This window comes from Cyphomyrmex costatus, unplaced genomic scaffold, assembly GCF_001594065.2.
Source record: "Cyphomyrmex costatus isolate MS0001 unplaced genomic scaffold, Ccosl1.0 scaffold133, whole genome shotgun sequence".
NCBI classification, from domain to species: Eukaryota; Metazoa; Arthropoda; class Insecta; order Hymenoptera; family Formicidae; genus Cyphomyrmex; species Cyphomyrmex costatus.
Window position 1 is genome coordinate 468,643 of NW_017275315.1, and position 72,089 is coordinate 540,731.

The 72,089-nt window shown below is 34.5% G+C and overlaps 3 protein-coding genes across 3 annotated transcripts in view; 1 reads left to right on the top strand and 2 right to left on the bottom strand.

Moving 5' to 3' along the window:
• The first annotated feature begins 8,869 nt into the window (after positions 1-8,869).
• Positions 8,870-58,687, top strand: Ca-alpha1D (Ca[2+]-channel protein alpha[[1]] subunit D). Its single transcript, XM_018551079.1, has 41 exons — positions 8,870-9,309; positions 9,605-9,710; positions 19,173-19,312; positions 22,511-22,617; positions 22,831-22,983; positions 24,750-24,943; positions 25,359-25,462; positions 26,655-26,821; positions 27,245-27,347; positions 27,891-28,036; positions 28,149-28,222; positions 28,490-28,641; positions 28,848-28,965; positions 29,053-29,145; positions 29,321-29,441; positions 29,569-29,660; positions 33,345-33,514; positions 33,999-34,108; positions 34,254-34,368; positions 34,522-34,651; positions 34,783-34,949; positions 35,258-35,345; positions 36,083-36,190; positions 47,617-47,669; positions 48,581-48,727; positions 49,105-49,306; positions 49,638-49,907; positions 50,076-50,159; positions 50,269-50,457; positions 50,538-50,640; positions 50,854-51,002; positions 51,097-51,321; positions 51,506-51,710; positions 51,784-51,917; positions 52,045-52,146; positions 52,238-52,336; positions 52,409-52,518; positions 52,980-53,108; positions 53,599-53,642; positions 57,164-57,291; positions 57,494-58,687. Exons 1-41 carry the CDS (start codon positions 8,975-8,977, stop codon positions 57,845-57,847), a joined length of 5,820 nt encoding a protein of 1,939 aa, XP_018406581.1. The 5' UTR covers positions 8,870-8,974; the 3' UTR covers positions 57,848-58,687.
• Positions 58,688-63,861: 5,174 nt separating this feature from the next.
• On the bottom strand, positions 63,862-67,192 carry LOC108782700 (dnaJ homolog subfamily C member 2). The gene is made up of 5 exons (XM_018551031.1): positions 66,996-67,192; positions 66,382-66,654; positions 65,685-66,069; positions 64,506-65,610; positions 63,862-64,256 (listed from the first exon to the last, which is right to left on the bottom strand). The coding sequence occupies exons 1-5, from the start codon at positions 67,045-67,047 to the stop codon at positions 64,206-64,208; spliced, it is 1,866 nt and encodes a 621-aa protein (XP_018406533.1). The 5' UTR covers positions 67,048-67,192; the 3' UTR covers positions 63,862-64,205.
• A 3,432-nt stretch (positions 67,193-70,624) lies between these two features.
• The window catches only part of Rip11 (Rab11 interacting protein), an 11,055-nt gene continuing 9,590 nt past the window's right edge, over positions 70,625-72,089 (bottom strand). Inside the window, exons 5-7 of the mRNA XM_018551063.1 lie at positions 71,734-72,014; positions 71,062-71,521; positions 70,625-70,866 (exon numbers count right to left, since the gene is read on the bottom strand). Of these exons, the coding sequence (XP_018406565.1) occupies positions 70,696-70,866; positions 71,062-71,521; positions 71,734-72,014 (912 nt within the window). The 3' untranslated portion in view covers positions 70,625-70,695. The remainder of the gene's footprint in view (positions 70,867-71,061; positions 71,522-71,733; positions 72,015-72,089) is intronic.

Here is a 72,089-nt window from a genome sequence, read left to right on the forward strand (position 1 = left end):
TCTTGGAGTATCGTAAGCTAGATCGTCCCAAATGATCTCGGCTTCGTGACCCAGAGTTCGAACTATTTTTAGGTGCCTCCTACTCGGTTTTGTACGTGCACATAGGCGATCCCTCCTTTGCCATCGGCATCCTGTTATTTCACCCGTTCACGACAAACACTGTTGCTTTTTATAGGTATTTTTCTCAGAAGCAACGTTAGATCTTTTTTTATTCATTATTTCAAATCCACAGCTTGTTTATTAAGACAGATTATATTTCACACTATCCGAGACACTATCTATTTATTGAGAAGTCTTTTTAACCTTTGGATAATTCATTTATGAGATTTGAATTCATGACTAAAAAATATAAAATGATTCGGAAAAATCTAATCTTAATATTTTTATATAACTATTAATAATATAATTAAGTAGAATATGATTAATCATTTTATTTATAATATGTCATTTAAAATCAGGTGCTAAATAATTTGAACCGTAATAAGTCTAAAATTATATGTATTCTAAATGAAAAAAGAATATCTCAATTAAATCACCGATGTTGAAAACTCGAAAAGGTAATTTGGTGATCCGTTAATCGAAATAAATTTCTCGCATTGCAAAGAGGAGTACATCGTCAAGTGTTTAGCTATTTACGTATACGTGTGTAAGGTATCAGCGTGACATATTATCGCTTTGGATAACCGTCATCGACAAACGGAGATCCTTGAATGAGTTTTCCGATAAAGTGACGGGGCATATATACGTGTACGCATTTATATGCAATATGCATAATGCCATAATACGAATAATACACAACTGCACGAACTCTTTGCGGCTGCAAAGGAACGCCGTAGTTATTTATAATATGTATCATTGTTGCACACTTTTACTTTGCTTATCTAAACAAATTGTGCAAATGTCACGGTGCTCCACGTCGCGCTTCGGTTGAAAGAAAAATAAAATTAACGGAAAACTAACTTTTTCACCATAGTTTGCCGCTACGTATTTCTCTACGTAGCTTTTCATTACTACTTATTGGCTTTCCATGATTTATGTTTATTATTAACAATTATTCGAAATCCAAGAATAGAATATTCTTCTCATTTCATATTTTCAAAGCGCATACATATATAATTATTTAAAAATAGAAAGAATTATTTTTACATTCGTTCCAGATGATTAATTTCGATATTCCGTTCAAATAAAAAAAATATTATAAAGTCATTTATGTTGATTAAAATCGTTTCGAAACATAGAACTACGCGATCGGAATTAAATGTAAATCGAATTATTATAGATCATTGCATTTATTCCGCTCGTTGTTGATTGCGACTGCAACGTCAAAGTGAAGAAATTGTTATACGTAACAATTCGAGATAAAATGAGAGATAGAGAAAGTGAATTATAAATCGCATCTCGAGAGAGAGAGAGATAAAAGAGCGGTTCGATGATCTTGACGAATGCCCGGACACGAAGTCTAGATGTAAAAATATCCCCGGGAGTGCCGCTTCGAGAGAACTTCTAAACGCGATGCACCGATACACACACCCAGCGCGACAGGAGAGAGTACGCAGTTATATATACTATATCGAGCGATACTCGACCGCGATTGACAGCGTCTCGTTAAAGTGATTTCATCCAGAGCGTATTATTCGTGGACGCAAAGACGATCGATCGGTTGCCGCTACTTCGGATGACAGTATCCGTGGAATTTTTTCGCCCCGTTCGACGAAAACTGCACTTCTAACTTATAACGAGCAGCACTTTTCGGATTTGTTTATCGTTGTTAAATCACTACTTCGTACAAAACACCATGGAAATCATTATAACAGTCAGATTCAGAATAGAGGAAGTCGCCGATATTGACATAGGTCTCTTAAAGCGACACCCTCTTATTTTTCAGCAAGAAACTATTGCACTTTATTAGTACTAATAAAAGCATGATCTATTTAATTAATTAAAGAAGTACAAACTCATAATTTATGTATATTCGTGGCTTGTTTCTATACTAAATCAGTTAAAAACATATTCTATAAATGCAAAAATAAAATTTTTATCTTTCTCTTTTGCAAATTGTATAGTTTCAATAGTAGTGACTATGTTATTGTTATTATTACAAAACAAGACAATCAAGTTTTTTTTGTTAATATTACGTCGTTCTCTAAATCCTTGTAGTTTTCTAAATCAGTTTTATTTATATTATTTCCTTTTTTAGTTTTATCATAATACGATTTTAAATACAATATAAAATTAAGGTGCAGCGTAAACCGTCACATCTACTTCTATTTGTGAAACATACTATGACTAATTTAATCTTTATAATGTTGCTTTACAGTGCCAAATAATTCTATTAAAGTTGAAGATAATCGTGCATGTATGAGAAAATCCTTAAAAAACTATCCCATTACATATTTGCATCTTGCAGAACAGCATAAAGTTATAAAAAAGATGTATATAATTCAATAAAAATATTATATAATAAAGTAGATATTTTATACAAATAATTTTTGTAAAAGAAAAAGAATAGAAATAAGTGGCATTACGAACCGATAACTCTGTGATAACGAAGTCTAAGAAATGGCACTACCAGTACATATCGAGGTTATTTTTAGTATTCGGTAAATATATATTCAGGAATTCAAATCAAATTTTAGTAAGATAGATTTATTACTTTGTATTTGGCGTTCATTTGAATCAATCAAGAATCATGATTTGCGAAAAATGAATGAGAAAGAATTTCGCGCGCGCGCGTGCAGTGATTATATAAACGTTATTTTTGAAAGGCAAAACAGTTTAGGAAACCAAATCAAAGCTTGATAAATATTATATTGAGTCTACAGCTTCGATTAGAATGGTTTATAAATGGTTTAGTAATTTTCAAAGTGGCCATATCAGTATAAGTGACACTGAACGTTCTGGACGCCTTGTTGAGAGCACTTCTCCAGTAATTATTATTGAAAAAAGTTCATGCTATATGATAATGGATGATAGAAGAGTGAAGGTACGTGAAATTGCTAAGGTTGTGGATATCTGAAATGATCGCATATTTTGTATGAACATTTACTGCACACATGAGAAAACTATCCATGAGATGGGTGCCACGTTTGTTCACACTGGATCAAAAATGTGAATGTGTAAACCGTTGCAAAATTGTTCGATTTGCTATGAAATTCTCTCTCTTTCGCATCCCCCATGTTCTCCAGATTTGGTTTCCTCCGATTACTACCCCTGTTTCTAAACATAAAAAATATAATATCTAGCAGAAGAAACATTTTTATCAAACGATGAAATAATTGCCAAAACAATTGTTTATTTTGAAGGGTTGAACAAATCATACTACATGAATGAGATAAAAAAATTCGAGCATCGTTGGACTAAGTGTATAAACCTCAAAAGGGTCTACATTGAGAAATATAAAATGTTTGTCACAGAAAAATTATGTTTTCTTCATTTTTGCACGGACTTATCGGATAATCCTAGTACTACGTCAGTTTTGGAATTTATTTTGTCACTCTCATTTTTATTTCTTACAAAAAATTAATTGTTGTAAAATTGCAAACAGTATTATAAAAACTGTTTATACTATTTGATAGAACATTTTTTAGTTTGTATTTTATTTTTAAAATTTTATTATATTTTTAGCTTTTGTTTAAGAAATATTGTCTAAAAACGAAGTGGTATATCGGTGATTTTCACCTATTCATAAACTAATAAATAAATACAAATATATATACATATATATATATATATATGTATATATAAATGCTAGTTATATATTTTTGTAATATAAATAAAATGAGATTAATGAAAACAAATTAAATTAAAATTAAAATTAAAAATATGTGTAATATGTAAAGCTTTCTCGCCTGTGTGTGATGACTAATTATTATTATACAATTCAAATATTTAGATATTCTAAAATTCCTAATTTAAACATTCCAATATTTTTAATCATAATTAAATCATTATTAGTTACTCATAATTACATTCTGTTACTATTTAATAATTATATAAGCAGAATTGGAAAAGTTACTTTTTTTTTGTAAAGTAATTTTCTGAAGTACTTTGTAAACTAAACTAGTTACGTTGTAAAGTAACTAGTTGCAATTACAGTTTTTTTTTTTCCAGAAAGTAACCACAGTTACCAGTACAAGTTATTGATTCTGAAAATTAATACGTTACAATTATAATTACTTAAAAAGTAGTTATTTTTTAATTACTTTCGTGTTAACTTTTTTTTTATAATTTTTTGTGTTGCTATTTTAAATACAAAAATTTTATATATTTCTAACAATACTAGATTATTTTATCCTAAACATTGAGCTATATTATTTATAATCAATTAACATGTACACTTGGAATCAAAATTATGATAAATACTAAGACTACTCTTATATTAAAAAAATTCTTAGTTTAGTGTTTAATATAGACATTTACAGTGTAATTACTATCAGGGATAAAGATATATCTCAGTCATAAAAAATAATCATTGATTATTCACTAAATACTTCATTTTGGTCAGCCCATATATTGAAATAAGTTTGAAATATATGACGTATATGTCTAAAAAATATATTGAAATTACAATTATAGATAAAAAGAAATAAGGGATAAAGTTATTGAGCAAAAGTAGCTCCAACTGTGCGTGTGTGTGGTTTTTAACTACATGTAATAATTTCGTAACTCGTATGTAAACTGCAAATATACTTTCCTGTTTATATCACAACTGTAATCTCTTTAAACAACAGCTTAAGAGGTAATCTCTAAATCAAAGATAACCAAAACTTGTTTTGCCTAAATCCGATCACAGATTTTGAGCATCACTCTCGATCGTGTGTCGCGTGAGGTATACAAATAGAGTGGTGTTGTATTGCGGCACGACGCGCCCGCGGGAATTCATGTGCCTCAACAGCTGCGACGATTTTCGGTGACTCTGAAACTGCTCGTGAATTTTCGGTGAATCATTTATTCGCAAGGCCAAAAATTCTCACATAGTTTAGCAAATACCGAAGTTCGTAGAGACGACTCAAAATCAGATGTGCATTGCATGTACGGAGCACGTATGTACAACGTACAAACGCGCGCGTGTATATATAGGTATGTCGCGCGCGGAAGATGCGGGCGATAGGATTTGCGGACAATATACGGAGCTGTGACGGTGATGCGGATAAACGAAGCTATTATCGGGGAAATAACGGAAAATCTCAGGATCAATCTTGGTTAAATGTTACGAGCGCAAGTTGGAAGAGTCGGATAATCATGCTTTGAAGATTTGCCCCATGCACTTTGGATTATGCATTAGCTTTGATTGCATGTATATAAAGGATCTACATTAATGTTGAATAGTATGGAATATGTAGGACGTATTAATCTTGGATTACTTTAATGTATTAAATTATTGCGAAATTTGTTTTCATTATTTTAATTTATGTACCAAAATAATTTGTACGTAAAAATAATTTTTAGTTCGTAATAATTGCGTGATGAGGTGGATAACAAAGAAATGTACGCTTACAAAGCAATTTTTGTTTCTTAAATACATTATGTTTAAATCAAGGTTTAAATTGACCTCAGGATTAATTTAATGCTGATTTAATTATGCGCTTTCACGCGCTTTACATATTTACGTTTGGATTTATCTGACTCGCTTGTTGTTGAATAAAATATTAAATTAGATATTATTAAATTGAAACTGGACAAATTAAACATTAATAAAAGGAATTGAATTAGTTTCTCTCTCTCCCTGTTTTTCTTTTCTGTAATGATAATAGAGCGACGTTAAAACTTTCAATCCAAACAATCAGCGACACACGTCGTGGATTTTGTAAAATTACGCCAAATGCTAGAAACTATATGACTCACCTCTAGTTACGTGCCTCTCTTATTGCTATCTATAAATCTACGCAAAAGCATGCCTATATTGCATTCTATTTCATCATTCTGAATCACAGGGGTCCTTTTAATACAGATCGCGAATTTCAAGAATCATTACGTTGTGAATGATTAATAAACAAGACCCTCTATTTCTACCGGTTTAAATAATTTGTATAATGATACGTGCGTTCCCTTTCATAAGTTTACATAAAGTTGAGTGCGGAATTATACCGTGAGATGCGCTGTTTGCTCCCAGAAACAATGCCTCGAGGACAAAGTGGCTTGAACAAAACATCGTAACGAGATACGCCGCGGAATATTTCGTGCGCGAGGTGGTACAATTTGTTACCGAGGAATTCCGAGCGGAATCGTATTGTGGCTCAAAGTAGAGACGATAAAGACGATTAGATCACAGACAAGTTCACGATGTGTTGCGACACGAGGCAAGAAACTCGTCCGTAGGTAGAGCTTTCTAGTATTTAGACATACTAAATATAGCATGGACTCGGCTATAAATCCCAGGCCAGTCTCTCTCACAGCCATTGCGACGTTTCCTTCGGATGAACGCGTCGCTCGGCGACGAAGATTGTTTTGGGCATCCAATGCAGCGGATGTAAAACATTAGATCTCTTTATGACACGTACTTTTAATGATTCATCATATCAAAAGGAGGAAATGCAAAAATAAGAAGTCAGTTTAATATGATATACTAATTGTTATTTGTATATCATATTAAATTGACGTTTTTGTATAATATTTATCCATTGATATAAAATAGCAAAATAATATTGCTTTATTATAATAAAATAAATAGGAATATGTAACGTGTGATTCAAGCGAGGTTATATATATTAATATTTATAAATAATACTGATTCTATAGACTACTTTAATAGAATATTTTAATATAGAAAAAATTAAAATTAAAGTACGCGCACATATTTTTATATACGTAAATAAAATATATTTGTATTTATATATTTTTTGCTAAATAAATATTTGTAAACTTCTTTCAATTTTTATATATACGTTCGTTATTTTCTGTTTCTGCGCTAACGTTTATTCAGCAAAATTTTGCTTTAAGAATTGGTCGTTAAGGATTTGAAGCAAACATTTTAATGTGGCCACGTCGATACTGAAAGAGACGGCCATCTATTCCAGAATTATCTTATCAGTTGAGACTTGGTTTCAAAGGGCCATTTCGTGCTTTTCGCGTGGCGCGGATTAGCGTTGTGGTCGATGGAGGGCTATGGATTTACAGGACGGATTAGTCAAATCGATCAAGCTGACTTTTAAACGCAGGTTTCGCGTTCCGTGGCAAGAAAATTGTTCGAAAAGCCAATACGTTTGTTAAATCGCGAAGAATTGTTCACCGTAACAATCGCCCCATCGAGCAATTTATTGTGCACGATAGCGGGATTACGGAAAGTCGGGAAAGCATCGACCGTTTGTGTCGTAACGCGAACGGTACTATTGTAATGTTATCTATTGATTTCTATCGCGAATAATTATCGTGTTACCACGTGCGATCTGCGTTTAATTTATATGAGGATTTCTTGTTTCCGGTAGAGAAACTTGAAAAAAGTGAAATAAATGTGCCTTTAGATAACGTACCTCGCAATTTTTCACCACAATCATGTTTATCTAATGTGACTTATCATGTTAACTCTCCCGTTGTATCTTCGTCGTACAATCAATAATATGAGTACCGTGAGAGTTAAGAATAGAATGTAATTGTGATCAAAAAAGGATATATAATTGTAAAATGTCTCTAATTAAAGAATAAAAGCGCGAAATGAAATAATCTTTCTATTGTTTGGGAAAAATATGAAAACCGAAGATATAATCGCACGAATCTCAGAGGCGAATTAATCTTATTATTCCATTAACGGCGTAACAAATTTTCGGCCGCTCCCATCTCCCAACGTTTCTCGCAATTGAGAGAAATAAATGACCAGATTTTCTGCAGAGAATACCGCGGCTGATAGGTAGCGCCAGAGCATCGGTAGAAAAGTTGCGCCCGAAATAATCGAGTTCTTTTCATTCGGCAGTATACCGTTATCTTTTTATTGCACCCACGGTGCAATCGAAAGCTCGCGCTACTATGTATTATCCTTCCTAGATCAGAGGTGAAAGCTGCACGATCCCCAACGCATTGTACACGTTGCCTCCGTTGGCGGATTTGCACCGTCAAAGATATAATTGCGTCGTTTGAGACTGGCGGATTCTCGAATTACTTGAAACATTCTGTTTTTTTTTTTTCGATAGAACGCGTGGAAACATCAACTTTTCGTGTCTTCTGACAATGAGAATCCTCAGTTTTCTTTCTTTTTATATATAATATCTAATCTATTTTCTTTTTACCAAGCATTACATTTCGTCCGAAATCCTAATATTATATAATAAAGCGAAATTTTTGCCGAATAAAGGTGTTAATTTAATTTATTATTATTATATTATTCGTGATGCAATTTGTATTTGCAACGTATATTTAAAAAGATATAATGTAATTATATTTAAAAAGATATATTGCACAAAAGATAATTGTAATAAATAATTATTAGCCGATTTGTAAAATAATACAAAATAATAAAGTGGCTCGCGAAATTCATCCTCCTCCACTTACATTCAAACGCTAAAATTATTTCCATTGTATAACGTGAATTCAAAATGAAATGTTACATCTTCGAGAGTATTGGTATTTATGCGTATATACATTTCGTTGGAGAGTGCACATTGATTCGTACTTCATCGTGAATGCATCGCAGCATTGGCTCATGAATAATTACAATTTATAGGATACTCATCGCGATGCACTCGCGGTCGACCGTTACGATCGAAAGAGCTCTCTCTTTTTCCTGTCTCTGTATCATCCCCTCTCATGAACCCCGACCTTTTGTCGCAGGTCACGGAAGGAGCTTCATAGCAGCCCAGTGCCGTAGCATGCCGGCGAGCTGCAGCGCGTGGTGGTGCGTCTCTGAGACACCGCGTCGATCGGCGTCGATCGCCGCCATCTGCGTGGCTAGGCACCAATCCCTGGAGCGTCGTCGTAGGAGAAAAAGAAGAACGTGTGATCGTCGTCGTAGCACAGAAAGCACGGAGCTCGATATCAGCGACCGATGAGCGCGGGGGGGGATGGGGGCTCGGTCTTGGGCCCACCTGCTCGGCTACCGGGGGCCCAGCCGACTGCCGCGACCCCCTACATCGCGATCCCCCCCAACGCCGGCCAGCAACCTAACGTCGGTGGTGCGATGGATGCGACACAGTTGGCGAACATGCAGCCGCCGCCGTCGCAGACGGGCCCCGGAGCCGCCGGCGCTGCCTCCAAATCGGCCCAGAAGAAGCCCGTCAGACGGGGGGCTAAACCGCCACCCGATAGACCTGTTCGGGCGCTCTTCTGTCTGGCCCTCACAAACCCTCTTAGGAAGCTGTGCATCAAGGTCGTCGAGTGGAAGTATCCTTTTGTTCTCACATACTTCTTTCGCAATTAACGAGATAATTACCGGTCTCTGATGGCGGATAATTAAATGTCAAAGTTCAGAGATCGCGTCTGATATTTTCGGACCTGACATTAATAATGTGTTTGATATTAAACTGCTCTTCTCTTCAGATTGACCATAATTTCATATTCATTCATGATGTTGATATTAGAATCAATATTGGTGACAATCTGCGACAAAAGGGTTAATGCACGAATAATCAACCTTATTATTTTTCTTAATTAATTTGATTTTATCGTCATTCTACAGAGCCTTTGAATATCTCATTCTTATGACGATATTTGCAAACTGTGTCGCTTTGGCCGTTTATACGCCGTATCCTTGTAGCGATTCTAATCTGACCAACCAATACTTGGTGAGTACTTGTGCTGAATTATTGTGTTTTTTAAATTATTTAGCCAGAAGTTTAAAAATATCTAAACAAAATTATACCGCTCTCTTACTTCAAAAGTGACACAATTCAAAAGTGATTTTGGGTTATCATGAATGAGTTAGACAATAATTTCTCTATATACTAATCATCAAAAGTAAACTAACTTTACTTCATAATCCATCCGCTAAATTGTATAGGTCTTTTAAGATTTTTAAAGAGACTTAATACCTTTTTATAAGAGAGCGAGTTGTGTCGTTTTTGTAAACAAAAAAGTCTTCTACAAAGAATATTTAACATTAAGATGTTTCGGTAATTAAAATTTGAAGAAAACATCTATTTTAAACGTAGTTATTTTAGTTGATCAAAATAAACTGTTGGTGATATTTATATTTCGAGTTATACTACACGATTTACGAACGATATCATTTTCTCTGGAAAGAATAAATTGCTTCCCTTAATAAAAGCAAATTCGATAATGTCTATATATTGTATATTATTTTAACATCTATATATGCAAAAATAGAAATTTTGAAAAGGACTAAAAATAATCGGGAGCAAATAGCAATCATCTCGTTATGAATGGCGCCGTCGGGAATCCCTTTATACGACTTCGTTGTATGTAAAATAAAGCAATTTTACTGATTATGATGTATATATGCGCACGCGTATATGTGTGTCTAAATCGAAGGGTGCCTCCTGCAACAATAAGAGTGGTGGTTCCGTTCAACGAACCACACGAACCTCCATCGAATTATTGATTCTGAGACGGCATGCAGGGTTGGTGGCATGAAACTTATTCGAGCTGAAAGTTCAATAATTGTTCAATCTTGCTCAACATCGGCGTATATGGTGATCCGGCGCACTATAATCGGAAAATTCACATGTAGGCCGCTTTAGCGTGAGAATTAATCGAGACTACTTCCTCCCGGCACCGGACATTTCAAAAGTCATTTGTAATTACTGATATTCGGAAACTGCACTCGAGTTCGTTCGCAAATTAGACTGCAGAGATTTGGTTTGAATCTCTATAGAACTTATACATAATGATTATCCATTCGCCTGTGTACACAGAGAGACTATTCGATAACAACTCAAAATTCAGTTTTGCGTCATATTATGCACGTGCTAAAGTAGGATCGCGTTGTCGTGCCTCGCCAAAGGGTGTGACTTCGTTTTACGTCACTCAAAGGACATCCCTTGCGCTAATTAATACCGGGAGAAAACTTTGCTGAGATTAGGCCAACGGGAAATTCGCAGAAACCTGTGTAAATGCGAAGTCAATTGTGACAGCTTAATGTTCGTTAATTATAGAACGTAAAAATATTGACTTTTACAAACCTATTCATTTAAGAAAGCTTTTACCGGAATTGAGAATTCTACTTATAAAATGGCGTAATAGAAAACGTAAAAAACGTTTTAAAATTAGAATAAATAATAAATGATATTACTATATCCGAGATAGTATGTTGTATGCAAAATCCATAATAATTAAATATAGATCAAATTTTTTTTTGTAAGAATTTTTTTGTAGACATTTGTCGTATTGAAATTTTGTAGAATTATATGTTTTATTAATCTATTTTTTTCACTTTTTTCTACGATGCGATGTCGCTCTTTTATTATAGCATCCCCAGAGAAACGGGAAACAAAGATCGCAACGCCTCCGGGAAAAGATTCGAATTTAGTCGCAAACTCCAAAAAGTTGCAAATCTTAAGTTCAATCTCTACTTCTTTAAAAACTTTTTTATTCTTTGCGCGACTCAATCGAGATAAAACTTCGATATACCTTCTACCGCCCAAGATTATAAAACTATATTAGAAAACTATATAAGAAATTTGCAATATGTGTAACTGCATCATGAGCATATTATAAATATTTTCATGAACTTGACTTTCTTACAATTCGGTCCGCGTTAATTCATATATTAAATTGAAATAATGCAAAACAACATTTAGTTTCTATAGAATTATCTTTTAATTATAAACAATATCAATTCTTATTGAACCGCTAAATTTCAAACCGAATGAGACACAGCGATCTAAACTGGATCACGGGTGCTTCTAAATAATTGTGTGTGAATTTATAAGTATACTACGTATGTAGTCGAACACGGATCTCTGGCATTCTGTGCGAGAATCCGGGTTCGACTTCCGGCCGTGGTAATACTTTCACAATGAAAAATTAATTATTTACAGTTTTTAATAGGTTATTCAATTTTAGTAAGATCGATATAAGATGCGTAAACAGCATCAATAATTGTTAAATTGTTAGTCAATTTAACTCGTGATATTACTGCGGTAGTTTATTAATGTTGCGTTTCAAGTCTGAAAAAATGTCGGCGCGCAATCAAAGAATTACATACGTAGTATATAAATTTACACGCAATTATTTAAAAACACCCGTAATCCAGCTTAGACCGCTGTGGCATTGTCTCATTCGCTTTTAAGTATAATAATTTTCACGAAACAAGTAATGTCGATTGATCGTAATATGTATAAAATAATTATGATTTATAGGATATGAAGTGCCGAAAGTTTTTCCTTTTCTTTTCGTCTTTTCACAAGTATATTAATTACTATATGCAGTGTAGCAGTTACAAAATTATATGAGGCAAATCGAACAGTTTAATCTCTCGTAGGCGATAAAATATTCGTTAGTCAAACGCATTCTGTCATTTAATAACCAGCGACAGATTTATTATTCGGCAAATATACTTGCGTAATATCTACCTTCCTAGACTTACCACCTGCTCTTCTCGTATTTCGTTCATATTGCAGACATATGTGTTAGTTCTCGTATGACTAAGAAAACTGTACACGATATATAGTATAAGTATATTATACAAGGCCTTATGAAATGATACTAATGAAAAATACTATCGTAATAATGAAATGTATATGAAAATATGAGAGATAGATAATGAATTAAAGGGATTTAATTTTGACAAAATCGAGCAGGCAATTTAAATACATTATATTAAAGAAATTTAATTCATGTTTATGAATTGGACTTTAAAGAATAAAGCTAATGAATAATAGATGAAAAAAGTAGATGTAAACTTATAACTATGTATTAATATTCCATTTTTTAATACTTTTTTTTAAAATATAATTGTGAGTTTTATTTTTATTTTCATTAAAGAGTCACAAAAAAGAACTCAATGAAACAACGAAGGGCATGTGTGTTTCAATAAAGGAAAATTATAAAAGTTGAAATCTGACAAAATCAAGTCCTCGGAAAGGATCACGTTGAGTTCATCCAAAGTGCTAAATAGTATTTATGCTCCCGAGGCTAAATTCACAATGGAGTATTTAATAAAATATATAAGGAAATAACCGAAAAAAAACTTTCGGTTTCTCATATTGTACTTTATATGTACTACTTTGCATCTTCAAAGTGATGTAATGGCGCCCACGTGTCGTGCATCAGTGAGCAACACGGGTAGCCGGCGATATAATGCGCGCTTCAGCCTATTTCGGCGGGCCAATAATCGATCGATTTCGGAAATTAAACGTAATGGATGCCGCGCGGGGGAAGAAAAAGGGAGATAGAGAGGGTTTGTGTCCTCTCTGTGGCCGCATTCGCGCCTTTTAACTTCCCTTTTAACGTCCATCCCTGCTCGCCTTCTCCACAACAGCCTTTTTCCTACCTCTGATATGTACAAGCGAGTGCACTTCAGCCTTATTTTTAACCCAACGCTTCTTCCTTTTGTTTCGCCTGTTTTCCTCACCAAGGCCTGTGCCGTCCTTATACTCTGCCCGCTGTAATAACCACAACACCATGCGTCGATTAACCCTTTTGCGCGACAGGCGGCGATGGTACTGATACTACTGTCAACGAGTTATGCTAATGAGGAGCATTTGAGATTGAAAAGTTAATCCTATACTCGTCAATATATTTTATAAATGCACATTTGTTTTGCTTTTTCTTTTGTTTTCAACTAAAGTATATTATTACATTCTTCATGTTCTGCTTATATTACTATCTACTTTACAAAACTCGTATAGTCAGTAAAATTGCAATAAATATTTGAGTATAGCGATTATAGAATTTTATTAATCCTCCATCATATTATACTTAATCATCATAATCGATCACAAGGAAAGAAATAGAGGAGAGTTGCCGAATGCGTATAACTTAACCTATTTTTTATTATATAAAATTTTTCATTGATTTGTACGCAAATAAATATTAGAAACTGTATCTTGAGGTTTCGGACATTTATTACAACGTATTTAACTTAATTTTCACCAATGATAGACTAATATGTTATAAGTTTTCTCGTAACATGCTGCAAAAGGTACGATTTAGGTAACAGATCGTCTAAATCGGATCTATATAGGCCTTTGAAATTATATTTCCTTTGAAAGTATTGAATCTGTGATTAAAAATAATTAAAAGTGTAAGATTAATAAAAAAATTATTAAATAATATCTAATAATTAATTAATGTCTAATTTTAATTATTTATAGAAAAGAATCATGTATTTTAGAATTGTTAAATAATAATAATGAAAAGACAAGTGACATTAAAATAAAATTGGCTCAAATATATTTCTACATTTATATTCATATCAATTATTATTTTATTTTTGTCAATTATCAGTTCTATTTTTTATGAGTGGTCTAAATCCAACCTATTTGCAGTTTTTGTTCTCTATAAGGCGTAAATAAAGTCCGATCATGAAATCAATGGTGCCGTTTGAAAGATCTTTTAATGTCCTTCATTTTTGCTTCAAATCATCTTGACGTATCTCTCACATGTATCGAAAATAATGGAAAATGTAAACATGCATTTTTCGGTCGATGATTCAACCAACTCAATCTCACAATTAAATTCGACATCATCTTCGAGTTAAATGAACTCAAATAAACAGTGAAATAGAATAATGCAATTAATTGAATTGATAATGCGATTACTTTAATCAATGATGTACATATACTTCGTTTTATACAAAGAAAATTTAAGTTGATTATAATATTATTTCATTTTATAATTTATTAAATTTACTAGGCTCGAAGATAAAGTTGAATCGATCCAGCAATCTCTACAAGTAATAACTTATTGAGTTTCTAGATAATATATAGGAAATTTACATTGAATAAACGTTGAATGGACGTTGAATAAATTTGGAATCAATATGTACGTTATATATACATTGAATCAATGTTGAATTGTATCATCTGTAAGACATAGATTCAAAAAACATTAGACGTTTCTGCAATGTCTGTTCAATATTGAATCTATATGTCGTGATGTTGCTGTAATGTTCGCAATGTTGCAATTGACATTGAATAGACGTTGAATGGACGTTGAAAAAATATGAAATCAATAAAATCTACATTACATATACATTGAATCAATGTTGTATCAATCTTGAATCAATGTTGAATTGTAACCTCTGTAAAACATAGATTCAACGGACATTAGACGTTTCTGCAATGTCTCTTCAATATTTCGCGATGTATAGCTGTAATGTTCGCAATGTTGCAATTCAACGTTCTGAGATATTGATTCAACATCAGTGTATGAGTAGTAGTTTGTAGAATAATTCAGTTAAATAGTATATTAAAATCATTCTGAACAAAATAGAACTATTGCAGATTTATTTCATCGTACTCATAAAATTATTTTAATGGAGGATACGATTACGTTAATTTACTACCAATATTAGTTTAGTCAACTTTATGCATATTTTATAGAACTGAATTCAATGCTTATTTAACAAAAGGACAATATTAAATAAATAACAAAATGTTTCTTTATGCAACCCGACAATTAATTTACCATATTTAACTCTGAGATTGAGTTGGTTTTCTTTTTTATTGAATTTTCTTGCATACTACCAAAATGACCCACATAAAAGAAATCGCAATCAAGACAGCTTATATTATATACAACGTTGTGTGTTGTTCCATTTTACCTAATTTATCTTTACCTAATATTATGTGTTGATTTAGATTCATAGGTTTGTATACAATATTACAAATGCAATTTACATCATTCGAAAGAGCGAATTTTTACCTTTAATTTGCTTTCTTACAAAGCTCTCTGTACGATTTTTTTTCATTTCCTCGAAGGCAAACACCTAGACACCCACTTCTACGAAGGCGAACATTTAGACAATACCTAGACACTTAATTCCTCGATGGCGATTACCTAGACACTTACGTTTTTCAACAGCGAACACCAGACACTCACTTCCTTGACGGTAAACATCTAGATACTCTCTTCCTCGACGATAAATACCTGAACACATAGTTCCTGAACGACGATATTTTATTTTTAATTATATATATATTATAATAAATATTTTTAATTACATTGAATAATTTCATTTTAATTATAGTGACAATCTCGATATTTCATTTTAAACCGCGCGCGCGTCACAGCCATCGTATATGTGGTCTCATGCACGCTGGTCTGTTGGTATAGATAGATAGATAGATGACATAAAGTCAAAAGCCCTCTATTATCGAAAAAACGAACCAGAAATTCTTAACGACAGACGACGTATCCTAAAAATTACGTGAAAAGTTACAGATCCGGACTTTGCGTCGCAATATCTCTGCTCATAGGGCACGTAGAAAAAAAATAAAAGCACTTATACAATTCAAGCAGTGGCTATCGATTGAGCGGATACGGAACTTAGTTCAACCGTTATTGAGATTTGATAATCTCAATCTGCCGCAACTCGCCGGGTCGCATGAAGTAGCCACGGCAGTGTCGCTGTACTTGGCTTAGCGCTGAGATACCACCGTGTCTCTAGAAGATGAACGTTATGCCAGAGTACTGCCAAACTGTTGTCATATGTTTGGTGTTTTAAAGGACTTTACGAGGGCAAGTCAATAAGTTTTTAGAAAAACGTAGTAAAACACACATTTTTTTAAATCGATTTATTTTTAGTTCTTAACATGATCTCCTTTCAGCTCGATACACTTGATCCAACGATTCTCCAACTTTTTCAAGCCGTCCGAATAATATGATTTGTCCAACCCCTCAAAATAAGCCTCTGTTTCGGCGATGAGCTGCTCTCTGGTGGTGAATCTCTTTCCTTCGATTTCTTCAGGTTTAGAAACAGGAAATAATCGCAGAGGGCTAAATCTGGCGAATATGCTGGATGAGAAGCAATTCGTAGTGGAATTCGTTGAATTTGGCCATCGGTGCCGGGCACGTGTGAACCCGTGCATTGTCTTGATGGAAGTGCACTTTCTTCTTCGCCAAATGGGGACATTTTTTCTTTAAAATATTGTTGAAACGGTTCAATAAGGTTGCGTAAGAAATCGCCATTGATCGTTTGCTTCGACGGAAGCAAGGATAATCGATATGAATTATACCACGTACATCTCAGAAAACTGTGGCCATCACCTTTCCGGCCGACTTCACGGTCTTCGCCTTCTTCGGAGCTGGTTCACCCGGTGAAGTCCATTGTTTTGACTGTTCCTTCGTCTCGGGTGTGATGTAATGGATCCATGTTTCGTCCACAGTAATGAATTGACGCAGAAATTCATCTGGATTACATTGAAACATCTCCAAACATTGTTTTGAAATCGTCACATGGTCACGCTTATGGTCGTCTACAGTGAGCAAACGAGGCACTCATCTTGCCGATAGCTTTTTCATATCCAATTGTTCGTGCAAAATTGAAATCACTGTGCCATGTGATATGCCTGTGGCCCCAAACAAGCTCGCGCACTTTCACTCGTCGATCAGTCAAAACAATATTGTGGACTTTATCGATGATTTCTGGTAGCAGCTTCAATTGGACGTCCCGAACGAGATGCATCACATGTGGATGTACGACCACGTTTAAATTCATTCACCAAATTGTATACAGTCGCAAACGCTGGTGCAGATGTGCTATGGCAACATTATCCAACTCGGCTTTGATTTCTTTCGGCGTTAAACCTTTCATATGTAGACATTTGATCACTGCACAAAACTTGTTTTTTTTTTCATTTTGCAAAAAACGCAAAAGTTGTTCGCTTTAATCGTCTACAGAAATGAAACCTGTCGATGAATTCCGCTCAAAATTTGACAATAATCAGCTGAAAGATGCTACTTGTCAAAAAGTAATGTGACATGACACTGCGAGAGTCCTCTAACAGATTTTTCTAAGAATTTATTGACTTGCCCTTATACATTATAAATAGCACACAAATCTGCTTAATCGTATTTATTTACATTAAACGGTTTGATTTAGAACATTCTCCTCTACGATTTAGGAAACTTGATGAATTTCGATTCAATCTTTATAATAGTTGCAAATATGTATTGTATAACGAATGTAAACTATTCTACAATAAACCTTCTTCTACGAAAATACAAAAATTTATAATGAAATTGGGTGATTATGTTGTTATTAACTACAAAAAAGTATATAATAATATTAATTTTTAATTAACTGATTAAAAAATATAATAGTCTATGTCTTGTTTTATAGATGTTTTATAGACGTTAGCGACATTTTAAAAAATCAGATACATCTATAATAATATTAATTTTTAATTAACTGATTAAAAATTAATATTATTATAGACGTATCTGATTTTTTAAATTTGTCGCTAACGTCCATAAAACAAGACAGACTATTATATTTTTGTTACTCATTTCTATTTTATATTATTGTTACTAAATGTTGCCTATATTAAGTAATTAATACAAAATATTGATGAGGTATAGTTTAGGCGACAGTATTCGACAACTCTCCCCATGGGAGGTAAGGGAAGTAAAACAAGTTCCAAAATGTTATATACAGTTTTGTACACAGTTGACATTATAATTAATTAATTTCGTGACTCCCCCCCCCCAGCCCTCCCATGTAATGAGTTAGTCAAAGTTCCGAAATTTGGAAAAGGGTTCTGCTAAAGTTTTTGCCACTCAATTCTGTAAGCACGGGGTAAGAGATTTTCGAAGAAAAAAGAAAGCAACAGGTTATGCAATTCAAATTGTGAGTAAAAAAATTATTATACCCAAGTTCCTGAAAAAAAAAAATCGGCATGAGTTGACACCTCTTTTCCCGACCGATTAACGACGATCACGTTCTTGTCGTAACTTACCGTAATCCAACTGCAACCGTAACGCTCGTGCTTTAAATGTTTAACGAAGACGTTCGTGTACGTGCGCGCGAAATATTGTTTTCTTGGTCTCGTGCGTTTTTAATTGCAGTCCGCCGTCATTTGTCTTCACCGCTTACTTTAATTGCCACCCCCCCGGTTGACGCCGAACCGACGCGACGCGATGTGTCGCAGGGTCAAAATTGCGAAGGTGTCTTATCGCTTGACGCTTATCAATCAAGGTGGCCTCTTTCCGACGCTAAGACGGCAAGCAGGAGAGGCCTTTCTATTTGTAACTTTCCTCAAAGGCTCTTTTAGAGGCAATCGATCTACGCCAGTGCACCTCCCTTCATATTTTTCACGGCGATTTTTCCTCTGGTGTTACAGGAGAAGATAGAGTACGTTTTTCTTGTGATTTTTACGGTGGAGTGCGTGATGAAGATCATAGCTTACGGCTTCGTCGCGCATGTAGGAGCTTACCTCCGCAATGGCTGGAATTTGCTGGATTTCACGATAGTCGTGATCGGGTGAGTACGTTAACCTTGAAAATCTACGTTTACTTCCTCTTCTGTTTATAAGTAAACCTAGGCCTTCTTTGGCGCGATTTTTAGAGTATATCAATTGAACCTGTTAGAATTAAATTATTATATAGAATAGAATTGAATATATAAACATAATATACTTTTCTCTTCCTTCTTCACTGCTACATTTTTTAAGGGAAATTAGCCGCCTTGAGAGTGGTCACGCACAAATTTTTTCACAGATTCATCTATATTTTAATTTTAATTTTCTACTGAATGATAAACATTGCTTAAAAATAACGTCCTTGTAACACCATAATATCCAATAATATCACCAACGCTGTTTTATAATAAACTTATACTTTTCCCCGAATTCGATGGCCGATGGGCGACGAAGATAGCACCTAACAACCTATATAGAGAACAAGTTAATTGGACCAATGCCGACGTAATCGATAATGCATGGCGATCACATACTTTAATGGTGGATAGTTTGCACCTAGTGATGTCTTTTCAGTGCACACACTGTCAATGACGTTCGACGAACGCTAAGATGCAGCGACAAGTGCAACTCGAGTTTGACGTTCGCTTATCATAGATATACAGATGATCAAGTTACCTTCGTGAAATCTAACATATACTTTCAATAAAATTATATCTAATATACACATTTTCAATAGAATTATATTTTATATAAATTTTTAATAGAAATGAACACAATTCCACACAGAATAATTGTATTTTATAAAACGTAGTGAAAAATATCGGCAATTTATTGTAGTTAAATGCTTTTACCAATAGAACTTTAATATTGATAAGTATTACAAACTCATAAATAACAAAGTGATTTTACATTTGCTTTATTACATATTGATTATACTAGAAGCATTTAAATGAAGTTACTTTTTATGAAGTTATTGTATTTCCATGTTTTCGCGCGTGTATATATTAAAAAAAAAGCTTACTGTGAATCTCTCGCGATACAAACAAACACGAGAGCTGCACGTCGTATTTATTTCATAGAAACGCGAGTGAGCACGAAAGTGTCTGAAGCTACAGAAATAAAATTGATTTAAGCTTTACGAACCAGTCGATCCGGTCGTGTATTTCGCGAAGCGTAAATAAAGTGAAATTGACGGCGTACCGAATGAGAGCGAAGACGACAGGCATCGAAAGGAAGAAAATATTACTTGAAAATCCCTTCCTCCTCGCATAGCGAGATGGAATAACGGGTTTTATTATGAAGCCATGTATGGAAAATTAGCGAAATAATCCCACGCACGTACGGCCGATCGGTCGACATAATGTCATGACTCATGTAAATTAAATCCGGTCGAGCACAATAACAGATAGAGAATTGAAATTTTACGAGTGCCACTTAAGTTGATAATGCCCTAATAGGTCTGCCCTTTTTCACATGATCGAACGCAATTAATACTTTGCCGATTGATTCTACACGTGGGATTTATACTCGTAATTGCATATGAGCGGTATTTACAATATTAGAATTTTATGAAGCACGCATTACTTTTTAAAAACAATAAGAGTAACTTCCATTTAGTTGGTTACTTATAACAAATTATAATTACCTTTTTCAATAATTATAACATAAATAATATTAAATATTAAATTTAAATTACAATTGTTAAAATAATTGTAACTTAAGTTATACATTTTTTTAATAAATAGCAATTAAACTTTTACAATTACTTTATATCATTCATCAGTATATAGACTAAAATTAAGTATTTTGTGATTATTTTTGTAATTGAAATATATCTTATTATCCCTGTTAATCATCATATTGTGTAAATGTTTGTATCAGAAATTAAACTAGGATCTTTTTATTGTAAGATCTTATAATGATCCTATAAATATTGATCCTAAAATTTCCAAAAATGTATAAATTAATTTCTTATAAATAATACAGAGTATAATCGAATATTTAAGATAAATTATTAATTAGAGTAAAATTATTAATATTAAAAATATATAATGATGCTTGTATTTAAAACAATGTAAGAAAAAAGTAACAAAAATGTAATTTAAAAGTAACGACTCGTTACTTTTTAAATAACTGCAATGGTAACTAATTACTTTTACAAAGCATTTTTCCCAATCCCGAGTAATGTGTTCTTTTGACACTTTGTAAAAAAAGAAATTTGGTCCCATTTATTTCCTAATTGTTTTACAATAAAAGGCATACAAATCATTAAACGTAATTGCAACATTCCTTGCACGCAAATAGAGCAATATATTGTATAAAGTACTCGTCTTTCGATAAGGCTTTACTTAATTATTATTGTCACGATATTGTGGCGTATTGTATATATGTAACATATAAATAATGGTAGACTATTTACTGGCAATCATCGATTTTCACAGGATAAAGAGAACCCCGCAGATGCATGTGCGCGGGCGTAAAACACTGAGGAGTTCGACAAACAGAGCATATCGGCCAACCCCCTGCTGTTTTCCCGGTTAATGATCCGCGAATTTATTTCCGCAACAAATGCGTGGATTGTTCGCGAAATTGATCTCAGATACAGTGGATTCGAATCGACAGGCGTAACTACCTGTTTCGGAGGCGAACATTTCGCGTATATCCGACTTGCCGTTTGATAGCTTTATCGTTTTCAGTTAACGACACGGCGAATCGATTCGTCTTAATGTCCCACAGGGACATGCAGTACATCCACTTTCTTCCCTTATCGAGTCGATCATTACATGGGGACCATTATTCAAATGACATAATGCTTAATGCACGAAGAAAATGCAGTCGCTGGTAACATTTGAAATTGTCTCATCCGATACAATCGTTTCTTTCCAGTTGATGATTCAGCCTTCATCTCGGTTCGTTTGCGACAACGTCACGTTCGTCGAACGTCCGCGCGAAAATTGTAATTTGAAGGCGTGACACGAAAGATTGCACGTGCCGGGAACAAAAAGATGCTAGAAAGCTATTTTTCCTTTTTTGAGTGAATTTCGTTTGTTTAGGAAAAAATTTCTTTTTCTCTTCTATTCTCGTAAATATTCTTGTAAATGCTGCCACATGATGTTTATGGTGTTATTAGCCTTGGCATATAAAACTCTTTTCTTCCGGGAAAATGACTTTCGCAACCTTCATTATCAAGTCTTCATTTTATCGTCAAGTCATTAATCCTCTGTTGCATATAGAAACATTTTTTGCATTCCTCTTTGCAGAATGGTAAGCACGGTGTTGACGATACTTATGAAGGAGGGTTTCGACGTCAAGGCCTTAAGGGCGTTTCGTGTTTTACGTCCTCTTAGGCTGGTTTCCGGTGTTCCAAGTAAGATTTCCCGATCAAAATATTAATATAACGTGATTGACTAATTTTATTTGTGAGCAATAAATACAGATTGTACTAAAAATTCACAAAGTTTAGATACAAATTTATAAACGAAATATTAATAAAGCCATAGTTCTTTCGTTCAAAATCAATTGCGTTTTAGTCGTTTAGACAATTAATGCATAACTGATAAAAATGAATTTATTTGTATAGGTCTTCAGGTAGTCCTAAACTCCATTTTGAGGGCGATGGTACCACTTTTGCACATTGCTTTATTAGTTCTCTTCGTCATCATCATTTACGCCATCATCGGCCTTGAGCTGTTCTCCGGGAAAATGCACAGAACGTGCCGGCATAACATAACCGGTAAGTGCGTGTTTCAGAATTTCTTCGATATATGTTTATATGACATAAGTTTAATGAATAATGCAACAATGTTTTCATGACGGCAATCGCGGATCGATGCTCTTAATTTTTATTGTATTCTGAATTCTTCTAGAGCTTGGATCTTTAAAGAAATTCAATTTCTTTAAATGTATTTTTTAAATGTTATTTTACAACTAATTTATTTAAAGTATCATTAGAAATTAACTATGCATTACGACTCTGTTAAATTCTCTACAAGCTAAAATTTTCTCCTGAAATTAATATTTATTTTTGCAAGATTTTATACGCTCGAGTGGAAATGACTGCATGTGTGTACATACATATTTCAGTTCGTACAATGTGACTTTTCTACGAAAAACTATATGATTCCTTTTTTCTAAATAGAAAAAATAGAGTGCTTATTTATGAGCGAATTCTTAAATAATTTTAACATCTAAATCGAGACTTTTATGCAAAAAAATTGATATAACGTTTTTATATAATATATATAATATAATGATATATAATAGAAGAAATTTATCTACACATTTATTTTTTATCTGGTATTAGGAGGTCGTAAAAATTAATGAGAACAACAATGCGAAAAGTCGCGGGGGGTCCGTTAAATTATTACGTATTTCGCAGATGTTCCTAAGAGTTGCTCTTGGTAATTAAAATAAAAAAATTGGAAAATACGTTGGAAGGGAATCTGGCGAGGACTCTGCGAGAGGAGAGTTCCCGGCTTAGCCTCGAAACACATTTTCTGCCGGAACGGCAGAATTTATTTTAGATATGATTCAACCGAGACACGGACGTGAAACTAACGTCTAATTATCATTAGCGTGGAAGGCATACGTGTGATTTGCGTACCTCTTGCACGATGAACAGCTGATTTACAGGAATATGTAAAATAGCATATGGATGTTGCCGAATTTTGACAATACAAAAACTGAGAGAGAGTGTGTGTGTTTGTGCGTGCGCACGTGTATGACAAGAAAGAAAAGAGTTTGCCTCGCACAATGCCTATGTCAAATTTCTTTCTTGCTCTGAAAAAATCTCTAGTTTTTATGTCTATACATACACAGAAACTTTCCAATTTTATTTCCAATACTAAGAATGATTGTATTTTATTCATATAAAATTAATTTGTATGTATTAATTAATTAATAGGTTTTTTTTTGTATATGTATGTTATGTTCTATCATTTTTATATATAGACATGTAAGATATTGCAGAAAAGCCAACGTTCATTTTAACAATCAATTAAAATAATTACTTCGACTAATTAAAATTAATTAATCGGTACTTTAATTGCATTTTCGATATTTCTCTGTTCTATACTTATGTACTATTAATAGAGAAGCCAATTATAGTTAGTTATTATGTCCATTATTTTAATTTGATAAGAGATACAGATACGATTTTTTTGCTATGCTGTCGGTGTCAACCTAACGTAATTTAAAGTTTAACAAAGCAACGGGTAATAGAGCTCCTTTAATCGACCTATGTACATATCGGAGAAGCGTGAGACAGAAAAGCTAATAAATCGCCTTCGTGTTAGTGGAGGAAAGTACTAGTTTCAAGTCGTTTGCATAAAGTATACGTAGAAAAATGTGCAAATATTTTAACGTGTTATTATGATACATTAAACTTGTTCGTTTGCTCGAGTCAATTAGAAGTTTTAGCGCAGAGTGCTGACCTCGTTATGCTCCGCGACCGCCGTTATCCCGTTGGGATTAAAAATTCGATTTACCTTTATATCGCAGACTTGATAATGGACAGTCCGATACCGTGCGGCCCCGGAGGCTTTCAGTGCTATCAGATCGGACCCTACTACTGCAGCAAACAATTTTGGGACGGCCCTAATTACGGCATCACAAATTTTGACAACTTCGGACTATCCATGCTCACGGTCTTCCAATGCATCACCCTCGAAGGCTGGACGGACGTGCTTTACAATGTAATATCGCTGCACGCGTAATAACCATGTTTTTTTTTATTTGGCAGAACAATCATGTTCATATAATAATCTTATCTAATCAAGTATTAACGAGAAAAACATAGACGTTCATCTTTTACTATGGCATTCTGTATCAATTCGCGTTATATATATATAGATTAAAGATAGCCATACATTTTTTTTGCCAAACTTTTAAATATATCGTTGAATAATAAAAAAGAAAAAACAAGCAGAATCCTTCAAGAAACTAAATCTCTTAGGCTAATTCTACAATGTGCTTTTTGTTTCCTGTTTCTTGCTGTTTGTCTCTTGCCTTCTTGATCAAACAAGCAAGAGACAAACAGCAAGAAACAGGAAACAAAAAGCACATTGTAAGATTAGCCTTAATATAATATAACTTTGTTTTATCTGATAGATCGAGGATGCGATGGGAAGTTCGTGGCAATGGATATACTTCATTTCGATGGTCATCCTAGGGGCTTTCTTCGTGATGAATCTAATTCTTGGTGTGTTATCCGGGTAAGTGTTGAGAAAATTTTTGTCCTATAGACTGATTTCATCACACAAAAAATAAATTTAGGTTTAAAGAGAAAATACAGTTCTTATAATTTAATCTTACAAAATATTAAGAATACATTTTAAATATACTTCACGTATAGATAAATGCGATATTTACTGATATATATATATTATAATAGCATAATAATTTTTAATTTCCACGATCTCTAAATGATTCTTTAGTCCTAAAACACAATAGGTATAGTAAGCTTTAAACCGTAAGATATTGGTCAATCAAATATGAGGATAATATAATAGACTATGATTGGTTGATTTCTTACGGCTTAAGACTTACTACACCTATTATGTTTTCGGATTAAGGATCGCTTTAATTCGCCTAAGCAGCTTTTAATATCTATCCTTGCAAAGTTTTGTAATCCTTCATAAGAGGGAAGGGGGAGCAAGATAAAAATATCCCTTTCTTAGGTTGATACCACATGTACACATGCACACACTCCATTGCGTATCGGTAAAGGATATTAATCGAGGTGTGAAAACGGTATCGGATGACAAGCGCGATTTAACTTCCTTCCCTTTTTACGTTTTATCCGCCGCTTAACATCACACGCGCGAACACTCTCGTTATCGGAAACATCGCAGAACGCACGTTTGAAATACATATATTTCAAAGATTATTAAGAAAGGAGTCAAAATATCATCGACATACTAGAAATATACGTTTCTTAATGTTTCTTTGAGATTTAATAAAAAAGAATAAACAGTGCCAATTAATTACGCAAATAAAATTTCCTCTAGCTTAACAGAATATGAAATTTTATATATCAAAATTCATACCGGAAGATATCAAACTTTTTTTATGGAGACGCGTAAGTCAAGAAGCGTTATTCTTAGGATAATAATTAGATCTTTAGTGGCATGGATCGATTCTGTTCTACTTGCCGCATAAAAGAAAAAAGACCGTCGGAGGACAGCATTTCGCTGGATGTTTCCCGATACGAAAGACGTATTTACATCATACTCGTCCTTGTCAAGTGGGATCGAAGAAGCGCGGGCAAATAAAGAAGATCCCTTTTCACGCGCGTCTCGATTTCCGTTTCATTGCCTTTGAATGTTCCAATTACACGTCTTTCGCGTTGTATCTCTAATCACAACGCGGCATGACCGTACATGCATTTGTCTCGCTTCCGTGCAGTGAATTTTCTAAGGAGAGAGAGAAGGCAAAGGCGCGTGGCGACTTTCATAAGCTCAGGGAGAAACAACAGATCGAGGACGATCTTAGAGGTTACCTCGATTGGATAACGCAAGCTGAGGACATCGAGCCGGAGACCGACGAGCCGAAAATGTTACAAGATGGAAAAAGTACGTATTTATGCACAAAGGAAGAGAGAATTTTCTGAAATCAAAGTGTACACTTAAAATAGAGTTTGCTAATAATTATCAAAGGAATAAAATTTTAATCTATAATGTTCGGTTAATATAACTAAAAATAATTTGGAACAGTTTCATACGATGTTGTATTTGTACAAGCAGAAGTTAAATATAGTAAAAATAATTTAAGATATATATAATAACGCAGAAATAATAATAATAAATAAAAGAATTTTATCTCATTGATACTTGACATGTGTTTCGTATCGTGCATTTATGTAAATGCGCGTAGGAGTGCATAAAATAAATTCGAGAAGTTGTTATACCATATCAAATTGAATTCTACGTGATGAAATAACTTTTCCTCTTTAGTTGAAGGTTGTTAATTAATTAATTGAGTTTAATGTTAAACAGCTAAGCAGCAAAATGAAATAGAAAGCACGGACCAATTGGAAGGTGACGAGGAAGGGATCCAACAAGAGTCCGTTTATAAAAAGAAAAAACGAGATTTAGAAAGGTAAATGCGATACTGAAAATCGTCTCCCAAAATTACCGCTTTAAAGCCATTTAAATGTCTATTTTAACATTAGACATGTCGAGCGGTTACTAATCGGTTTTATTTTTTAATATTATATTTCTTTTTTTTGTATAAAAGATAGGACTCTGAAATTTTTGACTTTCCAATAATTATGTCCTTTATATACTAAATATTTAATGTTTCATTCCTTCCTTTATTTTCATAGTATGCAATTTATTATGTGATTTATTTACTTAGACCGTTTAGTAAACGACAAACTTGGTACTTTTAATGTTAAGAAATAAACCTCTCGCGCGCGACAATCATTGTCGCAGATATTTCGACGAATCTTAATGATAGACTTCAAAAAGATTTTTCTCTGAAATACCGTTGTGCTTTTACGCGTATCGAGAAATGTTAGTAAAGATCAAAGCACATCGTTTGTCTGACAAGTTCAAAGATTCTTTAAGCGTTGTATATGTGAGCGAGTGTGAAGTTTAAACTACACGGCATGTTATTTTTTTGTGATACGAATATTCGCAGAGTGAACAGGCGGATGCGAAGAGCCTGTAGAAAAGCCGTGAAGTCCCAGGTCTTCTATTGGCTCATTATAGTTCTGGTTTTCTTGAATACCGGTGTTCTCGCGACGGAGCACTACGATCAGCCGGAATGGTTGGACCAATTTCAAGGTAAATATTGTCGCGTCGCTACTTGATGGAAATAATGTCGACTATTGTTTGCCTTTAATTATAAATCCATCCTGGTACCTTAGTGATGCGTTTTTTCTTCTTTCGCTACTAGAAATCACGAACATGTTTTTCATCGTGCTGTTCTCCATGGAAATGATATTAAAAATGTACAGTTTAGGCTTTCAGGTGAGTGATTGCTACATCATTTCCCGATATTTCTCGATGTTCGAAATATTATAATGAAATTAATTTTAATATTGATATTACATTACTCAATTAATGTTCATTATTAATAATTATTGACATGTATTCTTATATTAATAAAGTGTTTCTCTATGTACATTACAATACAATATATCTTATTATAGTACATAGAGAAAAATACGTAGTATTGTCTTAAAAAATATAAATAAAACGTCTATTAATCTTCAGGTATTGTAATTTACTTTGCAGGGTTATTTCGTCTCATTGTTCAATCGTTTCGATTGTTTTGTCGTAATCGGATCGATCACCGAAATGATACTTACAAATACACGCGTAATGCCGCCTCTTGGCGTTTCCGTACTTCGTTGCGTCCGGTTGCTCAGGGTATTCAAAGTAACGAAGTGAGTACAGATCAGTCAAATCTTCTTACAGATATAAATTAAGTTTATTAAACTTTATAAGATTATGCCATCGATTTTGTATAACGTCATAAAACGACACGTCGGTATATCTTTGAAGGAAATATATAGAATTTTAACGCGCGCGCGCAAGAGATAAATGTGATATGCGCGATGAAAAATGAGTTGCGTTATCCTTTTGTTTGTAGATATTGGAGATCACTGTCGAACTTAGTGGCCTCTTTATTGAACTCGATACAATCGATTGCCTCGCTGTTGCTCCTGCTTTTCCTTTTCATCGTGATCTTCGCTCTTCTGGGCATGCAGGTAGATTCAACGTGAAGGATCTATAATGATGTAATGACGCAAATACCTTTTCATTTATTTTCTTCAAAATTTATCTCCTTTGAATAGGTCTTCGGTGGAAAGTTCAATTTTAGTGACATGGAGGAAAAGACGCGTCATAATTTTGACAGCTTTTGGCAGAGTTTACTCACCGTATTTCAGGTATCTAATTATTTCATAAAAAAGGAAATTCAAACACAACGCTGTAAAATCGTAAAATTTTATTCCTGATTCATTATAAAGTTTGATTCTGAGATTGATTTCATTTCTTATTTTTGCGTCTCTATTTTCCTTCTACGTTCTAAAAATAACGCTCGACTTCTCTGTGTATCTCCAGATATTAACCGGTGAAGATTGGAACGTTGTGATGTATGTCGGGATTCGAGCTTATGGTGGCGTCGCCAGTATCGGCGTACTCGCCTGTGTTTATTTCATTATCCTCTTCATATGCGGTAATTGTATCCTTTATCGAAACAGATGACTTGGTTACGAAACAATTGTCCCTTTCCTTTTCGTGCAAGTGTAATATCGATTCGGTCTGATTTAATAAATTTTAATTAATCCTTGACAAAGATAGCAACGCAGATATTCTCTTGAACGTGTTCTTGGCTATCGCCGTCGACAATCTCGCTGATGCCGAGTCCCTGACTGCCATCGAAAAGGAGGCCGAGGAGGAGGTGAGTTTGATTGTATATACGATATGAAGAACATAGATACATAATGTACTAGATTGCCGATGATTTCGAGTATCAGATATAACGTGAATTTAAGGATGTATTCCACGCATTTTCTCATTTTTTTAACAAAATGAGAAAATTATAAAAAAAATTACAAACATTTTCATATTGTATTTTTCTTTAAAGTAATATAAAAAAATTTGACAGCGATTTAAAATCTAGATCAAAAATTATTTTAGTAACAAGCAGACATATTTATCAAAAACAATTAAAATAAAATGAACAAATGATTATTTAATAACCGTAAAACTAAAAATTGTATTGTTAAACATAAATATTGAGTTTATTGAAATGTTTTGCATTTGTATATATAATAATCATTTTTTAAAATATATGTTTATAACAAGGCTCAATAAATTTAAAAAATAATTAAAATAACAGAGCTACGAGCCAACATTCGTTAAATTGTAGAAGTCTTAGTAAATATAAGAAGTCATTAGTTAAAAATAAATATAAAGTTTAATAAAATTTAAAATTTAAAAACAGACGTTTCGACCTTTATTAGGTCATTTTCAATGTTAAAAAAGTCGCAAAATATCATTAACGATGTACAAACCATGATATTATAAAAATTCACAAAAACGAATACATGTGTAAAAATATTAATAAAATACGAAAAATATGTATATAAATTCTGTGATGTGGTTATTTAATCTCACTCGCTATTGAAGACTTAATAATATCAGCGCAAATTGGCAAGAGTCCATCAACAAAGCAATCATCAAATAATGTAAATTGTGAAAAACTCCACATTTCTAAATCAAATAGTAAATCATTTTGAAATTTAAAGTATGTATTTCCAATTCCAATCACCTTTTGCAAAGACTATACACTTGATACATCCTTAATACATATATACACAATTTTGTTCTTAAGTGCGTTTTATTCATGTTGAAATACCATGTTAAAAAAATTATCTTCTTTCTATTTTGTAATGTAAGTTATCGTGTCTCGCAGTAACAAAAATTTATTCTTTCAAAAACCTATACTCATAGTAATTTTTGCTACTGTTTTCGTATAATAACATACACAATATATCTTGGAATATTTTTCATATAGCACTGCATTTTCATTAAATGACACACTTTTCGATCCTTCCATTAAATTAATGAAGAAATATAATTATGCTATTCCTCGAAAAACCTTGACACAAAAGAACATGGAAGCAATAAATTTGAGTACACGTCATCGCCTTTCTGTAAGAACTGTAGGATTGTGTAATTCTTGAACGAGCCGTTTCTTCTGGATTTCCATAAACAATCAGACTTCGCGCGCGGCCACATCATCTCTCACGAAGAGAAGCGCGTCTTTACGTCGCGTGCAAAGTATTTACGAGAGTGGATATTACGATGTGCATTACAGATAATGCGAATCCGCTCGCGCGAATAAATCTGAGGGCTGATGACGACAAAACGACGCCTATTCCCAAATGCAAGTAAATGAACATCGCGTTTACACGCCCGTGCGTGTAAAAAGCGATAAAAAGAGCTGTTTTAATCTTCTTCTTCGTACGGTCAAGATTCTATCACGTGAAATTGATCGTTCTATAATAATATTAATTCAGCCAAGAGAAATATGTGTAGTCTCTTCATAATAAGAGATGCTCTATAATTTGAACTCAAACATACAGTGTCCTAGAATCCTATTTATCTTTAATGATAACTTCATCAATTACAAACTAATTTTATCCTACACTAAAATTGATCTAAATATTGACGTGGAACTAGTCAAATTAATACGAGTGTTATATATACGAAAACCAGAGAATTACTTGTGTAACATCAGGTTTCCTTCGCCGAATGTGCAGCTGTTGCAATTCACGAAGTTAAGCGACGCAACGTAATTTTACTTGTAAGGTAGTTTAAAACCACAGCGGCAAAGTTCGAAAACTGATTAATCATGCTTGTGGATTACAACCAAACAACATTATGGTAAAACTGTTGATTACACGATAAAAATTATGATCGCGCGAAGTTCCTTAATATACGACATACACTTCGTTGCATTTATAAGTCTATGTATTTCATTGCGTTGCTAACACTTTCTCAGCAAGTCTATTTTTTTCTAATTTTACGTGTCCAGTATTTTTTCTGATTGTTACACGTAAAGAAATCTTTTTAATGATACATAAAATGAAATAAAACGTATGGAATTGATGCTTGAATCGAGTACACAGATTGCGTTATTGTTTACCAACGGCACTTTTAAAAGTAATAAAAGAAGTTTGTCTCGTTGCAACGCGAGTTATGCAATCAAATCACTGTAATAATAAAGTTTATTGTTTATTCGCGCATCGAACTTTTTTTTACTGCCAATATTCATATCGATTTTGTTTTTCGATTTTATAATGTGTAGAAAGTGGCATTGAGGAATGTTTCCCCGGTGTTCAAACAATGGATAGGTTTTGCTTTACACAGGAAAATTAACGAGATATAATTAACTCGAGAATTTGGCAAATGCTCCACGATAACAATCATTCAAATATTTGTGTGTGTACAATGACATACTTTATGTTAATATTTACGAATGCGTTATCGACTTGTAGGAAGAGCTTTGCACAATAATGACATTAATCGGATGAACAATTATATATGTTAGCTAGAATTTAATAAGTTCAAGAAATAAATATTTTATTTAGCATTATTTAACGCATGAATGTATTCGTCATTAATGCTTTAATTGATCCTACAGCTTTTTTCTAATAACTGAGAGACTCTATACTGTGTGTAAGATGTTTGGAATGCAGAGAAATTGAATCAATTGAATCGATTATAATTAAGATTAAATTAAATTTCATTGGTTAAATCCATTCGTTACCGAGTAAAAAAGTAATTAGTTACCGTTATTAGTTAGCGATTTTTAAAAGTACTATAATTCGTTACTATAAACTAGTTTATAATACTATGAACTTAGAATATTATCGTTACTTGAAAAAGTAACTTTACTTTTCCGTTATGTTTTTAAAATCTAAAAATATACTTTTGCAATATTTTTTTAAATTGTTAGTAAAAGCAATATACAATGGCACTAGTTTTATTTTTTAGTTTTTGCTTAAAAACATAATTTTATAATATAAATTTTTATAATTCTGAATAATTTTATAATTCTGAAATCTGTAAAATACATACGCACGGTAATTAAGATATCTATCCAATACATGTATATTGTATGACATAGAAGTGTAAAATAATTCCGATCGAACCGTATCTAATCGTGTGCTAAGTAACGATAAAAGTAACTGTAAAATTCGTTATCGTTATCAAAAAAATATAATTACGTTACTGTAACAGTTATAAAAAAAAGTAATGCAATTACTAATAAAGTTACCTAAAAAGAGTAACTTATAACTGTAACTTCGTTACACACAAGTAACGAGTTACTTCCATTCCTGGTTAAATCAAACATGCGGACTTGATTTTTATTATTTAAATATAATATTCTTTACATATATCTCTCTTATTTCAATAAATATTATTCTATTCCCACACAAAGATTTTCTTCTGTGGATGTTGTATTTTACTAAGATACTTTTTTTGTACGAGATTATTGCTATTGATTGCGCAATCAACTGTTATCTTTGACCGAATCACTTGGCAGATAACTACTCTCCTCTATATTCTATAGGAGAAAAATAAATCTCGCAGCGGCTCGCCGGCAAGAGACGAAATCAGTGGCGAAGCTGGTGACGATGGTGGTGAAGGCACCGGTGGAGAAGACGAGGGCGCCGGCACAGATCTCGAACACGATCCTAACGAGACAATGGAGGACTATGAGGCTGCACTCGATACCGAAACGTAAGTCTTCTTATAATGTAGTGGAAGTTGTAATATAATGATGCGCGTTATTACATTAAGGAAATTGAAGAGCATTATTACGCACCCCTCCTTATGCAATATTATTATGATCCTAAAGCTCGAGGGGATCCGCAAGAATCAATAACCATGGTTCAATTAAGGATACGCAGTGATCGTAATTCATTATTGCAATATATTTTATTTTTTTGTCGTTAGACCGAATTTATTAAAGAGCTTAACGGTATTAATTGATACTTGTCTTTATCAAGTACTAATTTCTCTTAAAAGTAATCGAAGAACTTTATCTTTTTTTTTTCTGAATGAAAGGTTTAGAGAAAAACATAGTTTTTTCATTTTAACAATTATTATTCTACGTTCTTTAAGTTTCTAAAGAATTTGCGTTGATAAGCCGAATCCACAAAAAGATATCTATTTTGAAAAAGTAAACTTAAAATTTAATCTATAATTATCACTAATTATGCAGGTCAGAGAAAAGTGAAGATATGAATACGCATAAAGTACGACTCAACGTTGAGTCGGACGAAGAAGTGGAGGAAGAGGAAGAAGAGGAAGATGAGCCAGAAGAAATGCAAGGTTAGTTAACCTGAATTTTCTGTGTTTCAGGAACTAATAATTGAAAACTGTTCGATTTTGTCAAGCCTTCGATATTTCCGTTAGAAGCGAATAATACTAAATGGAACGCAATAACGACTAAATAAGAGATTAATTACTTTTACAGATGAGGAACCGGAAGTATCGGCTAGACCGCGAAGAATGTCCGAGTACAATACGATTACCAAGAAGGAACCGATCCCGACCGGTTCGGCATTCTTTATTTTTTCAAGCACTAATAGGTACAGAAACTTTTTGAAGAACTTCATTTCGGCCATCAAGATAAAAGATAAAGAATATAATTCAATCAAATTTCCCTATATTTTTATTTCTTGAATATCTCTCTTTACCAGAAACCACATTAAATCATATTCCTTTTCAATTGCGTTTTGCAGGTTTCGCGTGTTCTGCCATTGGTTCTGCAATCATAGTTACTTCAGCAACGTGATACTGATTTGCATTATGATTTCCTCCGCCATGCTGGCAGCCGAAGACCCATTGAGAACCACGTCGGATAGAAATGCGGTACCCGATTGTGCAAAAAGACAAATTGATTTCTTAGTTGTTAAAATAACTGTTTCATGAGAATTTTAACGAAACTCTCGAAATATTGTTATTTAAGATAGCTAACGAAACTGATGTGTGCTTTGTTACAGATACTGAATTACTTTGACTACTTCTTCACTGCTGTTTTCACGATCGAAATCTGCCTCAAGATGATCTCGTATGGCTTCATTATTCACGAAGGCGCGTTTTGCCGATCAGCTTTCAATCTGCTTGATCTTCTCGTCGTTTGTGCTTCTCTCATTTCCATGACAGTCAGGTATAATCTTATTTTTCCTATTAATCTTCTGACATAATTTAGTCTTATATAAAGAAACAATAAAGTTAGCTCTTTTACAACATTTTAATTAATTATGACACTTTTAATCGTGCAATTTTTCATTGTATAAAAAGAAATCTATAAATGGCGTTATTATAATAGATTCTAGAACAGAGTTTCGTTAAAAAAAAAATGTAACAGTCTGAAAAATTATTTTAGAGATATTCGTTTGTTACTTCTGAATTTCTATTGACTGACTGTGTTGATATATTTATTGTATATTTATTGTATATTTATTATACTTGCAGAGCTGGCGCATTCTCTTTCATCAAAGTGCTCCGAGTGCTCCGTGTACTGAGACCGTTACGTGCTATCAATCGCGCTAAGGGATTAAAGGTACTTCTTTCATTTGTCTCACCTATTTCTAAGTCCGCTAAAACCGCCCAATTCACAGCATACGCCCTACCGTAGTATGTAATAATAACGCCAGAGGCATAATACCGTAATGTCCACAGCCAGCTATATTAAAGAGTCGCTCTCGTTAGTCCGACGTTGATCGCCAAGCATACGCGAAGTTGCAATTATTCATACAAATGGTGGAAGGGCGCCGAGTTAACTTTGGAAAAATCACGTTAATGGCGAAACGAGATATTTCGTTTCCGCTACATACATACTAAGAATTTTTGTTATGCAAAAAGTCAACGCGTGATAATCATTATTACGCGAAAATTTGTTCATTAAGGTCGATACAAATATTATTTATCATTATTTCTCTCAGTCAATATAAGATTAATACAACATTATTACATCCACGTCAATTTCTCCATATATTGCGAAAAGATATTTAAAAAACGTACTTTTAGTTTTATAATTAAGAAATTCATTTCGAGTACCTCTTTAGAATATTAAGAAAGTCTCAGACTCTGCTGGCTCTTCACAAAGAGACCACTTTTGCGATTTAAAAAAAAGCTACACGAATTTGGCGGCAATAAAATGCTAATATATTATAGCCAGAAATACATTATTAGAATTTGCTAGTATTAAAATTCGCTACGAACGAATGCGGCGCGTATAATTTTCATCTCTCTATCACAAAGGGCGATTATATATTGTGATTAATATTGTGAACCCAGCACGTAGTACAGTGCGTCATCGTAGCGGTAAAGACTATCGGAAACATAGTCCTCGTCACCAGCCTCCTGCAGTTCGTGTTCGCCGTCATTGGCGTACAGCTCTTCAAGGTAGGATTATCGGGCCCCGATATTGACACGGCCCCGAGAGAACTCTCCTCCGAACCTCTTACAGTTATACACTAGAGTGGCAGTAATATATTACCAGTCGATTATACCCTACAAACAACCCGAAAAACCTTAAAATCTCAGCCTCAAATCCACCTCTCTTTTTCTCTTTCTCTCTCTCTCTCTCTCTCTCTTTCTCTCTCTCTCTCTCTCTCTTTCTCTCTGTCTCTCTTTTTCAAGATCCGTTTTCAGCATATGTTCATTCGTTTATCTACACATTTCTTAATGCAAGCAGCTAGAAATTTAATTCACCATCACCAAATTCACCATTACTACGACTACTGTCAACCTCAGTTCGCCTTTGCTCGTCATCTCGATAGCTTCTTCGACGATTATTTCCGCCTTGTTGCAATAAACACGTAGTCGTAGAGGTCGCGATTAATTTAAAAGTGATTAAAGTCACGAGAGTCCTTGTCCGCAAGTGTTCTTGAGGGAAAAACGCGACTGCAAAAGATTGTCCAATATTGTTTTTCCAGAAAATTATTAGTCAAGATTAATGGCACGTGTTTAAGCTTTTGCTTTATAATTTTATTAAATTTTCTCACATCAATAATTATATGTTTTCCATATCAAGTTCCTGCACCGTTTCTTGCAGATTTTCATCACAAATTTTTGAAGACACGCGCACGAGATTTTAATCACCCTTTTGCGCACTCGATACACATGTGTGAATATGTATATACTTTGACAATGAGTACGTTTTATCAATGATTATCGCAGAAAGCTTTAGAAAATTTATTTCGCTAATACGATATCGATACGGATTGCCTGAATGAAACAGAGTGAAGTTGCGGAATTAACGAACGCATCATCCAATTAGGAGAACATCCATGTGTCAATCTCTGATATCGATTACGGTCGAAGCGCACAGCGACACGTGGAAAATAATCGTCGAGGGGCACGAGCATGAGGCGAATGTTGTTTTCTCTGACAGATGCACCTCTGGGTATCTCCCCCGTGAAACAAACTGTCTTTTGCGTGTAACTTATTCATAATTGGGTTTCTTGTCTCGATACTCTCCCCGAAACCTCTCACTAGGATCATTGATTGTGTACATTGTTTGTGCTATATATATAAGATTTTTTTATGCAAAGTGCTCCGTTTATCGAAGGCCAACTCGACCGTTTACCTTTGTTATCTAAAATTAATTTTACGTCGATGTAGTTTATTTGACACTCATACCAATCTTGAATGGATTGGAGTATTTATTTTGTCATTATGTTATTTCTTTAAATAAAATATTTATAAAAATTTAGATCGATGTTTGTTTGAAATTGTCTTAAAAAATATTTTTAAATGCAATATGTAGAAGAGAGAAAATCAATTTATTGGAAAGTGTATGTATCATGTATGCCAAAATTTCTTTTGATATATAGATTATTATAATTCGAATAAAATCATTGAATTCTATTTTGCTGTTTCAAGTATATACAGCCCACGGCCAGACTAAGTACTTTAAAACTTTAAAAAAGCGTGCAAGAGTGAATTTTACTTAGAATTTACCCGACAACTTCATCGAGCCAACTAAATTATTCACACATAATGCCGCGTTTATGTTTATAAATATAATAAAAATAATGTGTTTTCTCTTTTTTTCTCTCGGGCTTGATAAAATATTGATACGTAAAACTATCATTGGAGAACAGCAGTTCTCCAATGATAGTTTTACGTATCAATATTTTACGATGTTATATAGAGACAATCTATTGTTTTCTTGTCTGCATAGCATGATTCGATAATCGTAAATTGTGATAAAATTTTTCAACATATATGTTGTTGCGAACATTGAACAAAAATTTTAGAAATCGTAGTATACATTAAAAAATTGGAGCACTGATTTTATTCGATATAGTTTTAGCGAGGAAAAACCGCTGTTATTGTTTTGTGAAAAATAAAAAAGAAAAGAAAAACAAATATCGTTTTCGTTAGACTTTTGGTCACAAAAATAAAAACGCTTCGAAAAATGCACTTTGTAACAATTTTTTAAACATATGTGAATGTATTATATGCGACTTTATTCAGAGATATAAACGAGAGCAATCTTGTAATTTACAAGCACACACAATAGAGAAATTTTTTTTATATTTTCTTCTATACGTTTCTTGAATATCGACACCATATATTTGATTCGATACATATATACATATGTCTACTGCTTTCAAACTGAACAATGATCAGTATAGATTTTTTGATGGTTAAAAATTATTTGCTTTAAAAAATATTCTGTATTTTAAAAGGTAGTTATATGCGTAATAGAAATAAGTGTAACAGCAATAAATAATTCATATATAGATATGTAATTGATAAAAAATCTGATATACATATAACCTAAGGATACAAGGATCAAATGAAGTAATTAAAATTTTTTAGTAAAATAGATAATACGTTAATAGAAAAATTACTAATGTAATCTTAATATCTTTTTCAACAATTATAAATTATAAATTAATTACTTATATATATTTTTACGATTTTGCAATAATTATATTACCATTGAAAGATCGCAGTATTATTCTACTCTCAATTATTCCATTTGTTCTTTTTTATCATTTGTGATAAATCGTGTTACGCCGATGTAATTTAATATGAGTGATCGGGGGGAGATGAGACGGTGACTGAAAAGTAGATAGAGGATAGTCAAGTGTAAACAAAAAAAAAATGAGAAGCGAAAAGCGGCTTTACGCAAGACCTAACATGCCTTTGCTCTTTCGGCATTGGTTTTCGTTTCTTCGTTTTTTACTGCTATCAGCTGCGGACACCTAATAATATACCTGTTTTATATATTACATATGTCTTTTTCTCTCTCTCTCTCTCTCTCTCTCTCTTTCTTCTTTTTGCCATCACGAGATTTTTTGCTGCTAGAGACTTGATAGATTACATCGCTGCTCAAACAACACAAAACAGCCATATCACATACGCACAAATCCACACATATTCTCTCACATCGAACATGTATATCTGTAGTGACTAAAAAATATTCTTGTTTCGTAGAAACTTCTTTCAAAGTGTTAATATTGTATAACATATGATTGATTCTTTTATTGATTTTAAATAAATAAATGCGAAATAATGTAAATTTAATTTGCTTCATTGTATATACACAAATATTTTTTTATGCACTTTCAGAAATATATCAGCATTCTGAAAATCACGATAATTAAATTAATAAGAACGCGAGGAAATTTAAATATATATCATCTTAATATATCCAAAATATTTTTTTCTCGGAAGTATGTGCTTTATATATGTAGACCGATATAAATCATTTAAATTTCTATAATTTAAACGTGAAGAAAATCTGTTAAAAAAAATATGTAGTTACTTTTATACGCGATAGTTCAAGGCATTCTTTCGATATAATTCGAGCGGTGTTGGCCTTTCTATATGTATAATATATGTATACATGCACAACTTCTAGAGATGAAACACACACGCATACGCATACATATATTTATGCGAGAAACAAGTAGGCCTCCAAGAATATACTAATCCCTTTGATCTTATATTTTTACACGCATATACCTTCCCATCTATCAGAAAAAGAAATTAAAAGAAAAAAGACTCAAACTTCGTGATATTAAAAGACTGGTAGTAGAGGATGTTTGAGAATTGCATGCTTGTGCCGGCTAAGCATTGCAGTGGTGTGCCGCTATATTAACCTGAGAGAGAAAGGTGGAGGAGAAGAAGAAAAGGGCATTGTTTCCTCGTAGCTCCATTCGCTGTGGTGGGACTTCGCCCTCGGACAATCAAAAAGGGAAAAGATCACGAAAAGCGGTCCCTATACGCGCGCACAGACCCATAATTGCTGCAAAAGGAAGCATCACGGCAATTTCCTTTTCCGTTCGTTTTCTTAGGCTTGGAGATCATCGATCCTGATTGTCCAATTTGATCTCGTGACTTTATTTCGTTTCTGATTGAACGTAAAATGCTATGTTGTTGTAAAACATTGCACTATTGAGATAAAAAAAATAGAGAAGTGCGGAGTATAATATCGCATAATCAATTATTGTATGTTTTCAAATCATGACGTTAAAACTAAATTTTTTTTAATTAAGAGTGAAATCAAATTTTCCGGAGTTACTATTAAATGGAACGTTTGGCTGTTGTGATTGACGGGGCAATCGAGATCGATAAAAGTGGGAAATTCTGATAAAGTCGGATAAACTTGCTTATATTAGGCGAGGTCGATGACAGCGGCTAGGCGAATCAATGTCGATCAGGTTAAATCAAGCGTTGCTAAATCGAATTTAATTGCATTTAATTTTCTATACCGCGGAACTCCTATGATCATTATTCTGCACACTGTGATTAATCCTTTATTGAACTTGCTCGTTTCTTCTTGCAAAGTTCTAGAAGTATTAATTTTCCAACCAGAGCCTGCAGAGCTTCTTAAACACTCGCGAACAAGAGCATCAATGCTACGTAAGAGATATTAAAGCTTCTCCGATAAAGGATACAATCGCCTTCAAACAGAATAAAGTAGAAAGATAATATTCTGAAACTGATCGAGGATATCGGAATGTGGAATTCGGCGCTTACTAGTAATGCTTACTATAATAAAGGAAAATATAGAGTAACATAGAAGATGATAGAATAGTTGACATTCTAGACTATCTTTATATATGTATATATTAGTAGAGTTTGTTCTAATTATTAATCTTAAGCGGAAACAAGTCGTTCAGCCCGGCATTATCTATCTATATCTATATCTACCTATCTACATATATATATACAATATATATACATATCTATATATCTATCTCTCTATCTGTCTACCTATATCTATATATATTTCTCTCTCTCTCTCTCTCTATCATATATATATATTATATATCGCTCGTAGTTTCATGTGTATCGATCGCCCTACCATTACATACTCCCTTACACGTACACACATATACACATACAAGTATGCGACACAGTATTGGGTGTCACAGAAGTAACTAAGCAAGCTAGCGAGTTAATTCGCAAGTGCCTGGTTTCAATTCTCGTTCGACAAGATGTGAAAAGGTGAAAATGTGTCGTCCCTTAAGGGGGATTGCGACCACGATGTAGCAGTTGAACAGGCATGAAAAAAGGCAATAAACGTTACAGAGCTAATGCCCGACGCGACAGCCGAGTCTGAGGTGAAATTTTTACGATAGCTTCGCAAAGAACCGCGGTTTCTGCCAATATTGTGATGCAATTTTCATCGCGAGGATAGATTTCGAGTGATCTCGTTTCCGAAAATTAAAAATTTCCTATATCTCTATCTAACTTCAATTGATATTATTACAAGATAACGTTTCGTAGCGTAAGATATATTTTTTTATAACGAAAGAATTTACATAGTTATTTATATATAATGTTATTGATAAAAATATGAATATGTTATTGCCATTAAATTAGTGTTATTGGATTTACTCCCTCGTAGAATTTCTCAGACCGCTTCAATTTTAGCTTTCAATTTTCGAGGTATATATTTGAAACGATAACGTTTACTAGCGGCGAATCTCATCGAGAAGCGATTCGAACGAGCAATATCTCACACCATTCGCGGATATGAACGAGCACGCTCCTGATCACGCGTGTAAAATCACTTTTCGAGAAAGCGCCGAGATTTGCCCGCTCAAAAGTCCCATAGGTGCATTGCCGAGAAAAAACATCGAGCACTGATGGGTTGGACGGCGAGAGCTTAGTTAACGCGATAAGAACAAAAGGGATAAAGTTAGAAAAGAATCTAGAAGTTAGAAGAAGATAAAAAAAAATCGAAGTTCTCCGAGAAGAGAGAGCTCCGAGGAATCGAGAGGAAACAGAGAGAAGTTGCGTAACTTTCGAAGAGATAGATCAATCATCATTCGCTGCGTATAAGAAATTCATATAATAAAAACAGGCACCACACACGAAAGGGGGTAAATCAAGCTAACGAGGCTAAATGCTACGAGCAATTGAGTGCGTAAATAATTAAAGAGAATACAATATAAATAAAAAAAAAAAAATTCAAATCGTGGCGAGAACTTCCACCACCCAAACGGCCTCATAGATCCCACCATCGCTCGCCCTGCTCGTCCGCAACTGAAAACGCTACGTGATAAAGTACGTAGTGAAGTGTGTGATTGTCGCCATTAAAACGATCGGCAACATTATGTTGGTCACCTATCTCCTACAGTTCATGTTCGCTGTTATCGGGGTACAGCTGTTTAAGGTAAAGAGATCCAGCCATCCACTTAGAAAGCTTACTAAGCGAACGAGATTGCGTTACCACTTTCTCTTGTCTCTCTATCTTTCTCTCTGCCTTCCCTTACTATCCTATTTTCTTTCTATCCTCCCATCTCTTGGCGCTTACGTTTACTTCCGTCGCCCATGGCGACGGTAGTAAATTTCCGGCAGAGTACCTCGAACGATCAAATTTTGCTAAGCAAAATACAGACGGTGACATAAAATAGAATAATGGATATCGTGCAAAATGTTAGTTATTTATATATATGTATATAAGATATTAAATATTTTTACTTTCGAATAAAATTCGTTTATAGTACTGGATTATATGCTTAAATCATTTTTTTTCGGTAAATCATTTTTTGAGTAACTTTATTTAGAATGCTGTTAATTTTAATGTCGTAAATTATATTAATTAATTTAAAATCGGAATCATTTTATAGTATTAAATTGATAAAACGAGAACAGAGAAAGCGTTAAATAAGAATTATAATATAACTAAATAATAATGATAGAAAATTAGTTTTATCTGTGTCTATCTGTATTTTGTAATCCTATTGCGGATCATATTTCCAGCATTTTCCTTAATTTTTCTCTAGAACAGATTTCAGCAAAAAAAGCTATTTTATAACATGATCTTTTTCATTACATTATCTTGATATTTTAAACAGATTGAATTAGTCATAAAGTTTGCCTAAGTCTGTTCCAAGAATTTATCTTTCCCATTTTAGTTTTAATTCCCTAAATCGTACAAGGGAAAGAATCAGCAGCAAGATACGACATTTTACAGTATCAAAACGAATTTAAACGTTGCAAAGCTTCTAACATAATAACGTTGTGAATAATACTATACAGACAGTTTCGACGAGGAAAAAATTTTCCCTCTATAGAAGAGTACCTTTTGCTGTGAAATTATCTCTGCTTAATCCGTCGGGTATTATCTAATTATCTGCTCGACGTATCGATCATTAGTCAATTATTAATTATTATCGTGATCTCATGTACGATTCTGACGGCCGGAAAGACACGGAAACGATGACGGATTACTTCGCGGATGTACATATGCATATATGTCTCGTTGCTGCCGATCTCTCTCTCTCTCTCTCTCTCTCTCTCTCTCTCTCTCTCTCTCTCCCTCCCTCCCTCTCTCCCCCCCTTTTACAACAATACCCTCGAGCACGGTAACGCTGTTATTAACAATATAACGCTTTTAACCAAGAAAAACCAGGCGAGATTGTCGTGTAATTTACGTCACGTGCAAACTATATCTATATATATATATTTATATTTTTGTATATATATTTATTCCTCACACAACCAACGATACGCATATCATATATCGTCATATTGTGTCCCCCTTTTCCCGTTTAAAGATAGACACCACCTTAACCAAGCATGTCAGTTGTGCTGTATGTGAGAATGAAGCTTTAGTCGTAGTGCATGCTGGCCGTCCACGTGCACCAAAACCACGAGTTACACATGATGATGTGATAGAACGAGGCGAACTTTAGTGTAGCAGCATCTGATAAAATAACATCAATTAAATTACGGCAAATTGCATTAATATAACAAAATGAAAATGGATTATCATTAATGAAGACTCATCATTATCAGCAAATTAGTTATTTGAATATTGATTTATGTCGAATTTATGATTAATAAAAGACATACTGAATTAACATTTATGATGCATCGTTATACAAGTTATCAAAAATGGTTCTACAATAATTTCCATCATTAAAGTAAAAGTGGATAATTGTTCGTCTCGTTTTGTCACGACTAGACAACAGTTTTCTCCACGACTCACACGATTTCACAAGGAAGAATAGACATTGTAAAGCTGAACTTAGGACTTAGATGAAAGATAGACTGTACGAGCAGCTGTAGACAGATCCACACAGATGTTCGTAAGACAGCGTTGTGTTTCACAAGTATGAAGTCACAAAGTATGAAATAACGCTAAAGTTACTCACATGCGACCTGATCGGGACTCGAAACGCATTAGTGGATAGCTCCTCTTGAATGTACATACAGAAGTATTCCAATGTATTCTACGTATTTTGCGCGAAACTCTGCCGACTTTGCTACATACATTCATATTCACACAACGGAAGTGGAATGAGATTCGCGACGGTATAGACGATCGTACGGATCTTCGTGAACGTTGTTTTAAAATCGATATCGCTTTCATGAAATTGCAAACTCTATTGAAATTCCGAGTCTCGATTAAACGTAACGCATGACAAACTACTGTCTTTCCGCTTCTCCAAATAACGCTTCGTGGATTCATACTATACACGATATTTGACGTACGATGATATCGAGTAAGAGAATTCGGTTCTAGTTAGCGACACTTTTGTCTCCAGGAGACAAATTCTTTTATTGGATATCGGACATCGAACGTCGGATATTGTACGCAGTGTGAAGCCAGGATTATTAATGTAGCAAATAAGTTTGCTTCACGATGGTATAATCGCTAACATGTGGATATTAAACAGCGATTATGGTTCGTTCAATGTGTTGCATGGTACTTCGGATAATTGTTATTTTTTCATTTCGGACGCCGAAATGGAATGCGCAAACGGTCGTTTTAAAACAAAGCAAGAAAAGTGATAACCGGATTTACAAGTCGCGGAATTTTCACATTCCTGTCTATCTTGATCGCGAGAGTATACATGCGTAGCTATACTCAAACTGACATCCTCGCGGATGATTTCACGAGGATAATATTATCTTGATAAAATATGAATTACATTTTATAGAAATTATATATATATACTGAATTTCTCTCTTTATATTTAGGAGAAACATTAAACAAAAAGCTGTTTGGTGAACAATACATGTAAAAAGTATACGACAGAAATATAATATTATTACAGTTGGGTGGAACAGTTAATTAAATGATTTCTTAGCAGAGTGATGAAAGTAGAGATTGAGTACTAAGTCGTTGATGTTGAACGGAATATCTGACGTGTTATATGTCGAAATTAATTAGTATAATATTCGTGATAATTATTCGCGTATATTTCAAGCTCACAAATTTGTTAGTTTAAATTACATTGTACTTTTTTGCTTAAATTATGCACATGTAAAAACATTCTTGCTGCGAAGACTCTCTAAAAGAATTAGTAATTATAATAAATTATTAAAACAAAACAATATTCGACGAAACACAAAATTGCGAGATAATATGTCTCTTAGTAATAAGTTAACATTGGAGCAGATATAGTCGCATAAAATTAATAATCTATTAGGATTTTTCTAATAATTATTAAAGAGAGAGAGGGTAACATTGTGGGAAAGTGAATTAAATTTGTCGGTGTTTTCTCAAATAACATAAACGTCGCTTGATAATGTTCAATGAATGCTTTAATGTCGTTCATAATGATCGTCTATTCTGTAAGCTGCAGGAACGTTTTATTTTTATATAAATATTCCCACGTATACACGTCGCTTTTTATCAACGTATACGTATGCAAAAAGGTACGTGACGCACGATATCTGAGTCAGGAGATACGACGTAGAAGAAGAGAAATTAATGTTAAAATAACGAGATAGGAGAACACAAAAAAGGTATATATATGTCGCGAATACGGCAATAGTGCTGCTTCTGCACGAGCCGCGACACGTACGACGCCTGTGCTTTTTTACTTGCAAGCAATTATGGATTACAAAAAGAAAGAGGGAGGAAAGAAAGAAGGGCGGGAGGGAGAACAATCGCAAAATCGTCAGTTACATGCTGTTGTCAACAGAAATGGGTGGGTTGTGTTGTTGTTTCAATCTGTTTAATTATTTTGACCCGCACCAGCTCGTGTTATGTAGGCAATTAGTACAATTTGGCGCGTCACGGTGGCCCATTGTTCGTGCTTTTTTCCCATGTCGTGTCCGAGCCCACGCGAGCGCGCCATGTCGACGGATAATGGAGCGGTCACGAAAACATGACGATATCATTACAGGGCGCGAGCATCACGCGTGTATAGATTGCGGCTTTTAAACCGTTGAGGTGCATAATAACGCCCACTGAAAATACCGTCATATTTTCGAACATCTCTTTCGGAAAATGATATATATTATCTTCTCTAATGAATAAATACTGTAATTATACTGTATTAACTGCGCAAACTCGTCCAAGATTTAACGATAAAATTATTTAAAATTATACATATTATTATTTATAAGTCTACGATATAAAATTTCAATCATATTTCATGCCAAATATTAAATGAAAGCTTTCTAGCATTACAGTCTTCGTAATGTCATTAGTTCAAAACATACATGCAAGATTTCGTATTCTCCATTATTTTTATAGAATTTATAGATGTCAAGTGAAACACATACATATACGTATGTGATATCAAAAGGATAGAGATTAATTAGCGCGAATACATAAAAATTCGGAAGATCGAAAAGGATGTTCCTCGCAATTATTGCACCGTCTTGCTCTGTCCACATGGTCGCGACGCAAGTTTCAAGGCGAGGGGGGCAAAGGACCCGTTTTCACCGACACCTTTCCCTCAGCGTGCTTATGCACTCAATGTCCGTGTACCACCAAGTGTGGCGAAAACGCTTAACATGGACGTAGCCGCGGAATCGTCGAGGAATCCCACGCATCGCTCCGTACCTTGTTGTACATATGTATGCACGTGCCGACGAGGAATGTTCCTTCCTTCTTTCCATACCACGTTTTTGCCTCACATTAACACCCTCTTATTTTGCTCGATCACATCTCATTGTTGCTGCCGCTGACAATGCTACCGCAAGAATGGCCGATTCACAGCTGATGTGTAACCCGTCATGCTGGCGATCTTTGAGATTTTAATTCTACACGAAGAATCAATCACGTCGAGACAAAAGATATCGAGCAAGAGTCTTTTGTAGCAAAACCGATTTTATTATTAAGTAACAGCAACAAAACGTTGAAGTATTTTGTAATTATTGAGTTTCTAATTATATTTCGTATTTGATCGATTATTGAATATTAATTATTCGTATGTACGTAAACTGGTATTTGAATGAAAAGTAATTATTTAACTGGTAAATGGCATCAAATTGAATTTCAAGAACGCTAGCGTGTCGTCCGCAGCTTTAACATGTTACATAAATTCTACTCTTTCCGTATTAACGGGTACGTTAACGGCAATCGAAATTGATGGACTTCTTGTGTTGTGTAGGGCAAGTTTTTCTTTTGTACCGATGCATCGAAAATGACGGAGAACGACTGCCAGTAAGTTCTAATTACGTTATAAATTAATAAAATTATTTAATTTTGTTTAATTGCAAAGGATCTCGCACGAATCTTATTAAAATTGAATTTCGGTAGATTGATTAAACATTTGATATTTTGCAAATCTTGTTCTGATAAGTAGTCTCCACAAGCATGACCCCCTATAATGAACTATTTGACTTCTACGGGGTGTTACTTTTCAAAACAGGCTAATATTATAATATCTTATTTTCAACGAGTACGATGTATTTGCCTACGTCGTTATTTGCACTTTCTATTTGTGTATATTTTTAAATCAATAATATCCTTATAACTTTTAATTTAAAAATATACATGGAAATAATGACGTATAGAATGCACACCGTAAAATAAGATATTGTAGTATTATATTAACCTATTTTGAAAAATGACACACGTCTGATATAAATTAAACGGTTTATTATAGCAAGGCATTATGTCTGTGAAGACTTTTTATCAAGACGACAAAATCTACAACGAATATATTTTTTAATTCATTGATTGATCAAATGCATTGTGCGCAAATGTAATTTTGTGCCGTAAAAGTTGCATTTGCGCATAATGCGATTGATCAATCGATGAATTAAAAAATTCACCCAATATATCAAATTTTCTGTCGATTCCATCAATTCCAGCGAAATTTAATTTCCATAAGATTTGTGCGGTATCATTTCAAAATCATTGTAACGTGGAAATGATAAATATCTTTAAAAATTCTCAGTGATGTTTGCATATAATAATAATGTGCTGGCGAAAGAACAATTAGAAAATATATTAAACGTAAGGAAGAGAAAAATTTTGTAATAAGATTTCTCATTGATCCACGAACAATAGAAAATTTCAAATACAGATCACGCATTCAGAATACAGATGCAAGAAACTCTCCTTTTCAGGGGTACTTATTTGGAATTCGAAAACAGTAATATTAACAGGCCGATCGTAAAACATAGAGAGTGGCTACAACATCGTTTTCATTTCGATAATGTTGCCAAGGCGATGTTGACCCTTTTTACGGTCTCTACTTTCGAAGGTTGGCCATCGTAAGTATATTTTGCATTGCGTTCACAAGGAACGTTGTTTCGATTTCTCTATCGGAATATGATACATTAAATACAGTACAAAAGGTTGCTTATTCAAACTTTACTTTAACAGCAATCTCAATATCGACACAACAAAGTTTCCATTAAGAACTCTTTTCTTATATATTATACATATATATTTTTCTTTTTCTTGTTATTTTCTTAGATCTTTATTTTGCCGTTCTTTGCATCTTTACCGACAAGTATCCCATCTTTCATACATATTCCGATAAATGTAATTTTGCTAACAGTATTAAGTAAACGAATAAATAAGAAAACGAAAAGTTAGTTCTGCAAGATATCAGATAGTTAATGATGTCTCTCGTGTCTACTAACAGACTCTTAGAATGGTCAATCGACTCGAACCAAGAAAAACATGGACCAATTCATAACTTTCGGCCGATAGTGGCCGCCTACTATATCATCTACATCATTATTATCGCATTCTTCATGGTGAACATCTTCGTCGGTTTCGTTATTGTCACCTTCCAGAACGAGGGCGAGCAAGAGTACAAAAACTGCGAGCTCGATAAAAATCAGGTGAATCGCACGAATATTGAATTAATTGTTATGTTCAAATTATAATAGCATTAATATCAAGACGAGATTACGCATGTGTTCATGAATATATTCTTGTTTTCAATTAACTCTAAATACAAACGCTTCGAGAAACGCTTTACAAATAATGTCAAACTGTGGAAACAGGATATATAGCAGAATCTTCATGTTAAAATTAATAAAAGTTAAACTTGAAAATAATGGGAATTGAATATCACTATGTAATATCGCGTTATATAATTTCCTTCTAAAATATTTCGAGGTCACATGAAGGATCTCATCACGAAAGATTAATAATCGCTTCTTTCTACAGAGAAATTGCATCGAGTTCGCGCTGAAAGCTAAGCCAGTGCGCCGATATATACCGAAGCATCGAATACAGTACAAAGTCTGGTGGTTCGTCACCTCCCAACCGTTCGAGTACACAATATTCACGTTAATTATGATCAACACTGTGACGCTCGCGATGAAATTTTATCGACAACCGCAGATGTACACGGATGTCCTGGATGTTCTCAATATGATCTTCACCGCTGTGTTCGCCCTCGAGTTTGTGTTTAAATTGGCCGCATTTCGATTTAAGGTGCAGGCTCGCATTTGTGTGTAATTTTATAATCATAATCATTTCTTACATTTCACATTTGTTCGAAATGTTTTAATTTCACTTTATATTTTTAATTTTAATTTATATTGATTTACTTTATAGCCGTTAGTTATATGCCTCATAAACGAGCTCGTTATTAATTTGCAGAATTACTTCGGCGACGCGTGGAACGTATTTGACTTTATTATCGTGCTCGGAAGTTTCATCGATATCGTTTATTCGGAAGTTAACGTGAGTATCAGTTATGCTCGACTTTGATCGAATACCTGAGGCAATATTCGCAATTATATCTAAGGGTTAGAAGTGAAACCGTAACTAAACTATTTTGTCATCCTTGCAGCCCGGATCCACCATCATTTCTATTAATTTCTTTAGATTGTTTCGTGTAATGAGACTGGTCAAATTATTGAGCAGAGGGGAGGGCATCCGAACACTTTTATGGACGTTTATCAAGTCTTTTCAGGCTTTGCCTTATGTCGCTCTTCTCATTATAATGCTCTTTTTCATTTATGCTGTGATAGGCATGCAGGTAAACAAACGTTGATCGATGGAAAAATCCGTGTTTAAAGTACATAAATGACAGTAGGTTAAGCGAACGCTTCTTTTCAGGTCTTCGGAAAGATCGCGATAGATGATGATACGGCGATAGATCGCAATAACAATTTCCAATCCTTTCCGCAAGCCGTATTAGTTTTGTTTAGATCGGCAACAGGTACATATGTTTTATTTGGCTTAAATTTTTGGCATACTAAAAGATAAAAATTTTACGATTAATCAAACTTTTGGTCGCTTAGCATAAATACAATTTTTTAAATAAAAATTTGCGAATTAAGATATGTATAATCACGAAATATTATATTATATAATTAGCCGTCGAAGGTAAAAGGTAATCACCGAACAAAACGATAATCGATATTTATCATAGGTGAGGCGTGGCAAGAAATAATGATGGATTGTTCGTCGCAAATGAGTGTCAAATGCGATTCTAATAGTGACGAAACCGACAAGGACAGCTGCGGATCGGACATTGCATTTCCTTACTTCATATCCTTCTATGTTCTCTGTTCATTTCTCGTAAGGGCGTCTTGCAATTATTAGTTCTATTTTTATTATTTAATTGTCCGATTGAGAACTTCAAAATTTAATGTACGTATCTCGCGGAAAACAGATTATCAACCTCTTCGTCGCCGTTATTATGGACAACTTCGATTACTTAACGAGAGATTGGTCAATTCTCGGACCGCACCACTTGGACGAGTTTATTCGTTTGTGGTCCGAGTACGATCCCGACGCTAAGGGTCGAATTAAACATCTCGACGTGGTAACGTTACTAAGGAAAATATCGCCACCCTTGGGTTTCGGAAAGTTGTGTCCCCATAGGGTAGCTTGCAAGGTTAGCAAATGAAACTATAATAATATCATAATTATATAGATTTTAATAGAACCATTGAAATTTATATAAATAATTATATGTATATCATTCATTTTTTTTAACAAACAAACTAAGAGAACGTTGTGTAATTTAAAGTAAAATTCAAATTAACGGATCATATCTAATCTTGAAATCAAAAATTCAGAGACTCGTCTCAATGAACATGCCGCTGAACAGTGACGGTACCGTATTGTTCAACGCGACTTTATTTGCCGTCGTGAGGACCTCGCTAAGGATAAAGACAGAGGGCAACATTGACGATGCAAATTCCGAACTCAGGGCGGTAATCAAAAAGATCTGGAAGAGGACTAGTCCAAAGCTTCTAGATCAAGTTGTACCACCACCCGGAGGTAAGCGTTTTCCCATCGTGAAATTTATTTCCTTTCGTGGAATTAAATTTACACTTCGAATCGATCTTTCCAGTGGACGACGAGGTGACGGTCGGTAAATTTTACGCGACCTTCCTCATCCAGGACTATTTCCGTCGGTTTAAGAAACGTAAAGAACAGGAAATGAAGGACGGTGACAGAGATTGTCACAACACCGTGACTCTTCAGGTGAGTTCTTTAAAGTTTAAAAGAAATTGATATGATTAAAATATCATAGTAACTTAGAGAGGATCGCGCCACGTGCTGGGATATTTCATATACATATGCAATATTATTTGTATACATAATTTAAAAGGCCGGGTTGAGAACGTTACACGAAGCTGGTCCCGAATTAAAACGCGCGATTTCCGGTAATTTGGAAGAACTCCTCGACGACAATCCAGAACCTATGCACAGGGTAAAATAATTATTTTAATATATAATATATTATCTCTCGAGAAATTAATATAATTAAATAGTAACTTCTGCACATTATTTAATATTTTCAGAGAAATCACTCGCTCTTTGGCAGCGTGTGGTCCAGTATGCGAAAAGGACACCACTTTCATAGAGCGAAATCGTTGAAAGTTAATTCTGCCACTTCGAAGGCACGTAACGATTTAATTTTAATGTAAGAATGCAATTCCTGTCGATTGTTTTAATCGTATACTTTCTTACAGGCTTCTCCGACCAATTCCATAGATTTTCTACCATATGCATCGTTACGAAGAACCGCGGTCACGGACGTTACCAGACAAATCGCTCAGCAAATTGTGCCAAATATAGCAGGGTAATTTTTTCACATATTTTAATTGATATAAATTATGGCGCGTTAGAAAAATGAAAATCAATTTAATAATTTTTCTTTATATTTCTGAATGTTTCTATCTATTGAAATTATTTTAGCACTTGCAACATTTTGTCAACACTCTATTAATTGTTTCTACCAATGTAATTTAATTTTAATCTTGGCTCAACTATCTTCATTTTTGTTATTTTTAATATTAGAAAAAGATAAAGGGTAAGTTGAACCAAAGTTAAAGTTAATTTACATTGATAGAAATGGACATTAATCTTTATAACTTTTACATCTATTCGAGAGCATGAATGTTCAAATTTAATCTAAAGCATTGTTCATATTTTTTCTGATGCCTTTAACAAAAGTTATCAATTTATTAAATTATACTAGTTCAACTATACTAATTAATTACGAATTAATAAATTAATGTATAAAAAAAAATAATTCTATAGTGGTCTAAGCGACGGTGCGATGAACCAGATGGGAACTGATTTGCGGCTGGCAGTCGAAGAGAACATACCTCTAAGACCGCTCGCTGTCTTCGGTAATTCGGCGCAACAAACGTCTTACAAAGTGGTCGAGTAAGTAAAGCGCGTGTAGAGCGAGCGAACGAGTGATAAATTGCAGGGAGTGTCCTATTTTTATTAAAATTATCATGTCCGTGTGTATAATTAATATAGTTATTATTTCTCATAAGGGTTTTATTCTTTTCTCTTTTCCGGTTTATCACGTAATGGTGCATGCAGAACGTTCATCAGTTCGACTTTTTAATTGACTCATTGTACAAAATAATCTTGTAAATTTACAATCAAGATAGAACGTTAGGTCACGTTTTATTTTTTTCTTTTATTAGATGCGCAATAACATATAAAATGGAAAAAAAAATGGACGACGCGATTTATCAATACTGCAATTTATTATCAATAATAAATTTGAATCTTCAATATTTTTAGACGACCTTTAGCTAAATTTTCCTACTTGCGACGAATTATTTCGCCTCTTAGAGCGGGTCGATTCGTATCATCTCTCATTATCCCTTTCGCTTTTCTGTTTACTATCGTACCGTTTCAGTGGATCGGGTAGCGGTAACTATCTTCATCCCAATAGCGAATATGGTAAGACAAGTTAGGGCGATCAGTAGCTGGCTTTTCCATCATTTTTTTTTTTGTTGAGTCGCATTGCTTGCTCTGCGCGGCTGCATGTGTCTATCATTAAACACGCCTCGAGAATCCCGTTCAACTACGTTCTTACAAGAAATCGGTTTCTTACGGGAAATACATGATATTCATGTAAAATTGGTTAAACGGGAGTTAATTTTGCAAGGTTGCGAGGATAATTAGACGTGCGGGTCGCACACGTATTTCAAAGTGCAAAAAAAATGCGTTTGGGTCCCGCATATAATAACATTTATATCCGGCTGATCGCATGTTGTTTGTACTACTATTAATCGTAGATTATGGCTACATATTGATGATAATGCTTGTTGAGCGCCTCCAAATGCCTCGATGAAAACATGACTTAAGTCGATTTATTACAAAAAGTACATATTAATTTTTTTATACTATTTTAAATTTTAATTATATAATTTAATTAAGTAAAAACACACAACACGCATACTTACATATTTGATAATATATTTCTTACGAAATTTTGAATGATTAAAAAAAAAAAAACTTAAAAAAGTGAAATAAATAATGAATGAAAGATCTGAGATGAGAAGAGAAAAAAATTGTTCCATATTAAAGAGACAACCGTTATTTATCATCTCAAATTAAAAGGTTTGATGTGATATCTAATGTTGGTGTTCTTTCAGATGGTAAATTTTTCATAAGTTATTTCAAATTTTCGCTTAGAGTATCTCTGTTGTTTTAAAGTAAAATGTCTCGAGGCTTTTTTCGGGGGTGCATGGATCTGTCATATATAACACGCATTAACGTACTAAGAATGGCCGTTGCGCTTTTCTTTTCTTCCTTCGCCGTCCTATCCCGCGTGTGCGTGTGCACGCTCGTGCAGTCTTCAGGACGGAATCGAGCGGCAGTTGACGCCACCCACGCCTCCACCGCGACGGAACGCACCGTCTTCGTCGTCCACCGGCACTCCGACCATCGCCGTGCATACCCCTGCCGTCACTGCGGCAGCAACGGCAGCGACGACAGCCACTACAACAGCATCCGCGGCGGCCGGCACGACGAATGGGTCGAGCGTCGCGACGACGACGATCACCGCGTCGTGTACCACGAGCGCGAACACCTCGACCACCGCGACGAGTTCAAGTCCCGCTTCCTCGTCAAACGGGACGAACTGTTATTATACCTACGCGTCGCGAGGCTGCTGCGTCGATTGCGCAGCCTGGAGCAATCACGGTACGGGAATGTCGCGGTTTATGTTCGTTTCTATTAATGTAGATTATTTCAATTTTGGTTTAATTTACTCCTTAAATTCTTTGGAGTTGAATCTCATTCTAGGGAATGAAAATTGAATCAGTATTGAAAGAGTGGCTCAATTTTCAATCTAAGAGGTGAGATATCACTCTTCAGAGTGATAATTCACTCAAAAAGTTTTTAGGGAATATCCTTTTTATCTTCTTCTAAAACTTAGAAAAAGATAAAAGGAGAGAGAGAGAAAGAGAAACAGAAATTAAATTGAACCGAAATTAAAGCTCATCTACATTGATGGAAGTATGGACATTAGTGAGTCGCAAAGTCCTGTTGCTGTGCTGGCAAAGGAGCTTACTGACTTCTTGGTCTTACACACTTTCTAGTCAATTAAATTAGTTATAATTTATTTCACTTATCTATAACATTAAATTCTCTTGGATGTTTAATATAAATGGAATAATGAAAAATTAGAGAGATTATTATTAAATTATTATTGTAAGTATATTTATTGACGTTACGCGCAAAAACGAATTCGTATATAATTATATAACAGAAAGATGGAACATACAATGAACAGTTAATAATAAAATGAACAAAATGAACATCGTATTACATTAAGATCGTATTTACATATTAAACGTTTTGTTTCTTAGTATATTCTTTTTCAACTTTATTCAATAAAATTTCGTCGCATTCGCCAGCATAGTAAGACTGACTTGCGAAAAGGCGTGATTAGACCTATTTCCCCATTGATAAACGTCCCCGTGTCCTCGCACGCAGCCCTAGATGACTGTGACGACGAGGATACGTCAACCGGAAGTGGATCGAGCGATTCCGGCAAGTGGAATCCGCACTCGGAAGGTGGTGTGGCGCGTGGCACGACAGGGAAACCCCATGTTACCGTGCTGGGCGGCCGGTCGTCGAAGCGCCGTGCCAAGGCTCGTCGTGATGCTGCGACCGCCGGTGGCAAGTCGGCTCCAGCGAGCTTCCGGTCGCGGGATGAAACCGCTGCAGCCGCCACGGCTGGATCCGCGACCGGTGCCGCTTCGTCGTCTGCAGGCTCGCGCACCGTCGCCAATGGCCTTAAAATGGCACAGAATCAGGCGATCGCCGTGGCCGGCTTCCTCGCCGATGTCGATTCGCGACAATGGCGCGTCTGTGCCTCCTGCTTGTCACACCGAGCGTCATCCTACCACGGCAGAGGTGACTAAAGCACGCGAATAAATCTTTTGCGATCGTATCTTGTGTAGACATACCAATTACTCTTTCGAACAATTAAAATTATTTATAAATTAAGTTTTAACATATTTTGTTCAATATTTTATTTGTTCAAACAACATAAGTTATCTTTTAGATAAATGAAATAATTGGATATATATATATATATATATAAAACGTAGTTATGATTTATAAGTTTAAGAATCTGTTTTAAATTTTTGTAAAGTAACGAAGTATACATATAACTATGTATGGAATTTATCATGTCAATATTTTGACAAAATCAAGATAAAAATTAAATATTTAATATTGAAATCTATCGATCGCAAAGGATCAATAAAGTATCAATGTATATGTTCAAATATGAGCAATAATTTTTTACTCTTCATTTGTTTAAGATTTCGTTATTCACTTTCTTCGTTTATGCTTCAATTATTTCTGCAATTTTTCTTGATAATTTATTTAAATTTCTATAATTTTCATTAAAAAGCACAGAATTATTAGATATTATTTCTTTGCTAAAGAACAAGTTTAGCAATTAAAATTTGATTTAGTGTAAAGCAGTTCAAATAATGTTCTCGAATGAAAATCGAATGAATCTAACATGTAAAATCTACAAAGGCAAACAGTTAAGTTGACGAATAAGGTACAATCATTTTTCATTCGAACAACCCCTGCATGACAAAATTTCCCGAGAGGGATCAACACAAAAAAAACATACGAAGAGAGACGTGGATACGAAGCAAAGTGTTGCTCAGGTGGTCAACCGCTGCTCGAAGCACGCGTTCTGTCAGCTTTCAAACTAATCTCCTAACAGTTTCTTGTAACCTAATGCTTTATTCTTAACTGCAATTCGATTAACACACCTAATACTATAGTAATTTCGTAAAGCTTGAAAGAAGTACTCGTGTGTCACTAAATCAGTTTATGTATGCTATGCTCGCTAATGCAAATAACCTTTTGGTAAAAGTAAATTGAAAGCGATAAGGAGGCAGGGTGTGACTTATTCGAGCTAACACTCTGACGCCTCTCCTCGTCAGTTTCCTGGGCCAGAGAGAGTAATGGAAGCGTCGGCGCAGAGCGCCTGTCCCACAGTATGCCCGGCAGTCCTGCGGATCGGAAGCCGAACTTTGAGGTCATTGGAAGCGCGGAGAGCCTCGTTGGACGGGTGAGTCTCAGAATAAGGGATAACTCACGTATAGATTAGTCAATAAGTAACTTTAACTGCGTCTTAATCTTTGAGGATAAAATTAAGGTTAATAATTATTGACTTACCTATATATCGTAACAAGAGATAATTCAATACTTAAAAATAATAAAGCGGTTTTATTAAATAACGTTCGCGCTGCATGCACCGTTACGTTTTTCAGGTCCTGGTGGAACAAGGTCTGGGGAAATTCTGTGACCCGGATTTCGTACGGTACACGTCGCGCGAGATGCAAGAGGCGTTGGACATGACGCGCGAGGAGATGGATCAAGCAGCTCACCAGCTGCTCTTGCAAGAGCGACATGGCCAGTCGTTGACGTATCAGTTACAGCAGGGTGCGGAGCAGCAACAGCTGCAGCCGTGGAGTACCCAGCAACAGAGCACAACCGGCATCGGTTACCAACCGTTACAGGAGCAACCACCGAGTCAGCCGGTCTATCGCCAGCTGCACTCTTCCAGCTATCGTCGCAATAGTAACCGACAACAACAACAGCAACAGCGACAACCGCCGTCCTAGCAGGACGAGAAGCTCGCTGCGACGCGAACATCCACGTAACCCGAAAATTCCTACTCCCCCTCATTGGGAGTAGTCGCCGAAGGACCGAGATCGCCAGTTAACATGAAGTAACTGCGAAGAATCACCGCGACTTCCTCGTCAGAACCTGAATCGATCGCGTGAGTTCGATGGATTCAGACTGCACGGGATTTAATCGTCGTTGTTGTTTTCTTGCTCGAAAAGTAACGAGGACGCTTTATAAACTATTCTGAACATGTATAGTTGTAGTTAGATGCGGATTGAGCGATGCCACTCGACAAAACGCTGGTTTAGTCTAGGAAAAAGCGGGCCGAAATCGTGATGATGGGCGACCGTTTGATGTCGAGATGTCCATCCCGTGATACGCCAATGAACGCGTATTTTCGTTCGAGCAAATATTTTCTAATCGAACGCGCGTGTTCATCCAACATTTTTGAATTATGCGAATCGCTCGCTAACTCGGCACGATATCTCGGGAGAGATGTGTGCGAGTTATGATAGAGTTGCTGTTCGTTTAGGCACAAGGATATATAGAATTTTAAGATGTATTTTCGCCGCGACGGATGATCAGAATGATCCAAGAAATCGTCGCGGTGCGGAGCTTCATTTTTTGAATGTCGAACGATCGCGAGATTAAAATCGACGGAACACACACACATCCCGGGACTTGGACTCCCGATGAAATTGAGTTTATTTCTCTAGTAATGATCCTGTAGAAATTTGCCATTGTTTCAGTTTAACATTAATCTCTGTTTTTGGTTCGATTTCTTCTGATCAAGGGAGATACGGCAAATACCGCGTGTACTCCACATACAGAAAATAGACGAATTAAAATGAAAGAAATATTGTTCTACGAGGCTTTTCATCGACTTTAGTGATTGGCTTTAAAATTTTTTAAATAATATAAATTTAAACGTATATATAAAAATTTTTAAGTCATTTTTATATAATTTAATCTGTATAAAAAGTGTTTGGAAACAATAAATTAGAAATTCAGAAAGTATATTCCTCTCTCAGGATTAAGAGATATATATTAAAATAAATTTCATATCAGAGAGAATATTAAAAAGAGAAATACATAAAGCAAAATATCTGAAATCATGGATGTTTAAAATTTTTCATATTAAAGATTAAGTCAAATCTTACAAAAATGGATTTTTCTCAATTATCTTAATTCGTCTATTTTTACAGCAATCTAATGTTTTCTTTTTCAAGACTCACATCACCTGTTTTAACTCTTTACGATGCTTTATAGAATATTTATTATTATCTCATAAGAATATTCTGACGTGATAACTTTTTATCATTTAACTATAATCTTCTATTGGACAGTAAAAATCTCTCTTCTATACAGACAGGTAAGCCACACGAAGAAGTTAAGTAAAAAAGTGTTAAAATAAAAAATTTAAGTCGTAAAGGGTTAAGGGAGGATGAAAAACACGATCGACGGATGATCGCTCTTATTGTTCTCATTATTGATTACTCTTGTTGTCCTTATTCCAATGATTACCGGTTACTAGCATGATAATTACAACTCATAATTCATGCATATATGGATTCTAGATGAGATAACAAGTGCCTAAGTATCTATAACTTCTTTTGGACCAGAGAAAGACTTTTATCAACTTAGACAAAATAAACGATTATTATTGCGAATTATTATTGCGCGAGAAGAGAGAGCTACGAATCGAGTGTGTTGTGCACTACTGATGACATGTTGTGACGATATATATAGATATTATTATTCATATTTGTAATTGTGTACATAACACCGTTGCGCGCGTAATTTCCGCTGAGATGCGTAAGAATGAATGGCCGATAAACTAACGCTGCGAGAGATTCGAGATTATTATATTAATATATATATATTATATATATAAATATATATCTCTAGATGGCAATCTCTATACAAACGAGAATAACGGGGCGAAGATATAATGGGAACGGGGTAAATAGATGGAGACGAATGCGAATCTCTTTTCTCTTAAACAAATAATATGGTCACGCGATATATAATTTTTATTATGTAAAATGTAAACTCGAATGTGACGATGATCAAATATGCAAAGATCTGAATCACGAATCTCTCTCTCTCTCTCTCTCTCTCTCTCTCTTTCTCTCTCTCTCTCTCTCTCTCTCTCTCTCTATCTCTATCTCCACGATTACACCCACTCAAATGCATGCTCAATAATACGGAAAGCTTTATAAAAAGCCACTTCATAGATATTCTTGACATTCTCATCTCTGGGGACTCGCGCTGCTTACGAGAGATTTACCGGTGATTTTTAATTAACAACGAGCTATAACTGAAGAGTTTCACTTCAATCGTATAATGTTTGACCTCAAAAATATTCTATTTTACTGTGAGGTCTGTAAGAAATTAATGATAGTAATCAAAGTTCGCTAGCGCTTTACAAAAAATTTATAATATTGAGAGAAAGTTGGAATTAAAAATCAATTAAAGACGGAATTATATCAATCAAAATAAAAATCATAAAACGATTCGAAATTACTTGGCATTATACATAATAATGAAATGTGTATATTAAATGTAATGCTATAATATTCTAATTGTACGGAATGATTGTAAGAAAAGGATACAAGGGAAAAATTACTCGATATAACTTAAGAGGCGTGCAAAATTTTTTGGAATAAATGGATTAGAGATAGCGCGGGTCCTCCTCTTTCACGCACAAAGAGTTTCACTCGTAAATGAATGCAGCCGATAAAGAACCGCAGCAGCCGCAGCAATGCAATCTCCGATTATAATATATATAGAAATCGCGTTATTGATGTGTGTCATTCGAGTGACTTTGAGGTACGTAGAAACGTGAGATTGAAAAACCACACAGAGGGTGCATGGACACTGAAATTGACTACGTAAATGTTAACTTATAGACGTTGACAAATTTTTAAGCTCTCGTAAATTTTGTAAGTACTCGTCAATCGACGTGGTTCTGGAGATTTGTCGCGTAATGCTTCGATTTTTCCCGTTTGTATACTATGTCGAACCGTAAAAAAGAAAGAATGTAACGTGGAGAGAACGTGTAGAACTAATTAGAATTCTAACGTTTAATGAAAGAAACCTCAGAACTTAAGAGTTTCGCCGATTTCGGGCGGATGCTGGGCGATTGACAAATCGGTTTATTGTTATACGGATTACTACGGACTGCTAGTTTGGAATACTTTCAGAACCACGTTCCTCGGCAGCCTTCCGGCTTGTCTACGACCAATGTAAACTCCACTTTCTCACGCACATCTTCTCTTCGCGAATTTTCCTGCGTACAACTCGCCAATCTATTTTCCCACCTTACGTTTCTTTCGTATATCATTTTGCTTTGTTGTAACACTATAACTCCAAGAGCTCCCTGCTTGCATCGATCAAGTTATAGATCGTCTGATGTATGAGCGCAATCGAAGATTTCTTTCCCTTATCCTAGATTTTACCTCTTTAATCGTCGATTATATTACATGCCCTGTGTTTGACGCTCTATATATTAATTTCACTCGATTATACCTCCCTTCTTTTTATATAATTACTCTTTCTCTTTATTTTTTTATTGGAAGTGATAACGCGAAACCGTTATTACAAACACAGTATATATGTGTATATTTTATATGTGTATATATATATATATATATACATATACACACACACGCACACACACACACACACACATATGCCAAATTTTTAGAGAAGAGTTGGATGATGCTAAAGCAGCAAGTGTAAATTACAGAGACTACGGGTCCGTAAATACGACCACAAGTAGCGGCAGAATTTTTTACGCTCTGTAAGGTAATATAGATCGCCGTCTGTTCCTCTCGTCTCTCGCAGACGGAAGAGATACAAAATACAAAAATAAAAAAAAATAGAGCGCCACGGTCCAGAACCACTATAATGTTTAAAAATCCGAAGTCTGTTTATATCTTATGATGTCTGAATAAAAATTGTCATAGTAATTAAAACCTCATGCAATCGATCTTTTTCGTTCATAATCTACATATTCGTACACATATATACACATGTAGGTACGTGTATATTTCGATAGGATTTAACATCAGAACAACCAAAGAAATCAAAATAGTTTGTTTTATCAAATTTACAACAGTACATTTTCTATGACTTTTGTTGCAATATGTAAATAATTAAGTTATTTATTTTTCGTATTTTTATTCTTTTTTTTTCAATGTGATATACTATATCTTTAAATAGTAGAAATAGGTACATTAATTGTCGCTAGTTCCAGTGTTATAAAGTTTTCAGGAAGAGGAAATATATCGGCGTTGGAATCTACAAGATCATCATCTGACGATTAAATGGCGAAAAAACGAAAATAATTAAATGAGAGACAAATAGATTATTCGTGATTTAAAATTGATCAGAGACTATCTTGCTTGCAAATTGGACGTGGGCTTCATTTGTGCGCAATAGAGTAGTCAATTTTTCAACGTTCTAATAACAGCTTTGACTGTCTTTTTATACAGTTTTACAATGGAACAAAATTTACAACGAAACGTGTTAAATTCCGTTTATGATAAGTCATAATAAACCGATAACGCCGAGAAAAATGTATATGTCGTATATCATTATTAAGTTTTTCGTAAATCTCGTATAATATAGTGTGGTAATCGCATATAGAAAGACCAATATTTTCGTGAGACTGAAAAATGATAAACAGTTGAGAATAGCATAGTTGAAATCAAGAGAAAAATTATGGACCGATGAAATAAAATATATAATTCCAGTTAGCAGAGAGAAATTTAAAAAGGAAGCCGACATGAAATTTGTTCCAAAATATTTTTTGCTTAATCTAAGATGTTCTGTATATACATATAAATATAAATGTGTATGTTTTCATAAAATGCGCGGAGGAGCTGAAGACATAAGATTCAGGACCAATTACATATTTCAACTGTACTAAGATTGTTTTTCTATCTATTTGTTATAATAGTAGTACCCGAGTCATTCAAATAAAATGACATTAATAGTCGGAAATTAATATTAATTGTAATTATTAATAATAATAGAGTAAAACACCGGGTATAGTAAGATAGAAGACACAAAATTTCTCAATAAAAGCAATGGCGTTTAGCGTGCGTGATAATGGAACAAAGTGCACATAATTATATTCCTCTACTATGTTAGATTATAGTTGCGTACGGACAACTGTAGGCTTGTCAAAGAGTGCATCTTAATTATATTTCACGTAAATTTAGAGCAATGCGTAACGCCGTGTGTTTCAATATGGAATATTCTAAACTTGGAATGTTGTGAAATATAAAGTGAGAAACATAAGAAATAAAGTTGAAAGGTGACTAAAATGAGATTTCTTCACGAAATCCTATCATTTCGCATTTTATTGTCTTTAAAAAATAATTTCTTTTTACGATATATTAATATAAAGAGATAATAGATAAAATTTATCAAATACTATATTACCCATAAAATTATTTTCATAAATCATGATAAAAATGCAAGAAAAATATTTCACAAATTTAACAATAATGTTTCTTCTCTTGAGATTAAACAATACTTTCATTCATTCAAAACGTTTCATAAAATTATAGCAAATGAAGGAATCATATAAAAAGGATAAAAAAGGATTAGACTCACAGAATGGGATTACGGAAACACTCATCGATGGGCAATTTTATCCAATGGGCGTTTTTCAAAACATTCTTGTTTATTTATAAAGTCCGTCGTTCTCCTCTGGCTATTGCCTCTCGTCGGTGGCAGCAGCTCTTCTTTATTTTACAGTACTTACAATATGAAGTGTAGGTCGATCGCGAAAATTCATGCTGCCAAAAAACTACACAGAGTTCTCCTAAGTCATAAGCTTCATCTTCACGGAAGAACATTAACCATGTCAAGTATCAGGAGCCACCATGTTCTCGTTTGGGCGATCTGATTGGCCCCGAGAGTGACGTCACGCTTTGACTGCGCAGTGGGTGTCCACGGCGTGAGCATACCCTTATTCTTATACCATGCACGGAAGTAATGGTCGGGTAGAAGCACGGTTTTAAAGGTATCTTTAAAGCGTACAACGCGAAATAAAACATATCGCGAAATCGACTGAACAAAATACGTCGAGTTGTTTTGTATGCCGTGCGACTAATTTGTGCACGTATTGGCTATAACAAGGCACAAGTATACACACGAACTGGCATTCAATGAGTAAGCTAAAGTTCTTGTCCTCCAGTCTTAATTTTCGTTTATATAATAATTCTCTAGGGAAGAATTCCATTTCGAGGAACGAAATGACTGTTGCTTCGGAATTGCGAAATTGAATTAGAGTTCAATAAGTTAGAGGAAAATTTCGAGCTTAGCGTGCAGTTAATATTATTTCGTCATCTGCGCCGCTTTCTTCGCCTTCACGAGCTCGACCAGTTCCTACAACAAGGAGAAAGCGCAGCATTAGCTCAATTCATTATTCATATAATTAACTTGATAATACATACTCGATATTAAATTATTTCAAACATCGCGTTTTATCTTTCTTCCTTTCATTTTATAAAAAAAAACTTTATGGTCAAGTATAACAATGTTTAATTTGATATTACGTAAAATCATAAGCTTGTATATTTGCATTATGCGACTATAATGATACAAGTTATATAATATTTTTCTCTTAAAGCTTACCTTATATCTTTTCATACATTCTTTTTTCGTTCTGGTGGGTATACACGCTGCAATCTGATCCCATCTGTCTGGAACCGACGTCGGATAGGTTTTAAGTGCTTGTTCCAAGAGTTTTTGTTCAGCCAGTGTCCATGGTGCTGATTCTTTTTTCATTTCCTTAGATTCAACGGTAACACCATTCGCGATTGGATGGTCTAGACGCTCCGTAACGGCTGGCATTCTTTCTTCTATAGCTTCCTTACTCTTTTTCTCGGCAATGAAATTGTCAAAGGCTTTCTTATTCGCCTGTTCTTTTAAACTCGATTTGCTAAAGTCGGTTGATTGCAGACTTTTGGCTTTTGCCAGGACTTCCTTAGCATCGCGGGTAACTCCATTAGTAGAACTGCTATGTTGATTGATGAAATTTGCTACAACCTCCCAACGTTGATTGGTACCAGCAGGAAATAGATTAACTGCTTTTATTAAAAGTTGCAAGTCATTCTCGCTCCAGGGTGCGGTACAAGTTTTGGTCTGCTTATCGGGTGTGTTTCTCGCATCGTTATTGATTACATTTACGCGGCGTTCTGCTTCAATTATTTGTTCAGCTTCTTCAACGATGCTCAGAAACGCGATCCTGCCGTTAGTCTGAAGATTCTTCATCGCCTCTTCCAGCTGTACAAGCTTGAACAATTCACAAATCTTTTCTACGTTTTCCATGTGTCGGAGACTCTCTTCTGAATTTTCTGCAAAGTAATCGTTTGCTTTGCAAAAATCTCTGAACGCCTTCCTTTCTTTGCGTAATGCCTTTTTCTGTACTTCTCGTTCCTGCTTCAGCGCATCTTGTTTTGCTCTTTCTTCGGATTCTCTTTTCTCTTTCTCCAATCTTTCTTTCTCTGCTGCATCACGTGCTATTCTCTTTTCTTCTTGTTGTCTGGCTTTTGCTGCCTCCTGCTTTGCTCTTTTCACGGCATTTTTTTTATCCTTGTCCTCTTGTTGAAATTTCTTTATTCTAGGATCTATATTGTAAGCCATGTCCACTAAAGTGCGTATTCGCATCATTTCCTCTTTTTTCCGTTTTGCTCTCGTGGCTTTGTTCTTTTTTTCGATCCATTTCCGCATGTCTCGGCTGCAATTAATTTCATCATAAAATATTATATTTACAATTTTTTTCATGAAAACCTTGTGATTCGTCGTACTTACTCTTGACCACTCTCCTTGTCTTCCTCGTCAAGATATGAGTATTCGCGCCAGGAATCAAAATCGTACCAGAACGAGTAGAACTGTTCTACCTTCTCGCGTGGTGTGAACGGCCCACCCAATCGAGGCACAGGCTTCTTCACAGACCACCGTGAGTTCTCTTTGAAAGCTTTACCTAATATCTCGTAAAAATTGTTCCGACAGTCCTTCTCGTCTGGCAGATTGTCATTGAAATAAGGATCTACACTATCGTAGCTTCGTCTCTTAGCTTGACTTCCAAGGGTTTCCCAGGCACGAGTTATACAAGTGAAGTAGTCATCGTCTGGTCGGATTTCCTCGCCCATGGCCTTGCGCTTATCAGGATGGTGCTTTAATATTTTCAGTTTATCTGTAATCCACGTATTAGATATGTCCAGTTATTGTTCATTTTGAAACAGTATTACAGTCATAAAAAATATAAGCAGTAGCATATCAAACATGTTAATTTCCTTACTGTTACTTTCATTGTTTAAATTTTTCTGTATGTCATGTTCCTTAGACTAATATTACACATATCATATGACAAATTTTTCATGTCTGATAATTGGCAGAACAGAAAAATTCGTTGATCTTATAGCCAACAGACTTAAAACGTTTGTCATATAACAAATATAGTATTAACCTTATATTAACATTCCTCTACAAAGCATTGTTTACGTACAAGCTTTTTTGATAATATCTTCAGTTGCTCGATGTCTAAGATCTTTTATTCCTAGAACAGCGTAATGGTCCTGATCTTTCCAGTCTCTTGGATCCAATGACCTGAGGTACTCAAGATCATCCTCAAATTGATACTGGGACTGATCTTCCTCTTCGTCTGATAATTCCGAAACACTGCCTCCTGTGAGACTGCGATAGAATTGGGTTCGCCATGCCAATGCAATTGAATATAAAACTACTGGACCTGCTGTACTGGTGTTGGTCTTGCCTGGATCTGCAATAAAAATTTGTTGCAAGATTTATAAAGAAAAACTGCGAAAAATTGATGAAATATATTTGCGAAAGAGATCACAGATAAACTGTAGATTTAATGCAAAATTAGGATCACATGATATAAATTCGAATACTTTAAACGACCACAGAATTATGTGAACTGCGTAAAACGGAAATTTTTTTCATCATAATAAGAGACAGATCGGGCTATTGATCAATACTTGGGAGCTAAAAATCCATTGAAATTTGGAGGTCATCCGAAAAACCCGCTGTTCCTTGACATTTCTAACCAATCATAACCTCAAAAGACCGGTAACGTGCGGCAAAAGATAGACGACTTACCGGATATGGAATTAAATACCGTGGAGTCCTCGGTCCCGGTGCCGTCCGTCATCGTCGTACGGTCTTCGTGATGAGCTGGTCGAGTAAGTCCTAAAATTGCACACGGGACACACGGAAAGGTTCGGCCTATCGATCACGTAATGTATGCATCCCGAATCCCGAAATCCAAATGAATTCGAACGACCGAACCCGAAGTTCGAGACAGTTCGAGAACTAACGAATAGTGTGAATATCTGCAACTGGTAAATTTTCGAGAATCTCGAACTCGAACCTCTCGAGCACTCTCGAGAATCTCGAACGCGACTTGCATTTGCACGAACTACAATTGACGTGACGAACGCCACAAGTGCCAGCTCAAGAATGGCCGCTAATTTAAAAATGAACTTAAATCTTCGAACAGGCTGGAATTTTACAATATTCCGTTTATGTAATGTGGGCAACAAAATAATAGGTCTGTTCGCGTTGCTTGCACTTTTGTTCAGAATATTCGCTTTTTTTCTCTTCAACGACACAAATGTTTTTATTTATTATTTGTCGAATGTGAAGAAGGATCATGGAGAAATTTAAATTCCAGATTCAGATTTCTTTCTTCTTTCTGAGAAAATAAAATAAAATTGAACTGGCTGAATTAGATGAATATTTAAATTGAGAATTAGAGTTAGATGGTAGGTACAAAGAAAAGTAAGATTAAACTTAAAAATATACGATTAATCATAAAAAATGCAAAAGTTATAAATTAATAATGAAATAATAATTATATAGATTATACTAGAATTTTGACTCTGTATTTTTAATATAATAGCAAGAATGAAAAATTAATATATAATTTAATTAATTATAAAAAATTATTAATTAAAAAATTAATTGTAAAAAATATATACTCTTGAATGATTGCATATCGGTGGCACAGATTAGTTACATTTCGACAATTTTGGATAGATTAGGATTGTTTTATGAATTATGAAGAGCAATCTCTCAGTTCTATAAAACATCCATCATTATACTTTTGTGCGAGACCGGGAGACCATAGTACCACGAAAAGCAATTAAACGCGACATGCTCTGTTCCAAAATCATAATATAAAAGTTCAAAATTATTTAAATGTAACAAACTGCGCCCCTATAAAAAAAATTACAATTATTTTACACGGAAAAATAATAACTTTAATAAATATTAAAAATGGTTGGAATGTAATAAATTGTATCAAATAATTAACGTAAGATTTTTTTCATTGTGGAAATTATATGAAAACAGGAAAACGTGAAATATGTGCGAAATGAAGATATAAAATTCAAAATTCATTTATTATTTGTCAGTTATAAATATTCTCTCTCTTAAACAATATAAGTAAATAGTTCAAACATTTGAAATCCATTATGCGATATATGTATCACACCAAACATATATAATATATATTCATGATCATCTTTATTTAATAATACTTGTAATTAAACAGTGCTTTAATTAACAAGGCATGGTTCGATTTTTAATGCGAGTGCATATATACAAGTACAAGATGGAAGGCACGTGTTTTCCTGTTTTATCTCGCGAAATTTTACATTCTAGAACCTTTACTTACCTTATAAAATGTTCTTAAATATAGGTAACTTACAATCACAGACTTCAATATCTAGACTGCTGATTCCTATGTGATAGAAAGAAATAAATCTGATTTTTTTATCCTTGTTTTAGTTCACGTTCGCACATGTATGTATTCTGTCTACAAGTATACTATGTGGTATTATCCGAATGATTATATATATATATATATATATATTAGGAGTACAAATTAGTTCGGTCCGTTTTTTTGTGTTTAAAAATGCATTTATTTCTAAACAAAATGAATAAATAGATTAATTAAAGTATTGTCTATCGCTGGCTACTACTTTTTCCCATCTCTCAGACAATTTTCAAATTCCATCTTGAAAAAATGACTAGTCTTTGGAGGCGAATCAGTTTTGGAGCCAATTTTCGATTTCTGCGGAAGAAGTGAACTGGTGACTTGCCAAATCGTGCTGCATCCTTCGGAACAACCAGTAATCAGAAAGAGCAATGTCCGGAGAATACGGCGGATGCGGTAAAACATCCCATTTGAGCGTTTCTAAATATTTTTTTACGACTTTTGCGACATGAGGCCGAGCGTTGTCATGAAGAAATAATAACTTTATCATGTCTTTGCTCGTATTCCGACCGTTTTTCTCGCAATGCACGGCTCAAACGAATCAATTGTAGCCGATAACGATCGCCCGTAATGGAATTGCCAGGTTTCAGCACAGGTCATAGTAAACAACACCCTTTTGATCTCACAGATACAGAGCATGATCTTCGAACCATGAATGTTCGGCTTTGGTGTTGATGTTGAGATCGATGGCAACGATTGATCGGGCTTAACGCAGTATTTTTTCTTCTTGGAGTTGTAGAATATCCACTTCTCATCTCCAGTCACAATCCAATGCAAAAAATCTTTTCTTTGTTGCCTTTGAATCAGCTGCTCGTAAGTGAAAAATCTCCTTTCAACGTCACTCGGTTTCAGTTCATAAGGCACCCAATTTTTTTGTTTTTGAATCATTCCCATGGTTCTCAATCGTACAGAAACGGCTTATTGAGTTACTCCCAATGGTTCTGCAAGCTTCTCTTGCGTTTGACTCTAATCTTCTTCGAGTAATGCCTCTAATTCTTTGTCTTCGAATTTTTTGGCTGTCCAGAGCGAGGCTTGTCTTCAACGCTGAAATCTCCATCCTTGAAACGTCGAAACCATTCCCTACATGATTTATCAGTTGGAGCAGTGTCACCATAAACTTCGACAAGCATTCGATGGGCTTCAGCTGCACTTTTCTTCCAATTAAAGCAGAAAATTAAAACCTCCCGCAAATGCTGCTTGGTTAACACAAAATTCGACATTTCAAACAGAGAAAAAATCAAGGTTTTTGTATGAAACTCAAAGCGATATAAACTGAATATTATTAGCAGATGTCTAACCTCTCTGAAACCGCCAAAATCAGCTGTCACTATGAACCATTCACAACAGCCGGAACTATCTTTTGGAAAACGGACCGAACTAATTTGTACTCCCAATATATATAGTGTATATATGTATGTGTGTGTGTGTGTGTGTGTGTGTGTGTGTGTGTGTGAGAAGATATGAAACTCGCGTATTAAATGAGTTTGAACATGGCGGCGAAATCGGCTGTTCTAGGTATAAAAGTCTATGCTTATAATAGATAGTGATAAAAGAGATACAGTCGTGTTCGCTACGTTTCCTTGTAAATGTCAATTGGACGGAGCGCAAACGAGACAAACTTCAATAGCTTTGTTTACTGGGAAGACAGGGGATTACATGAAATGAAAATTATTTTCAACTGGCATCACCCCACACCCTTTCTTTGTTCGTATCAACAATAAACTAGTTTCTGATAATAAGGGAATTACTGTTTACTTATTATCACACACTTGGTTATCCTACTATATATTCTCGCGGGACTTATAAATAAATATAAGGATTTCGCAACGTTGCTGCTAGAACATCTCTTTTTCTTCAAATTATAATGCATAAAAGAAAATAAATTAGAACATAGAACAATGTTAATAACAAATAGCCATTTGCGACTTATCAGTCATGTCTAGTAAATGTATCACTAAGGGATTAAAAGGAAGTGATACCCAAATGGAGATAGAAAAAGCTTCATCACGAATTATCGATTTACTGGTTTCCGGGAGATGATAATCGCCTCTGATATGGATTCTGAAGTAATCGCGGATAACATTCAATCACACGTAATAGTAATCGATCGATATAATCCTCCAAATCGGAAAGTCTCTTGTTCTTCTCCGTAACTTGCGTCTGCAGTTGTAATGCCAGTTCTATCAGATCCTGTAAGTAAGATACTTTGTTTAAAATAAAACATTTAATTAAATAAAACAGAAATGGTCTTACAATGAAAAACTTGTTTTGTAAAAAAAATAATGATTACACATTCCTCTTCAATGAGAAATTAATAAGAGCTTAAATAAACAAAAAATTAAACTTAAAAAAAAAAAAAAAAAAATTTTACGCTTTGATATTTACTTCTCTCGATTTTCCGTCGAATTGGTTAAGGACCTCGTGCGGTAGGCGACTTTTAGAATTTGTGGCGTTCTTAACGGCATCTTCACCACCAATAATAATTCTTTCGGAAGACAAGTGATTTTCGTCATTAGCATCTTTGAATTTGCTCTCCTTGTCCTTTTTCTTGTCCTTTTTCACATACTTTTCCTCTTTGAAATTTCGTAAATCACATTTCTCATCCTTTTTATCCTTCGATTTATCTTCCTTTACAAACTTCTCCTTGTTTGCAGTGAGTTTCTCCTTACTCGCAGTGAGTTTTTCATCCTTATTCCTTGGATGAAGAATTTCCCTCGGTGCGGGACTTGGAGGTTCCGGAAGATCTTTCAACCTTGATGTGATCGGCGATGTCGAACGAATAGGTGATACGTCGCGTTTGCTGTCTTTCGGTTCGTCCACCACAATCTTAGGTTTGCTGTCCCATCTGACGAATACAACATGCAACACTGAATATCATGCTTATACATTTTACTTCATAAATCTATTTGCTATATATACTTTTATTACTGTTATAATAATTTTATTATTGTTAAACATTTATTGAATCGTAAAATATGTTACAATTTTTTTTTTAATCTTTGTATTTCTTTCCTATTCCTATTGCATATTATAAAGAAACATCTTTAAACATTTCACCTTTTAGGTACGCTGCTCGCCTGTTTGCCATAGAGTTTTAAACCCCATTCGTCATCCTTCGTTAAATTGTCGACCTTCGACAGATTTGTTGTAGATGCGCTCATAGCAAATCGTGGTGGTTTGCTCGGAGCGGCGTTAATTGGCACTGGTGGTGTGTGCACATCGCTAAAGACATTGCTCTGCGAGCCATTCGAAATACCATTGGTATTACCGCTGTTAACACCCGGATGCACGGGTGCATTGAGTGATGAGGCCGAGCTTTTGTGAGATAAATCATCGAACTATAACAGATAAAAAAAAATAATTAAAGAAATTATATCCAGAGAATATTGAACAGACAAATTTATTTTCAATAC

Excerpts from the sequence above, each read along its gene's own strand:
- Ca-alpha1D (XM_018551079.1), top strand. The coding sequence starts at position 8,975 with ATGAGCGCGGGGGGGGATGGGGGCTCGGTCTTGGGCCCACCTGCTCGG. Across the intron at positions 25,463-26,654 it reads ATTCTTGGTGTGTTATCCGG|TGAATTTTCTAAGGAGAGAG; the intron begins GTAAGTGTTGAG and ends GCTTCCGTGCAG. Across the intron at positions 50,641-50,853 it reads TTTGTTTAGATCGGCAACAG|GTGAGGCGTGGCAAGAAATA; the intron begins GTACATATGTTT and ends TATTTATCATAG.
- LOC108782700 (XM_018551031.1), bottom strand. The coding sequence starts at position 67,047 with ATGACGGACGGCACCGGGACCGAGGACTCCACGGTATTTAATTCCATA. Across the intron at positions 65,611-65,684 it reads GACAAGGAGAGTGGTCAAGA|CCGAGACATGCGGAAATGGA; the intron begins GTAAGTACGACG and ends AATTAATTGCAG. Across the intron at positions 64,257-64,505 it reads AATGTATGAAAAGATATAAG|GAACTGGTCGAGCTCGTGAA; the intron begins GTAAGCTTTAAG and ends TCCTTGTTGTAG.